General features: G+C 37.6%; 4 protein-coding genes across 9 annotated transcripts; 3 read left to right on the top strand and 1 right to left on the bottom strand.

The window, feature by feature from the left end:
* The first annotated feature begins 13196 nt into the window (after positions 1-13196).
* On the top strand, positions 13197-14777 carry LOC140861749 (uncharacterized). The gene has a single exon (XM_073264766.1). The coding sequence runs from the start codon at positions 13197-13199 to the stop codon at positions 14775-14777; it is 1581 nt and encodes a 526-aa protein (XP_073120867.1).
* Positions 14778-28761: 13984 nt separating this feature from the next.
* LOC140861747 (uncharacterized) lies at positions 28762-29373 on the top strand. The gene has a single exon (XM_073264763.1). It carries the CDS (start codon positions 28762-28764, stop codon positions 29371-29373), a length of 612 nt encoding a protein of 203 aa, XP_073120864.1.
* A 512-nt stretch (positions 29374-29885) lies between these two features.
* On the top strand, positions 29886-42330 carry LOC140862924 (alanine--tRNA ligase, chloroplastic/mitochondrial). 5 transcript variants are annotated; one of them, XM_073265949.1, is made up of 13 exons: positions 29886-30093; positions 30839-30949; positions 31044-31243; positions 31812-31990; positions 32351-32429; positions 32697-32831; positions 33042-33191; positions 33484-33594; positions 33693-34610; positions 34747-35019; positions 35155-35364; positions 35696-35853; positions 41503-42330. In XM_073265949.1, the coding sequence occupies exons 1-13, from the start codon at positions 30033-30035 to the stop codon at positions 41837-41839; spliced, it is 2922 nt and encodes a 973-aa protein (XP_073122050.1). In that variant the 5' UTR covers positions 29886-30032; the 3' UTR covers positions 41840-42330. The 5 variants fall into 5 exon arrangements, with proteins under 5 accessions (XP_073122050.1, XP_073122048.1, XP_073122049.1 ...); XM_073265947.1 differs by having other exon boundaries at positions 30824-30949; XM_073265948.1 differs by having other exon boundaries at positions 29887-30093; positions 31038-31243; positions 41503-42329.
* Positions 42331-61467: 19137 nt separating this feature from the next.
* On the bottom strand, positions 61468-63016 carry LOC140864043 (galactinol synthase 2-like). 2 transcript variants are annotated; one of them, XM_073267938.1, is made up of 3 exons: positions 62513-63016; positions 62087-62362; positions 61468-61990 (listed from the first exon to the last, which is right to left on the bottom strand). In XM_073267938.1, the coding sequence occupies exons 1-3, from the start codon at positions 62846-62848 to the stop codon at positions 61649-61651; spliced, it is 954 nt and encodes a 317-aa protein (XP_073124039.1). In that variant the 5' UTR covers positions 62849-63016; the 3' UTR covers positions 61468-61648. The 2 variants fall into 2 exon arrangements, with proteins under 2 accessions (XP_073124039.1, XP_073124038.1); XM_073267937.1 differs by having other exon boundaries at positions 62087-62407; positions 62513-63011.
* Positions 63017-72089: the final 9073 nt, after the last annotated feature.

The following is a 72089-nucleotide window of genomic DNA, read 5'->3' as shown; positions in this document are numbered from 1 at the left end:
TGTACAGCTTTCCGACGAACGGGCCCCCCCAATAATATGAGCCGAACCGTATCCGCGGGTAGCATCACATACATTGACCGTTGATGGAAGGTAGGAACATTTAAACAATATTTAAATTTCCTTTATTTATCTTGATATAAATTTTAAATCATATTTAAAATGAGGGATTTTATTTATAAAAATATTTGTCTCATCATTTTTAATTTATTGCATGCATTGCCGGATTCACGCAATTTATGTCTAAACATGCATACAATCATAATATCACATATTATATAGGATGATCGATTCCATTTCTAATTGACCCGTGGTTGCCAATCACGGGTCTTAGTCCAATCCTAGGTAATATGCAGTATGCAAATGCAATCCTATTACATATGCTTCCAATTTACATTTCTTCAGTCTTCATTGTCTGCTGGGCCCACCATCTTCAAATCTTGATCTCCCACTAAATCTAATGTATTTACAATTAAATAACAATGACAAGTAGGGGATACATTTTTAGGGGGTGGGAACGGGCTATAAACCAAGCCCACTTTTATTACATATGACATTCATATCGGGCCATAAACCAGGCCCATTAATAAAACCAACAACAATAAAGACAAAATGTAAATTCCTAACATACACCTACAAAATTGGTCATGGCAATCGATCATCCTTATCCAATAACATTTAATTCAAAATTAATTTATTGGATAACATGCTGTGGCAATTCAAATTTAAACAAGATAAAATCATATTTTATATATAAAATCACATTTCACATATAAAATCATATTTTATCTCCATATCAAATAAAATCATATTTTATCTATAAAATCCAATTTTACAAATAAAATCATATTTTATCTAATATATCATAAGATCATATCTTATCATCAATTGTACCAAAATAATTGATTTCAAAATTCAATTTACGGATAAAATATTAAAATTTTCCAAAAATTCAAATTTATCCAAAATCAATTTTAAAATTTACGGACTCGAACAATTCGATCCGAAATCTCGTGAACCAATCAAAAACAATTTTTGACCGGACCAAAAATAAAATTTTTAAATATTAAAATTAATAAAAAATTAAAAATTAATTTTTCCCGCGGGCCACCCGGGACACTCCCGGGTTGGCCCGCACCCGGGGCGCGGGCCGGGGGCAGCCCGGCTGCCCCCTTAGGGCAGCGCCTGGCGCCGCCCCTGGGCGGCGCCGTGCGCTGCCCTGGGCGGCGCCGTGCGCTGCCCTGGGCGGCGCCGAGCGCCGCCCTGCGCAGCGCCCAGCGCTGCGCTGGGCAGCGCCGAGCGCCGCCCCTGGGCAGCGCCGAGCGCTGCCCTGCGCAGCGCCCAGCGCTGCACTGGGCAGCGCACAGCGCTGCCCTGGGCGGCGCCGTGCGCCGCCCTGGGCGGCGACGGTCGCCGCCTTGGGCGGCGCCGTGCGCCGCCCTGGGCGGCGACGGTCGCCGCCTTGGGCGGCGCTGTGCGCCCCCTTTGGGCGGCGCCGTGCGCCGCCCGGGGCAGCAACAATTGCTGCCCCACCGGGCAGCGATCCAATCGCTGCCCGGGTTTTGCCCCGAAAAAAATTTTTTTATTAAAAATATTTATTTTGTTTCATAAACCGAGACTCAAAAAATTTTGTACAATTGATTATTCAATCGATTGATCTGAGCAACCTGGCTCTGATACCACTGTTGGAAAACTGGCGAGTTCCCAGACCAATTACGATTGATACCCGGTGCAGCGGAAGTTTAAAAATTTTTCATGGAACGTTTCCATGGTATGGGTATCAACCGTTCATCGATTGAATTACGTGTGTGTAAAATTTAAATAACAATTAAATAAATTTTACCTCAAATCTCGCAACGAGATTAATGGACACCAACAGAACAATTCTGCTCTTGTTGTCTTTCCCTGGAACCGATGAACGCCTTCAATCAGGTCCACGAACAGAGGTTTAATCCCTCTGATAGATTGCACTAGAAAATCTATCAGAAGTTTTCTGCGAAGAGAATACACGAATTTGATTCGTTATTCCTTACTGCGATTCAAAATCACAGACCGGAATTTTCTCTGACAGAGTAGGGAGGGGGCGGCCAAAAAAACGTTTTGAGAGGCTAGGGTTTTCGAAAAATTGCTCTCAAAATAATGACCTGTTGTGTGTAATTTCTGTACTGAAATAACTTATTTATAATGCAGGCCACTAACACCTTAGGGCCCATTAGTCATAAGCTGGGGCCCGACAAGCAAAGCCCGCTCGTTCAGAAATTAATATAAAATTCATCGTGACTCCGATTGATGAAACGATTTCACCAATGTGCACAGAAACCATTTCTGCACGTTTTAAAGTCAAAATAAATTTTCCTGAATCCGAATTCAGTGGTTTCCAAAAATGTCCATCCCCATGTCATTTTAGGAAATCCTACTCCCTTACTCTTATTTTAAGAAGTCCAACTCCTTAGTTCATTAAATTTAACTCTTTAAATTTAACTATCTCAACGGGGATTAAAACTCCATTACACTGTGTGACCCTCAATGGTTCAGGGATACAGCTAGCCGTGGGCTCACAACTCCTTGTGACTCGGAACAACACTTTCCGACTTGCCCAACGAATCATGGTAAAGCGCCTAGCAACATCGCCCCATGATTCCCTAGGTATCACTGATAGTGCCTACAAGAACCAGTAGATTTTGGTTAACGTACAGTACGGTCCCTTCATCCAAATATCCCGATCGAATCAACAACCATTGGTATATCGAGAGTCGCTCAAGATTCGATAACTATGCAATGCATCTTGAAGATCAAATTAGTGACATCGCATGTGCTACTAAGAAACCATTTCTTAAATCACATCAAGTACTCTGGCCAGAGATTTGTCACACTAATATCTCCTCAGATCGCATAGGATATCCACACTCGCAAGTATGTGGTGAATCCTTGACAACAATGCATTGACTCCTATATGTGTCGTAACTGTACCCAATCTCGACACCTGATGACCCCCTCAGAGTCGGTAAACGAGTCAAAGCACAGTACTAGCATATAGAGTCTCCATGATGTTTCAAGTCGTAAGGACTAATGGTGTACAACCAAAACCGCGGACTTTATCCACTCGATAAGTGATAACCACTTGGAAAGTCCGGATAGGGTAGTTCGACTATTCATCCTATGAATATCCATTTGCATGCTTCGAACATCTCCATGTTCCCTACCAATGAAACGTGGTACTCCGCATCGCAAATGCTAGTCTCAAACTCGAGCGATCCTTATCCTTATTATCGGACGGCTCAATCGACTAGGAACGGTTTTAGAATATACAGTGACTATAAGATGTATTTCATGATAGACATCTCCATGTTCTACCACATCTTACATACACTATAGTATATTCAAGGTCTTTATCAAAACAACAATAGTATATCATAATATAACAATATGAAGTAATATAAAGTCATTGCCATAAAAGTGTAAATAATATTAAACAAAAGATTGTTTATACAAAGAGTCAACAAAGCCCATAGCCACACAGTTGGCTCACTGGGCACCCACTCTTACAAACACTCACCGCAGGCCACTTCATTTTGAAGAAGGAGAGTACGTATTCTTGCGTGTATCACCTTTTCGAAAGGTGATGAGGTTTGGTCTCAAGGGTAAGTTGTCACCAAGATTTATTGGTCCTTTCGAGATTCTCGAGAAAGTTGGAGACGTGGCTTATCGTCTAGCCTTGCCACCGAATCTTTCGAAGATTCATGATGTGTTTCACGTGTCTTTGTTGAGACAGTACGTGACGGATCAGTCCCACATCTTGCGTCCGAATGAGGTGCAACTAGACCACGATTTGTCATATGTGGAGAAACCTCTCAGGATTCTCGACAGGAAGGACAAGGTACTTCGTAACAAGCGAATACCATTGGTTATGGTACAGTGGCAACGCAGAGGTACAGAGGAAGCTACTTGGGAGTTGGAGAGTCGGATGTTAGCCGAGCACCCCGAGTTGTTTTAAGATTTTGTACTCTGTTGTATCGAATGTATATTGTTCAGTTGTAATAAGAGCATTGATTTTTGCGTACTATGTTTTCCTTAAAATGTAATTTTGAGGACGAAATTTCTTAAGTGGGGGAGAATGTAGTGACCCGCAATTAATCAAGGTTTTTGCCTAAAATTATCCGAAGTGGATCGGAAGCTCCGAAGCACAGATCGGAAGCTCCGATCTGGATCGGACGTTCCGTTGGAGGATCGGACGTTCCGTTCTGGCTAGGGCTGGCGTCATCACCGACGTCAGCAAGATGATGTCACTACTTACTCACGTGAGGTGACATCGGACGTTCCGATGTCACGATCGGATGCTCCGTTCGCGATCGGATGTTTCGATGAGGGATCGGACGTTCCGATCGCCATCTATAAATAAGGGGTCCGAGCCCTCATTCTGTGCACCGATTTCCCCTCCTTTCCTCTGGTTTTCGAACCTTCTTACTTAGATCTACGGAGTTCTAGGCATCCTATTGGGAATCCGGAAGTTGCCTAGCGATCCCGGTGTCGTAGCGGAGGTGTGCCTAAGTTTTGAGGCGATTCTACACCAGCGGGCTGGCAACGGACGAAGGTATAATTTGGCTTTCTAAAAATATTTAGGAGTATAAAATAGCTTAGTTAAGGCTTTTAGAGCATTTATAGTGATGCATGGACTTTTGCATGTGTAGACGCAGTAGAGAAGACTGGTAGGCTTTGGACCTAGACGGGTGTGCTAGGAGTTGACCTGCAGTGTTAGAGGTACGTAAGTACTGACCGAGATAGCCGGAATGATATTTATACATATGTGTGTGATGCATGATGTATGTGCTGTATTGGCTATGTTTTATTGTTTTTAGCACATGCATATGTTTTTACGAAGACTGCATCGGGTATGATGTGAGTCATGACAGTTTCCATCAGTCGAGGCGATTCTTCCTGAGGATTCGTGTCTTGAGAATATACGAGTACCACGCGGAGTCGCTCTCTTTCCCGGTACTGTGTATTCCAGGCGCCATGAGTAAAGTGATTTAACCCTGATTTTTAAAGTCATGTGCATGCTTATATTTGTATTTATATCATTGCTTCCGTATTGAGCGTAATCGCTCACGCCTTTTATGTTTTGTGTTTTGGGACACCTTGTGGCGGGTCAGGTCTGAGGCTGGACGGTCCCGGTGGTTCCCAGCAGGGTTGAGGTTGCTACCGTGCAGAGGTAGTTTGTTAGGGATTCTGATACCCTAATTTCGATTTGGTTGTATAAAGAATTATACACTGTTTCTATCGTCGGTTGTATTCTGCCGATTGGATTTGTTGTACTTTGGAATTATCCGCTATTTAACGCTTTAATTATTGTTGCTTGCGCTAATCACTCTGATTAGGTAGTGGATCCGAGTAGGGTCGCTACAAACGGACTCGTTAGAAACCCTGGAAACAAGAATAAGGGGAAGTATGTGACCCTTCCCTAGTTCTTGGAACTGGCCAAGACAAAAGCAGTAACTAGAGTACTGATCTTTATTCAGGTGATTCTTCAGTGTCACATTATTCCCTACCTATTTAACTGAATTTCATCCAATAATATATACGTTCTTTTTTATCAGAATGCTACATATCTTGTTTAAAGAGTTTTTTTCATTTTTCATTTCTGGCCAATAATATGGTATATTGTATTTCTTGGTTGGTGTTGCGTTCGTTTAGGATTCATGATCTGCTTTGAACCTCAACATTTTAGATTCGTATGTAAATTTGGTATATCATCTATCCAGATTTTTCATTGGATCTATGGATAACTATGAGAGGATAATATGGTCTAGTTTGTTTACTTCATTAGCAGTGTGTATCCAAGATTGTTTAATTGTGTATCTATGTATGAAACAGAGATCACTTTTTCATTTGTGTTCTGATTTTTGTGCTTCTTTTAGTGATGATTCTTATTTGTTTAAGATTTTTAATGAAGGTATTCTATATGTTGTTCTCTGCTATCTTGCGCTGTGTACTTTGATCCAAATTTCTGGTTTATTTTTTTCTGATCAACTTGTGATTATTCAAATTGTTGTTGTTATTATTATTATTATTATTATTATTATTATTATTATTATTATTATTATTATTATTATTATTATTATTATTATTATTTTGTTTTGCATGTGGAATGTGAATTAATTAATTTGTAAGCAATAGATAAGGCTTCAAATACGCAAATTAGTATAAAAAATCTATGTACACCATGGCTTGTGCCAAAACTTAAAATTGTGTTGAATTTGTATTAGGTACTTTGATGATGCAGTGGATATTGGAAGAACTCGCGCATAAGCCAACTGAAATTTGACTAGAGAAAGAGCAAATACTTCAGTATTCTCTCAACAAAATAAAGTCTGTGGAGTGTGATCTAGAGAAAACAAAGAGGGTAATTAATCAATTAATTTCGCTTTATCACTTTTTCAAGAATTTAGGCGGCATGCATTCATTCTTTTATTTGTTTTAGGTTATAAATGCTACAGTGCTAAAGAAGGTCAAAATTGCCGAATCCCTGGAAAATATTTGTTATTTCAGATTTCATGTAAGCCATTTTATTGCCATTAAAGCTATCGTATTATATTTTAACTTTCCACCAATTTGTATGTACCAAGTATTTCAAGTGTATTCATTAGATTTATATATTTACCATTGCAACTAAGTTTTAGGGCTTTCATTTTGCAGCGAAGATGATTGTTTTGTTAAGCTTGTGGGTGGTTAAAATTCGAGCAAGTCTGCAAACCACCAGCCGGTTAGTTTATGGTTCAAAAAATTTAATTTGAATTTCTGAAAATCCATTAAATTAGAGTTAAGTTGATCATCACTTGTCCATTACTGAGGGATGATAGTGAAGTAGCAGGTGTCATGCATCTAGATAGTTATGAAAAAATGTAAATAAAGTGTTGCGAGAGCATAGTATGTGCGTGTAAATAGATATTGTTGTATGCATTGTTATACATATGCTTACTTGTTACTCCACTCCGATCCAAGTAGAAATTGAAGTTCAATGACAAATCATAGATAATGAATTATTATTGAACCAACTTTTGGTTCAAAATAAAATTGAGGTACATGCATTGTTATACATATATATATGTTTACTAGTCAGTACGCTTGTTGGCTTCCCTAAGAAAGCTCAGGTCAACTAGTAATTCGCTGCTAATTTATTGAATTAGAGATTTATGTGCTTTGAGTGCTGCTCTGTAGCTTCCTGTTTCCTTTTTCCATATCCACATGATCTGCGTTTTCCAAGTTATTCTTATGTAAAATTTGATAATTTTTTCAACAATATCAAAGAATCGAGGATTTGCTAAAAAAGATTGATAAATTTATTGATTAAGTTTTGATAAGTAATATAATGAATTTTATGCTAGTATGAGAATATTATAATTGTGTAACTACGTAGAATTTGATATTTGCTGGTTGAAAAAAGGTCTTTACATGATTGAATTAAACAAGTTCAAGAAAAGATTGAACAAAGTTGTTTGAGAAGATGAATGTTGGGTAGATCCATTCGAGCAACCATTAGAATATGTCCGAGTTATTAAATTAACTCTTTATACGTGTCCGAATACATATTCAAAATATTATTTCCTAATGTTGGAAATTTGTATATTAAATTTTATTTTTGAATTTTGTATTTTAAATTATTTATAATATTGAAAATTTTTATATTAAATTTAATTTTTTTTGTTTTTTATTTGAAAAAAGACAACATTTTTTATCAGTTGTGATAAGGGGTTTAAAACTGTTGTAGAAGGTTGTGTTGTTAAAAATCACGCTCAAAGACAACAGTTAAAAACTGTTGTCTTTTAGAGAAAAGACAACAGTTAAAAATTGTTGTCTTTGAGCGTGCTTTTTAACAACACAACCTTCTACAACAGTTTTAAACCCCTTACCACAACTGATAAAAAATGTTGTCTTTAGGAGTTTTTTTGTAGTGTTTTTTCCGACGTGGCGCTGATGTGACACCAATTAAGTGATGATGTGGAGCTGACGTGTACAGTGCCACATAAGCATTTTTTTAATAAAAATGGCTGAAATTGCCAAAAATCAGAACATGCATGACTAAAACTGAAATGTGAAAATATGGAGAACCAAAATCGCAAAGTAACAAACATAGATGACTAAATTTGCAATTTTCCCTTACATTAAATTAAGTAATAAAATTAAATAATTTTTAAATAAAATTTAATATTTAAAAATTAATTAAAGTGATTGTATAAATAAACTTAATTGAAAAATTAAGTTAATGCATTGATGTTTTAATTTAAATTTTCGGTAAATGGTGATAAAAGAGTACTTACTAAAAGTCATTTAAGGATATTTTAGTCATTTTTTTAGTTGGAAAGGGTGTGTATGCTACAGATCTAGCTAGAATCACAGAAGACTACTAGCTCAAAAAACTTTCGTATATGGGTTATCAGCAAACCCGAGATTTCACAAGGGTGATATATGTTATTTCCCCCAACAATATCTTATCACTTATCTATTATTATTTCATCAACTCAAATCTTTTAAATCGTACAGCAGCCCAAACGTCATGGTTCGATCGCTCTACCCAACAGATACAATTATTATACCCCAATAATCTTCCTCCCAGTAATTGCACTTCTTGCAATCAATGAGAATCGAACTCATGACCTTGGCTCTGATAGCAATTGTAGGACCGAGCGCTTGCCGCTTTACCAAAAGCTATAGCTGGTAGTAATTGTGCAACCCAAATATTTTAAACCGTACAACAGCTCAAACGACATGATTCGATCGCTCTATCCAACAGGGACATACACAAACCTAAAGCTATATGACAGATGGAGTGTGTATGTGTCAGTGTGTGTGTATAACCAAAAAGTTATTACATTATACTAATAAAAGAAGTTGTGTCCTAGAATATTGGATATGTTGAGCTTTGGGTGTAAAAAGAGTAGGCTTTAAAAAGAAAACTTTCATAAAAACTAAAAAAAAAATTGGGATGAGCTACAACCTATGATTACTGATATCCGGAAGAGGAAATCACCTCAGCTCATAGATGACCCTAAGGTAAAGATCAATCTTTAGCTAGCCAGAATCGTCCGGGGGGTCAGCTCGGGTCGGGAGTTTGGGAACTCGGGAGCTCGGACAAGCTCTCCCATTGTAATGTCCAGCTCAGCTCGGGAGCTCGGGAGCTCAGCCAAACTCCTCCACCATCACCTCCAGCTCGGCTCGGGAGCTCAGCCAAATTCCTTCACCATCCTCTCCAACTCTGGTTGGGAGCTCTGGAGTTCATCTCAGCCCCGATGTCAGTAGGGAGTTAGCTTAGTAGAGGGGTTGAATAACCTTGATGAGCTAGCTAAGATGTTAGGATCAGTGTTCAGGTGGAGTTCAGGGGTTCAGCAATAACTCACTCACCCCTTTTCCATATGACCTCAGGGAGAGCAGCAGTATAGCATCCTCATGATGACTGTTCAGCTCAGATTAAGTGTATTGTTATTTCCTTTGTCAGACAAGATTCGGGCGAAATCTCAGCCTAAATATTTGGGATTGTGATCCCGGGATTCGCGGATTCTTGATAAGGAAAGTAGGCCCTAAACCCAGAGCCCTCTCCTATAAATATCAGGTTCACTTTCATTATTTGGATCCTAATTTTTCACTCGTGTGCACAAACCACTCTCTATATTTTCGCTATCCTAGCATCTGACTTGAGCGTTGGAGGGGATATTCCGGAACACCTTCCGGCCCCCCTTAACACTCTTGTTAGTGGTTTCAGGTCAGCAACAGTTCATCTTTTATTTGGAGGAGCTTCTTCAGCTCATCCAAGGAGATCACTTTATTGAGGTATATCAATTGGCGCCGTCTGTGGGAAATTCAAGCTAAGACGTAGATATGGCAGGAAGAGGAAGAGGAAGGGGAAGAGGAAATGTGGCGGATATGACTGTAGATCAGCTCAGCCAGTTCATCACTCAAACGGTGCAAGCGGCCATGGGTCAAAATCCACCACCTCCTCCCGTAGGTCAGCCAAACCCAATGGATGCAGTGTGGGAAGAGATCAGGAGACTGGGTCGGCAAGTCGGAGGTCGGCCTGGGCCTATACAGAGGGAAAGTCCTTTTGCTCGGGCTATTCTAGATGAAGAACTCCAAGCAGCCTACTTTAGGGAAATATGACGGGAGCTCAGATCCAGAGGAACATTTGGGGAGATTTGAAAATGCAGCCTTGTTGCATAGATATTCAGATGCAATTAAATGTCGGGTCTTCCTCACTACTCTGGTAAGGTCAGCCCAGCAATGGTTTAACCTTTTACAGCCTGGTAGTATTCAGAGTTTCAATGACTTCAGCTCAGCTTTTCTACACCAATATGCGAGTAGTAAGAGATATTTGAAGACTTCTATCAGTTTGTTCAATATGATGCAATCTGAGGTGGAACCGTTGCGGGAGTATGTTCAGCGCTTCAATACAGCAGCTCTGGAAGTACCTGCTGCCACTGCTGACACCTTGGTCAACTCTTTCACTCAAGGGTTGAGAGGAGGAGAGTTTTTCAGATCCTTGGTCAAGAAGCCTCCTTTGACTTATGATGAGCTCCTTAGTCGAGCTGAGAAGTACGTGAATTTGGAGGATGCACAGAGGCAGAGGAGATAGGAAGGAACGTCTGGGAGTAAGCCCAGTGCCAAGGTGGGAGCAAAGGCAGAGGGGAAGACAGAAGGAGGAAGGAAGAGGGTTGCAGAAGAGATGAACAGGGTCAAAGGACCCTACCCCTATGTACCACTCTCGGTAAGCCTGGAGAAGGCAATGCAAGTATGTGAGGATAGGCGAGCACTTGTGAGGCCCCGTAATGCAGAGAAAGGCCCGCGATTACCGCCATCTGACAAGTTTTACGATTTTCATCAGGAGTATGGGCATATCACCAATGATTGTCAGAGGCTAGGTGAGGAGGTTCAAAGGATCATGTATGATGACCCTCGAATCAGAGCTGAGCTGACTCGAAGGGCAAATCCTCCTCGCCAAGGCCGAGCTCCCCAATGGAGGAATCAAAGGAATGAAGTTAGAGAGAATCAAGGTGATCGTCAAGGAAGAGCTCCTCAAAACGGTCAAGGAGATAGGGTGCAGCAAATTGCAAATCATCCCAATCGGGGTGTTATCCATATGATCTCAGGGGGTAGTATGGATGGAGATTCAGGAAGGGCTCGCAAAGCTCACGGGCATAGGTTGGAAAATTTTGAGGTAAATTCTCAGCTCAGCTGTCCCACTGATCCGAACATCAGTTTTGGAAGGGAAGATTTAAAGTATGTGGTGCTACCTCATAATGATCCCTTACTGGTCACCTTGACCATAGCCAATTATGACGTGGCTCGTATCTTTGTGGATACTGGGAGTTCAGTAAACATTATCTTTAAAGAAACTCTGGACCAAATGAAATTGGAAGGATTTGAGTTGGATCCAATCACCACAGAGTTGTATGGGTTCACGGGTCATGCTTTGCAACCGTTGGGACAGATAGTGCTCCCCTTGTCCCTTGGGAGTAGAGAGCAGAGAATAACCAAAATGGCTTGCTTTACAGTGGTGGATGCCCCATCTTCTTTCAATGGAATATTGGGACGCCCTGCCCTGAGTGATTTCCGAGCTGTGGCTTCCACCTACCACCAGAAATTGAAGTTCTCAAGTGGAAAAGAAGTGGGGGTTGTTAAGGGTGATCAAAAGGCAGCACGTTTGTGTTATGTGAATGAAGTGAAGGTTGATGCAAAGAGAAGTAGGAGGGAAGTAGGAATGGTTTTGATAGGCCGAGCACCAAGGGTGTTGGATCAAAAGGTATTTTTAATGTCTGAAGAAGATCATGAGAAAGTAGAGCTAAGTCCTGGAGCTCAGATGGTGAAGTTAGCCGCTGATCTCAGTTCTTCAATGAGGCAAATCTTGATTGATTGCATGAAGGAGAACAAAGATGTTTTTGCTTGGTCTGTTTTAGAGCTCACAGAGGTTAGTGCAGACGTTATGGTTCATCGGCTCAACATTTTCGCGGGAGCGAAGCAGGTAAAATAGAAAAAGAGATACTTTGGGTCTGAAAAGGATAAGGTTATTAAGAAAAAGGTGAATGAACTCCTTAAGGCAAGTCATAATAGGGAAGTCCAGTTCCCTACTTGATTGTCAAATGTGGTCCTTGTCCCTAAGAGTTCACGCAAATGGAGGATGTGTGTTGATTTTCGAGACTTAAATAAGGTATGCCCAAAAGATTGCTATCCACTCCCTCGAATTGATCAGTTGGTTGATTCTACGGCAGGTCATCAGTATTTGTGTTTCATGGATGCCTATCAAGGGTACCATCAGATTCCGTTGGCAGAGGAAGATCAGGATAAAGTAAGTTTCACTACCTCTCATGGAACTTTCTGTTACAGAGTGATGCCTTTCGGTTTGAAAAATGCAGGGGCTACTTATCAGAGGCTCATGGATAGGGTGTTTGCTTCCCAGATTGGCCGAAATGTGGAGGTTTATGTGGATGATATCCTTGTAAAATCCCAGGATGATTCAGGTTTGATGACCGACTTGAGGGAGACCTTTGCCATGCTCAGGTCCTACGGAATAAAGCTCAATCCTGAAAAATGTGTGTTTGGAGTAAGAGGAGGCAAGTTTTTGGGATACATGGTGACTGAGAGAGGGATTGAAGCTAACCCCGTGAAAGTGCAAGCTATCCGATCCATGTCTCATCCTCGAAATCTGCAGGAATTTCAGAGGTTGGCAGGAAGGATAGCAGCTCTATCTCGGTTCATATCCAGATCAGCTCATAGAAGTTTATCTTTCTTTAGGGTTCTTCGGAAAGCTAAGAAGTTTGAGTAGGATGCTGAATGTGGGAAGGCGTTCGAGGACTTAAAAAATTATTTAGCCGAACTTCTTGTATTCGCTAAGGCAGTTCCGGGTGAACCGTTATACATCTACCTCTCAGCTTTGGAGGGGGCGATCAGTTTAGTACTCATTAGGCAGGAGAGAGCGGCTCAACATCCTATCTACTTTTTCTCACATGCTCTCAAGGGTGCTGAGCTCCGGTATTCAGAGGTCGAGAAGTTGGCACATGCACTTGTTATGACGGCCCGGAAGCTCAGACCTTATTTTCTATCACATCCTATTGTAGTGTTAACCAATAGTCCCATGGGAAGGATATTAACTCACGCTGACATTTCGGGGCGATTGGTGAAGTGGACTACTGAACTCAGTGAGTATGATATTCAGTATGAACCAAGTGCAACGATTAAAGCTCAAGCATTGGCTGATTTTTTTAGCCGAAACAAAACATATGAAAGGGCAGGGCTTATGGAAAGTGTATGTTGATGGTTCTTCTAACAGCGAAGGATGTGGAGTGGGGGTGCTTCTGATATCCCCTCAGGGAGATGAGATCCGATTGGCAGTCAGGTTGGATTTTCGAGCTTCCAATGATGAGGCCGAATATGAGGTCGTGTTAATTGTCCTTCGGGCAGCTAAGCAAGTTGGGGCAGCCCGGATACATTCTGATTCGCAATTGGTAGCTCAGCAAGTGAATGGGTCTTACGAGGTGAAAAGTGAGAAGTTAAAAGAGTACATGAAGGCAATAGAGGAAGCTCGGGGCCTCTTTGATGAGGTAATGTTTGAGCAGATCCCTAGAGAGAGCAACGAAAAGGCGGATGTTCTGGCCAAGATGGCTAGCTCACTTCATAACTGGAAAAACAGAGAGGTAGTCGTACAAGTGGAATTAACACCTTCTACTGAGCTCATACCATTAGCTCCGAAAGAGAGTGACTGGAGAAAAGAGCTCTTGGAATACATGGAGAAGGTCGAGTTACCAAAGGATCCCAAGAAGGCATATCGATTGAAACAGAGGAGTCTCCGCTTTGTGATGGTGGAGGGAGTTCTTTATAAGAAATCATTTTCTGGACCTCTTCTCAAGTGTTTGGGTCCTAAGGAAGCTCATTATATCCTGAAGGAGATACACGAGGGGTGTTGTGGCAATCACTTGGGATCTTATTCTCTAGCCCGTAAGGTTCTTTTAGCAGGATATTTTTGGCCTACTATTTTGAAAGGTGCCATAGCTTTGGTGACTTCTTGTGACAGTTGTCAGCGACATAGCAGACTTCAGCATCGGCCAGCGGCGTTAATGAAAGGAATCGTGGCAGCGTATCCTTTCGATCAGTGGGGAATGGATATTGTGGGTCCTTTCCCTCTAGCCCCAACTCGGAAGAAATTCTTGTTGGTCGCTATAGATTACTTCTCTAAATGGGTGGAGGCGGAGGCCTTGGCCCGAATTACTGAAGGAGAAGTTCTGAAATTTCTGTGGAAGAATATTGTGTGTAGGTTTGGAGTACCGCGGAAGCTTATCTCCGATAATGGGAGACAGTTTCAGGGAGCCCGGGTGCAAGCTTGGTGCAAAGAGATGAAAATTCAACAACACTTCACATCTGTCCATTATCCTCAAAGCAATGGTCAGGTGGAGGTCACTAACATATCTTTGGTGCAAAGCTTGAAGACCCGATTAGGAAAAGCCCAAGGAAATTGGGTGGAGGAACTCCCTAGTGTGTTATGGTCATATCGTACCACACCCAGAATTGGGACAGGAGAGACTCCATTTAGTCTGGTTTATGGAAATGAAGCGATCTTGCCAGCAGAAATTGGAGAAGAGTCAGCTCGGATCATCTTCTATGATGAGAAGAATGGAGAAAAAAGAATGGAAGACTTAGACTTTATGGAGGAGAAAAGAGAAGCTGCTGCCATCAGAATGGAGGCATACAAGAATAGGGTAGCTCGATCCTATAATCTTCGGGTGCGTAGGAAGGGATCTTAGGTAGGAGATTTGGTACTCAGAAGAGTTCAAGATGCGGCTGTATGGAAGCTCGACCCTAAATGGAAAGGACCGTACAAGGTGGTGATGAGGCTTAGTTCAGATGCTTACTACTTAGAAGATTCAAAGGGAAGGATGTTGAAGAGACCATGGAGTGCTTATAATTTACGCAAATATTATTCTTAAATGTTGCAAGAACAATTTTTCTTTAAGTTGTAATTCATGCAAGCTACATTTTGTTTTTATCTATAAGCAGTTATTCTTTCAGAAATATTGATGTAAAAATTGCCTTAGTCACGCCTCTTAGGCCCCTGACTTTGGTTCAGCTCATTACCTTAGTCACGCCTCTTAGGCCCCTGACTTTGGTTCAGCTCATTACCTTAGTCATACCTCTTAGGCCCCTGACTTTGGTTCAGCTCATCACCTCAGTCACGCCTTTTAGGCCCCTGACTCTGGTTAAGCTCATTACCTCAGTAACGCATTTTAGGCCCCTGACTCTGGTTAAACTCATTCCCTTAGTCACGCCTCTTAGGCCCCTGACTTTGGTTCAGCTCATTACCTTAGTCACGCCTCTTAGGCCCTTGACTTTGGTTCAGCTCACTACCTCAGTCACGCCTTTTAGGCCCCTGACTCTGGTTAAGCTCATTACCTCAGTTACGCCTTCTAGGCCCCTGACTCTGGTTAAGCTCATCACCTCAGTCACGCCTTTTAGGCCCCTGACTCTGGTTAATCTCATTACCTCAGTCACGCCTTTTAGGCCCCTGACTCTGGTTAAGCTCATTCCCTTAGTCACGCCTCTTAGGCCCCTGACTTTGGTTCAGCTCATTACCTTAGTCACGACTCTTAGGCCCCTGACTTTGGTTCAGCTCACTACCTCAGTCATGCCTTTTAGGCCCTGGCTCTGGTTAAGCTCATTACCTCAGTCACGCCTTTTAGGCCCCTGACTCTGGTTAAGCTCATTCCCTTAGTCACGCCTCTTAAGCCCTTGACTTTGGTTCAGCTCATTACCTTAGTCACGCCTCTTAGACCCCTGACTTTGGTTCAGCTCATCACCTTAGTCACGTCTTTTAGGCCCCTGACTCTGGTTAAGCTCATTCCCTTAGTCACGTCTCTTAAGCCCCTGACTTTGGTTCAGCTCATTACCTTAGTCACGCCTCTTAGGCCCCTGACTTTGGTTCAGCTCATCACCTCAGTCATGCCTTTTAGGCCTCTGACTCTGTTTAAGCTCATTCCCTTAGTCACGCCTCTTAGGCCCCTGACTTTGGTTCAGCTCATTCCCTTAGTCACACCTCTTAGGCCCCTGACTTTGGTTTAGCTCATCACCTTAGTCACGCCTTTTAGGCCCCTGACTTTGGTTCAGCTCATCACCTTAGTCATGCCTCTTAGGCCCCTGACTTTGGTTCAGCTCTCTATCTTAGTCTAGTCACCTCGACCCTGATTTTTGGGCTCAGTTCAGTTACGGCACTTTGATTTCAGCTTAGCTCATTTTAGATACTCAAGTACAAATGTTGTTAGCAAGTTAATTAAACACGCGCTTGGTAATTATGAGGGGTCACTTCATAGTGCTCTCATGTAGATGAGCTGGCGGTTAAGGAAATTTGGCTGGGGAGCTCGGGAGCTCGGGAGCCCATTTAGGCGATCTGAGAACATATTTTAGGTCAGGTCGGAAGTTTGGTTCCGGAAGCTCAGCTCGGCTCTGGCAGCTCAGCTAGGTTCCTAAAGCTTCAGCTCAATACAACGCCTCCGGGTGTTAGTTTATTTTTAAACAAGTACTTTGCTCCCCTTAGGGAGCTCAGCTCTGTACAGCGCCTCTGGGTGTTAGTTATTTTTAAACAAGTACTTTGCTCCCCTTAGGGAGCTCAGCTCTGTACAACGCCTCCATGTGTTAGTTTATTTTTAAACAAGTACTTTGCTCCCCTTAGGGAGCTCAGCTCTGTTCAACGCCTCCGGGTGTTAGTTTATTTTTAAATAAGTACTTTGCTCCCCTTAGGGAGCTCAGCTCAATACAACGCCTCCGGGTGTTGGTTTATTTTTAAACAAGTACTTTGCTTCCCTTAGGGAGCTCAGATCAATACAACGCCTCCGGGTGTTAGTTTATTTGTAAACAAGTACTTTGCTCCCCTTAGGGAGCTCAGCTCTGTACAGCGCCTCCGAGTGTTAGTTTATTTTTAAACAAGTACTTTGCTCCCCTTAGGGAGCTCAGCTCTGTTCAACGCCTCCGGGTGTTAGTTTATTTTTAAACAAGTACTTTGTTCCCCTTAAGGAGCTCAGCCCAGTTCAACGCCTCCGGATGTTAGTTTATTTTTAAATCCGTAATTTGCTCTCCTTGGGGATCTCAGCTCAGTTCGATGCCTCCGGGTGTTAGTTTATTTTTAGGTGATAATCTCACCTCCCTTTAAGGAGCTCAGCTCAGCTCGACACTTTTGGGTGTTAGTTTATTTTTAAATGTTAATCTTATTTCCCTTCAGGGAGCTCAGCTCAGCTCACCTTCGGGTGAGCCTATTTTGAAGAGTTAATCTTACCTCCTCTTAGGGAGCTCAACTCAGTTCACCGTCGAGTGTTGGTTTTATTTTTAATGTTTATTACGCTTTCCTTAGGGAGCATAGCTCAGCTCATCGGGGAAGGTTAAGGAGGTCAGTTTGAATTATGAAGACTAAGGAAAATGTAAAGCAAATAAACTGGCGTAAGAAGGAAAAAAATTTAAATGTTTACATCCACAAAAACCCCAAACTAACTTTCATTCTCTCCCTTGCCCTCATCCTCACCCTGTTCATCTACGCCCCCATCCTCTTTTGCTGCCTCTGCTGAGGTAAGGGAGAGGGCAAACCCGTCTAGGTCCAGGAAGTCCACAGGGGTCCCTTCAGGAGGATAGCCTGCTGCCCTGAACTGCTGAGTGCAGCCGTCGAACCCTTTGGCCAGGTAACCATAGGCTTGGCAGCCACCTCATCCATATATTCATCGGACTTCAAGAATGCCTCCTTGAAGCCTTTAGCTCCCTTGGACAGCTCAGCTCGGGACTCTTCCAGTTCTTGAAGGGCCTGAGCAAGTTGATCATGAGACCCCTTGAGTTCGCTCCGAAGATTCTCCTTCTGCACCTCGGAGACCCGGAAGTCACTTTGATGCTTCAGCCATTCAGCTTGGAAGCCCATCCTCATTTCCTCTATCTGGGCTCGGAGATTGGCCACCTCCTTCTCATAACCAAGCTTCACGTCCTCCGCTAACTGGTTAAGCTCAGCAAAATGAGCTTCATAACCTCGGGCATCCTTAGAAAGTTGCTTTCGAGTCATGGAAGCTCGAAAGGACATCTCGGCGTTCAGGACAGCAGCCTAAGAAAGGAAAAGAACAATTAAAAGAGAATATAAAAGAGGAACATAAAGTAATGGATAATGGAAGGTTACCTCAGCTGAGGCAGTGTTAGAACGTTGCATCAGCTCAGCCCATCCAAGGCTTTTCACATAATCGATGTCAGCCTGGGAGATCATATCCCGGAGGACTGACCCAGCCATTGGAGTAGGCCCGACCCCCACAATACGCAGGGCATCGTGGTACATTTCGAAGAAATTGGTCCTGCACCGGACCACGGGAGTCTGAGGCTTTTACGCCCTGAACTGACGAAGGGGTGCCACCTCCGGAATAGAAGACTTCCCGGAGTCCAGCTCCACTACCTCAGGGTGAGGGCTTGACGGTGCCCGCCTTTTCGAGCCTTTGGACTGGGTGGCAGAAGGCTCAGGGTTGCTAGTGGCCCGTGGTGAAGGGGCTTTAGACTTGGCTGAGCTCCCTTCAGCCCGGCCCCCTGATGGGGCAGTTGTTTTCTTCTTCTCCAACATTCTATTCATGGCTGAATCCATAACCCTTTTTTCTGCACGAGACATAGGGAAGGTCAGGACAGGAAATGGGAGAGCGTAACATTAGTAAAGCGGAGCACGGGCGGGGGAAGGGCCGTACCTAAGTTTCCTCGAACAAAAACATCTGTCGAGCTGAGCCCATGGTGGCAGAGCAGGTCCTCTGCCAAAAGGGTAGAGACATCAAAGCACCTTCCCCCTATAGCCCTTTGGGCTCCAGTAAACAATTCCCCTTGACGGAAGCCCGGGGCAGGAACAGTGGGAGAACATCCCTCCAAGCTGAACATATGTCCCAATCGTCGGAGGGACATACAAAAAAGAAAGCATTTTTCCAATTTTTATTGGAGCTGGGAGAACCCTTAAAAAATTTGCAGTTGGGTCGGCAGGAAAAGTAAAAGGGGCCCTCCTCAGAACGTTTGGGCAGCAAGAAGTTACAGATAGTAAAACAGTTAACTTCGAAGCCCAGAGTCCTAAAAAGAACTACAAAACTACAGAGAGTTCGGAAGGAGTTGGGGGTGAGCTGTCCTAGGTGAAGCTCATAGTATCGGCTGAGCTGTTGGAAAAGTAAGGGGAGGGGAAATCTAAGACCTGCCTCCAGCTGATCTAAATAAAAAGTATAATACCCTGGAGGAGGGTGGTTAGCTCGATCTGTGGGGTCAGGAATGATGAACTCATAAGTTTTCGGGGCGTGGGATAGAGCTCTTATCTTTTCCTCATCCGAGGCATCTAGCTCGGAGGGATACTGCTCAAACCACGGCACCACAGAGGCTTCTGGGTCATTGCCCAGGTCATCATCCCGAGCTGAGGTCGAGGGGTGAGCAGGGTCCTGGCCTGTAGGCTCTCCTGCGGGGGTAAGTGCGAGGGAATCAAATCGATCCACCTCTCGGAATATTTCATCCGATCTTCCAAAGTTAGCTCGGGAGGAGGAGGCCATTACTTACAAGGATACTTAGGCGGGGAGCTCGGTAACAGAAGAATCAAGAAAACACAGGAGCTCGGAAAAGGGAATCTGAAAGAAAATTAAGAGAAGCAAAGTGAGGGAAAAAGTGAAAATGAATTTTCACAGTCAAGGCCTATTTATAGAAGGAGCAAATGAATCCAGGCCGTTGATTTTTTGGAAGATGGACGGCTCGGATTTTCTGAAATTTGAAAAGTTACCGTTACATGATGACACGTGTTATTAGAATTACAGTTGTCCTCACTCATGTACCTCAGCTCAGTACAGTCGAGGGTAACCTCACCCAGACACCTTAGCTCGGCATCCATTTAGGGTCATCTCAGCATAAAAACGAATTTCGAGTCTTTGACCTCAATTCGACTTTTATGGGAGGGACTTGTGATACCCGGAAGAGGAAATCACCTCAGCTCATAGATGACCCTAAGGTAAAGATCAATCCTTAGCTAGCCAGAATCGTCCGGGGGGTCAGCTCGGGTCGGGAGTTTGGGAACTCGGGAGCTCGGCCAAGCTCTCCCATTGTAATGTCCAGCTCAGCTCGGGAGCTCAGCCAAACTCCTCCACCATCACCTCCAGCTCGGCTCGGGAGCTCAGCCAAATTCCTTCACCATCCTCTCCAACTCGGGTTGGGAGCTCTGGAGTTCATCTCAGCCCCGATGTCAGTAGGGAGTTAGCTTAGTAGAGGGGTTGAATAACCTTGATGAGCTAGCTAAGATGTTAGGATCAGTGTTCAGGTGGAGTTCAGGGGTTCAGCAATAACTCACTCACCCCTTTTCCATATGACCTCAGGGAGAGCAGCAGTATAGCATCCTCATGATGACTGTTCAGCTCAGATTAAGTGTATTTTTATTTCCTTTGTCAGACAAGATTCGGGCGAGATCTCAGCCTAAATATTCGGGATTGTGATCCCGGGATTCGCGGATTTTTGATAAGGAAAGTAGGCGCTAAACCCGGAGCCCTCTCCTATAAATACCAGGTTCACTTTCATTATTTGGATCCTAATTTTTCACTCGTGTGCACACACCACTCTCTATATTTTCGCTATCCTAGCATCTGACTTGAGCGTCGGAGGGGATACGCCGGAACACCTTCCGGCCCCCCTTAACACTCTTGTTAGTGGTTTCAGGTCAGCAGCAGTTCATCTTTTATTTGGAGAAGCTTCTTCAGCTCATCCAAGGAGATCACTTTATTGAGGTATATCAATTACCTAAAATATATATATATATATATATATATATATGTGTGTGTGTGTGTGTACATATATGTATATGTCTATGTATATATATAATATGGAGGGTGGAATCCGATTCAGATTGAAGAAGTCGTCGAAATATTCTCTCGGCCACTGTACTCGGTCATGGAGCCGATGTTGATCAATGGATTCATTTGTTTGTCGCATCACAATTCTCTCGGCCCCTACATTATTATGTCCCTTTAGTTTTTCATTTTTTCTAATATGTCCCTCAAACATTTAAAGTTCTCTTTTATATCCCTCATTTTTTAGTTTGGTTCCTGAAAATATCACTGCCTTCAATTGTTTCGTGAATGTCAAACGGAATGTACACGTGAAGTGCACTTATGTCTGAAAATGCCCAAATTATAATCTCATTTTTGAGATAATACATTATTATATAATTATAGTTTCTCGTTTTTCTTATTTATGTCCTTCAAACAAGAGAACCCATCGAAGCTCGATTGTTAACTGTAAGTCAAATCTTTCTTAATTTCTATTGTATTTATTGTTCACGAAGTCACATCTCTTTCCATTTTTTTCGAACTTTGTATTTTAATTGATTATTTTTCACGAAAATTTCTTATCTTAATTTGATTAAACGATAAAAATCACTAATTTGATTTTTTTAAAAATTAAGAAGAATGTGGCTAAATTAATTTCCATCAGATTATGTTAATGATCTCTAATATCGAATAATTTATTTTTATTTCGATGGGGATGGGTTATTAATGTAGCCTGATTTTAGCGAAAAAATGGTGAGGAGTTTGATTTCATTTTAGTTTGCAGATCAAATTTTTCAAGCTATATTTTACAAATAGGATATATGTTTGAATGGTTTATTGTAATATAGCGAATGGATTAGCCCAAATGTAATTTTTTTTTGTTGTGATGTATTGAAGGGGCAAATGTTGGTATGTGTATTTTCTGGAACCAAACTAATTGATGAGGGATATAAATGAGAACAAAAACATTTGAGGAACATAACTATGGAAAAAAAAGAAATTATTGGGACATAATAATGAATTATCTCGAGAATCAGGATATGATCTGGGCATTCTTAGACTCACGTGCACAATACGTGTAAGTTCTCGTTTGACATTCACATAGCATTGACGGTAAGACATGTTCTAGAACTAAACTAACGAACGGGTGACATAAATGTGAAAGCAAATGTTTGAGGGACATAAATAAAAAAAAGGGTAATTGCATACACTACTCATGTTAAATATCGAGATTGCTAAAAACTCCCTATGAAAAAAGAATGATTTATTAACTCCCTGTGTTTTTTAATTTTGAGCATATTCCTCCTCGTGTTTTAAAATTTTGAGCATACAACCCCTAGTCCATACTTATTTGAGCTCAAAATTTCAAAGCACGAGGGGTTAAATAATAATAAAGAGTTTTCAGCAAACTCATGATTTTACAGGGGTAATATATACAATTATTCATCAGAAAAACTACATGGACATAATAATAAATATATATATATATATATATATATTATATATATATATATATATATATATATATATATATATATTTGGGCAAACATTTCAAAATATTTAATTTAATTAAAACTTTGGAAGACTCGTGTCTTTTGGCATGCAAATGTCCAGCAACCATCGCATGTGAGAATACGTGATCTTCAGGTGTCTAGACAATTTAATTGTTTGAAAAATAAATATTTATTAAACAAATCTATATCTGATCAGATTAAAAAAAAAATGTAAGTTTTGACTTTTGTGATAAAATATGGAGAAGATGTAAAAATTTGCACATATAATTTAATAAAAAATGATAAATGATTAAATTTGAAAAAGAAAATAGTGAGAAAAAGATATTGGAAGAAAATGAGGATAACTTAGTTATTTAAAATACAAGTTATAAAGAAGACGTGAATTAAATGTAGGGGTGAAATTAAAAGAAATTTTGGTGTGACGGGCACTTAACATTAGTTTAATGGATGCAATTATTATATAATATATTAGTGTATCTTTGTACGCAATGTGTGATTGTATAATTGGAATAACTATTTAAACATGATAATTTTTGTTATTTTTAAATTAATAAATTTTAATACTATTTTTGTTATTAGATCAATTTTAATTTTTAACAACAACCATCGCACGTGAAAACACGTGATTTTCACGTGCTTAGACAATTTACTTGTTTGAAAAATAAATATTTTTTTAAAAAATATTTAACTGAGATAAAAAAACATTTACATTTTGACTTTTGTGATAAATTAAAGTAGAGAGCCGTTGTAAAAATTTGTATGGATAATTTAAGAAGAAATTATAAATGACGAAATTTGAAGAAAAAAAAAAAGAAAGATCAAAAAGAGATAATAATGTTAGAGGGAAATAAGGATAATTTAGTTATTTGAATTATAAGTTAAAGGAGATGTGAGTTAAAAATTTTGGTATAAAATTGGAAAAAAATTTGGCGCGACCGACTCACCATAACTATTAGTCCAAGAGATGCAATTATTATATAATAGTAGTGTCTATATGCACACGTTGTGTGATTGTATAGTTGAAATAAGTGCAAATTGCTCAAAAATTTTCAATGCAAACATGTTTTGCTCTGCACTCCCTAGCCACTTTTTTGTACCATAATTTTTGTTAATTTGTACCACATCTTGTATGATTTTGTACCACATATTGTATTGTTTTGTACCATATTTTATGACTAGGGACCCCAAAGCAAAATATGTTTGCATTTGGGGATTTTTGAGCAAATTGCCCTTGAAATAACTATTTAGATATAATAATTTTCGTCTATCCTTATTTTGAACCACAAAAACAGACGGAGGTTTAAAAAAAATTCGTTTGAGTTGATAAAACGTTGAGATACCCAAAAAAAATGAAAAGAAAAATGGACCAAGTTTATAAAACAGAGCGCAACAAGTTTTCTCTTTCCTGTTTACACTTTGTGGAACAAGTTGAGAACTAGATATTTGATTTAGTAGTTTCAGTCTCCCAGAGCAAATAATTTCACCACACTTTTTTACTTTTAATTGTGAAATTGCAGATTAAGGAAGTGAATAATACAAACTTGTATTTTATTTTATGTCATCCGATGTTTGTTCAAGCATGCATCCAATCTAGATTATAGCATGCAACCTCACCTAACAAGAATTACAAATTTTGAAAATTATAAAAAAAATTTTTAAAAAAAATCACCTAATAAATCATAAATGGATTATCTGCACACGTGATAATCAAATTGATTTATAGAAAACTTAAATTTGTAGCATACACACTTTTTTCAGTTAAAAAATGACGAAAATACTCATACATAAAATAAATGATAAATTAAATAGTTCATAAAAGTTAAGGGCATTTTCGTCATTTTTTAGCCAGAAGGGGTGTGTATGCTACAAATCTAGAATCACAGGGGGTTATTAGCTTAAAAATTTTTCACAGAGGATTATTAGCTAACACGGAATTTCACAAAGATATATGCAATTTTCAAAAAAAAACAATTACGACGCAGCCGATCGAAGTATACATTTACTAATTTTTATCGGAAAAGGTGTATTCCATATTAGGAATGGGAATTTTCCGGAATAATTGATACCTATAATTTTTTACATAGAAAATCTTTAATTTGTTTTTTTAATCATTTGCTCGATCGGTGTACAGTGTACTATGATCTTATTTTAATATATATATATATATATTTTTGTGTCGATGAATTTACAAAATCAAAATATATCTAACTCTATATAAATTCATTGACACAAAATTTTTTGTAAGACGGTCTTACGGATAAATTTTGTAAGACAGATACAGATTTTTTTATTGATATAACTCATGGTATTGTATTATTTTTTATTCCAAAAATATAACTCTTTATTGAGTAAGACTCCTGTGAGACGGTCTCATCCGTGAGACGGATCAACCTACCCATATTTATAATAATAATTAATACTTTTGACATAAAATTTAATATTTTTTAATAGATAACCCATATAAGAGACTCGTCTAAAAAAAAGACTCTTGAGACCGTCTCATAAAAGTTTTTTTATCTTATTGTAAATATGGATATGTTTGACTCGTCTAATGTATATAAATTTGTGAGACCGTCTCATCAATCGACATACAAAGAAAAAGTTTGATTTAATTTTTTTCTTATTTTTTAAAAACTTATGTCATTAATTAAATTTAAAGCTAATAGCAGCATAATAAAAACATCTATAAATTAATAAATGTTAAGTCATGAAATTTTATTCATTAATTAAAGGGCTATTGATTAATTGATAAATTAATAATTTATTGTTTTATTTTTTATTAAGAAAATACAAAATTTAACTACATAAAAAATCATTATGTTTCATGATCAATACAGTTATGATATTTTTTGAATTAATATATATAAAAATAAGTAAGTGATTATTATTATTTAATAATTAATCAATGTCCATATATTATATTGTACTAAATAATATATCAAATAAAATTCACCGCATGAACAAAAAAAATAATAGAATTATTATTGTAAAAATCAACAATATAATCACATTTTATATATTATCTTGATTATTAATTCTTTTAGTTTTAGAGAATTTTTAGTTTATGAAATTAAAGAACCATAATTTTATACAAGGGTGTTTGAAAAAAAATAGTAATTTGTTAATCTATCAAAATTATAAATTTTTTAATTGGATAGTAATTTATAATTTATAAGTGTAATGGGATACTAATTAAGAAGGTTTCCTCCTAGAATAATTCAAATAACCAACTCCTCTATATATATGTATCAAATATTCAAACTAAACTCAAACGAACGAGAGAGTATACAGAGATCGATCAATGGCATTGAATATTGCTTCTTGGCCGGCGGAGGAAGAGAATGAACTTTTTTGGGGGAAGGAGATGTAGAGAATCACCGAGAACTCGTCATCGCCGTTAGTCGTCGTCTCAGAGGGTGAAGAACAAAATCAAGAATCCATTGCGGAGGAGGAAATCCAGGATATGCAATCTCATCAAGATCCGTGTAGAGTAGTCCCTTTTCCACTTTGTGAAAGTAACAAGCTGGGAGCTGGACGACATGTGGCCACGCATGCAGCAGCGGCGGAGCATGCGTATCTCTTCTTCCCCTGAAAAGTACTACTGGTGGAGGATGCATGGATGGAGCTTTTCCTCAAAGAGAAATCTACTGCGGCGGCAGTACCCTCTTTTCGCAGTATCAAGAGGACCAAACCATCGCCACATCTTCTTATTCCCTTGCATTCTACCAAACTAAAGTCACTTCCACTTCCACTTCCGGCTGATAGCATTGCTTCGCCGCTGTGCGAGTCACCAGCCCCACTTCCACTTCCGAAAATCAACAGGAAGATGAAGACGACACAAGCGGCCAATATTCAAATAACTTTTCAAAATCCATTTGCCTTGTTGGCTAGCTGATCATATGGAGATAGAGAAGCAGGAGACAGAGATGGAGGCTAGGGTGAATCTCCGTCTATGATCTGTAGTTTGAAGCCCAAAAACAACAGACGTAAGTCTAAAAAAGGCGGCCGATTGGATAAAACCCTGATATCAAAACAAACTACTTTGAACCGAAGAAGCACGAGTTTTATGCTGCAGCTTGTTTCAATTTTATTATGTATTGTTTCGTTTTTATTACTTCTTGTACAAATCTCAGATTATTAGTTTCAATTTCCCTTTTGTTACTTTTAAGTCTTGACAAATAGCTTGTCAAATTTCTGCACCATTTTTAGGGCCATCATAAGTTTGATTTTAGATTCCAATCAAATATGTTGAATGATACAATTTTTTTTTCCTCTAATTTTCTTCTCAATTCAAATGTATTTTCTTCTTTTTCCCCCAAAAAAAAAAAATTGTATTTCCTTCTTCAAACAACGCAAAAATTATTTACAATTTTGAATTTTTTTTTGAAGAATAATTTAATTTTTATTTTTTTTAATTTGGTTGGCATTATAAGTTTGTTTTTCAATATATATATTAAAATAAGATCATAGTACACTGTACACCGATCGAGCAAATGATTAAAAAAACAATATTAAAGATTTTCTATGTAAAAAATTCTAGGTATCAATTATTCCGGAAAATTCCCATTCCTAATATGGAAAATACGATCACTTCACAAACACATCAAAGAACATATATCACGAAGATGAGCAGAAATATGAATTGCAAAAGAATTTACGTGGTTTGGTTTTTCAACCTACATCCATGGCAACCAAAGCTTTCTTATTTCGCTTTTGGATAAAAAAACAAGTTATTGTACGTAATACACAGAAGAGTTTTATATACATGAGCTAGTTGGTTTAACTCCTTTTAACCCATTTAAAACCAACTCCTAACTACTTCTTGATTTCTCCTTTGATGCCAACTGCAACTCCGGTTGCATTGATGTGTATTATAGAGTGTATAAATTAATCCCAAAGTTAAGAGAAATAGTTAACAAAAGATATATGAAATAAAACATAGAGAAATACTTAAAACGTGAACGATTCAGGTAAACAAAATAAGAAACCGAAAAAGAACATGTTCAAGTAACAAAGAGAATAATCAACATCAAAACCGATGATAACAAAGAAAATTTAGAAATCAGAGTCGGTGAAAACATTACTAAATTTGATAAACAAGCTAGGAAGTAGGAAAAAAAGATGGAAAGAAACCGAGCGAGGTGAAAATCAAACGTGAAAATGATGAAACAAATTATATATCGTTGTTTGTAATGATAGATGAAATACAAAATAACATTTGCAATTAAGGAGGATGAATGCAAAATGATGAAGGAAATTTTGATTACTTATGAGCATGCATCTGGGCAGGCGGTGAATTTCAGTAATTCGATCGGGGATATTCTTTAGCAAGAATGTGTCAGATGGAGACAGAAACACAATAGAAAAATTCTTGGTGTACACCAGGCCCTCAACACAGGGTTATATCCATCATTGGTTGGGAGAAAAAAGAAAGCTATATTCTAGTACCTAAAGGATCGAATGTGGAGGAGAATATCTCAAGCGGGACGAGAGGTTCTTATTAAGGCAGCACCCGAGGCGATACCATCATAATGCATGAGCACTTTCTTGCTTCCAGTTTCCCTTGCAGATGAATTACAACGGATGTTAAACTCTTTCTGGTTGGAGTGGAAAAAATTGTGTTGATAAGGAGATGGGTGGGCTGGGGTTCCGAGAATTCTCGAATTTCAACCTAACAATGCTTGGGAAACAGGGCTAGAAATTTATGTCTGATCTCGATGCTCTTGTTTGTAAAATCTTCAAAGCTAAATATTATCCGAATGAGGATTTCTTAAATGCCAAGCTGGGGCACAATCCAAGCTATGTTTGGAGGAGCATTTGGAGTTCACAAGTGTTGCTAGCGAAAGGAGTTTGTTGGAGGATTGGAGATGATCGAAACATTAAGGTATGGAAAGACCCTTGGCTGCGTGATTCTATTAACATGAAAATTAATGAAACCCTCCCTACTCGAGATTTACAAGGGATGCGAGTTCATGACCTTATGATCCCTTAACATAAAGAATGGGATATCGAGTTAATACATGAAATTTTCAATGATCGGGATATCTCTCGGATTAATTACAAGTATACATTTGGGTTTGTCCAATAGTGAAGATCTCCTTATCTGGCACTTCACAGATAATGGATGCTACACAGTAAAGTTTGGTTATCACCTAGCCTGTAACGTGGGATTGAATCAGGAGGCACAATTCAAGGAAACTGGAAAGTGTTATGGGCTCTTAAGCTGCCGCCTAAGGTAAAAATTTTCCTTTGGAAATTAGGGAGAAATTGCTTACCATTGAAAACAAATTTTCAAAGAAGGGGAGTGTATGTACCAGTGGTGTGTGAATTATGCAACGCGGGTTTGGAAAATAGCTGGCACCTATTTGTGGATTGATTTTTTGCGAGAGAATGTTGGCGCCATACAAGACTACAAAATTTCATGGTACACTACCTTCAAAATGCAGAATCGTTCTCTAGAGTTGTTTTTCCATTTGCTGGCCAATATGGATGAGTATATGAGAGGGGATTATTGTATAATCTTGTGGGGTATTTGGAGGCAAAGAAACGATAAAGTGTGGAATGGTACGAGCAAAGATGTGCCCACAACGATCAGATTTGCAAGAGAATACTTATATGATTGGTTGGGAGCAAAGAAATTTAATCGCACAATGCTGGAGCATCACACGAGGGATAAGCCTTGTCAAATATGGCATAAGCCTGCAAGGTCTTTTGCCAAATGTAATGTGTATGCAGCTTTCATCCCCGAGGAGCAAAAGATTGGCTTAGGATGTGTGGTTAGGAACGATGATGACAGTTTCTTCAGAGCTCGAACTTGTGCTATTAATGGTGTTGCTGGTGTAAAAGAAGGCAAAGCTATAGGGATTCTTGAAGCTTTGTTATGGGTGCAAAGCTTGGGCTTGAAAAAGGTATGCTTTGAACTTGATGCAAAAGTAGTGATGGAGGCGATCAATGGGTCAAACATAGGTGTCTTTGAGTTTAGCTTCATCGTGCGTAAATGCAAAGATCTCATAAGAAGCGAGCAAGATTTCTCAATTAATTTTGTTCGGTGACAAGCAAACGAATTGCTCATACTCTAGCAAAAACCTCACGTTCTTATGCTAGTCCAATGATTTGAAGCGAGACTCCAAATAGTATTTCTTATCTTTCAAATCATGTGTGTAATGAATTTACTCATTATTAATAAATTCTCGTTTTTTGAGTTTAAAAAAAAAAAACAAGTGACAAATTACTTTAGTATATTCATTTGAAAAATTTATGAACGTTCATAGTGCACCAAAATTTAAAAAAAAAAAAAAATCTTTCTCTAATATATATAGTAAATTCTTTTTTTTTTAGAATACAAATATAATATTTTATTAATTTACAATTACACGATACAACAATATAATGAAACCGCCCGCACAATCAACGGAACTTGAGCATGGACTCGAGACTTACTTATCTCAAACAATAAAACTACTTAAATCTACCTAAATAAATTAGAAAACCTACTGACTATCATCTTAAATCGAACCTGATAACAATTGATCTCAGACCTCACCCTTAACCATTGGCCAGGGCTCATTCGCATATATAGTAAAATATGATTGCCCATTCTTGAGAGACCCTCAAATCTTGTGATAAAGTAATTGTTAATTCGTAAGTTTCGATTCTGTGCCATCAAAGGCTTATCCTCTCCCACTCTCCTTTCCAACTTCCACAACGGTCGATGGGAAGCTTGACGCTGCCCTTCTCTCTGCAAACCAGATATGGCGGCCCGTTACACTCTGGTAACCTCGTCATCTTTCACTAAAAACTCTCTTACCAGTGTTCGCATCATTCTATGTTACTGTTTTAGCTTTAGCTAGGATGGATTTTAAGTTTATTAGGAGGTCAAGATTCTGAGTCACGGCCAAAGATTCAGTTTTGCTCCATTTGTAGCTTCAACTGATATTTGTATTGAAACCAAATGCTTTGGTACTGATTCCATCAGTTTATCACATTTCTTGTGTTATTATTCATTACTATAGTTGATTTGGACTAAAAGGTCTAGCTTTCATCTGTGATTGAATTTTTTTTTATTAACCGGGGGTACCGTTGGTCATTCATGACCCAGTGAGAGATTGGACGGGATACATATATGAACTTGTCACCAAAAATGAAAACCAAGTGATAGTCCATTATGAACTTGTTACCAAATCATTAAGCATCACTTAAGCCACCTGGGATTAATCTGCTTTCATTGAGACAAATCACATTGGAGCGTGTCACTGACCTTAAGTCCCAAAGGATTGGATTGCTTCCTTTTCAATTTTCACAGTCCACTAATGTTTTTTTGAAATTGAAAGAAAGATAGTAAGTAAAGTAATGGACTGACTTAGGCTGAAAAATAGCTTGTACACAAATCGAGTTCCGGCAAACAGACTTAGTGATTGTGGAAACAAGTTAAAGATGGTGACAAGACTTAATATCTATTTTCCAATTTTTTTCTATCTTCTTTCCTAGCGACGTGATATGCAGATAATCCAAATGCAGGTTACAGGAACTATAGAGGCTTTATTATACCAACTCCAGCTTCAATTGTTCCCTATAATTTGAGCTATTGGAATTCTCATGTGAAAGGATCTCAACTATTAACTGCAAGAGGTAAAGTTCTGTTTAAAGTTATTGACTTAGACTAATTCTTTTTCGTTGTTTTTGGAAAGTAAGAACGTAAATAACATTTTCATTTCAGCTGCAGCACAATCCTTGACTGAGGTTGAGGAAGATAAACACACGAATCTTTTGCCAAGTGGTGACTCTATACGTAGAAGATTTCTTGAATTTTATGCTGCGAGAGGTCATAAAGTTCTTCCAAGTGCTTCTCTTGTCCCAGAAGATCCCACAGTTCTGCTAACAATTGCTGGAATGCTTCAGTTCAAGCCTATTTTCCTCGGGAAGGTGCAGTATGTGTCACATGAGTTCTTACTTGTAGGTCCAGGAGTGCTACTTGAGTGAAGGGAAAACTCTTTAGTAGCATATCAAAAAAGAATTGAATTGATGAACTTAGTAAATGCAGACCTTATTTCGGTGTAGTGTAGTTGATATTTGGAATTCCTCTTCTCAAAGGAACAAATAATGATGAGAAATTTGTTTAGATGATTGATGTCATTGATGAAGCTATTCAGAATTTTTTTCTGGCTTTTATGTCTTTACAGCATGATAAAGGGTAGAGAATGTTGCATTTGATTAATCACCTGGCATTGGTGCCACTGTTAGGTCTACTGTCTCATGATCATTTGCTGTTATCTGGCTATAAATTACTTGCATAGTGTAGTCCTCTCTTCAGTTCGTATCCATTCACGACAAGAAATTTGGTCTATATATGATTTCCCTTTATTTTGTCTTTAAGCTGAATATGGTTTTAATACACAATCTTTACGGGTTATGCTTGCTATGGCAGCAAATCCTGATAATTTATGCATATGCTACTTCACATTTAGAATTGATTTTGTCTATTTTTTGTTAGGTGCCAAGAGAAGTGCCTCGCGCTGCGACATCGCAAAGATGTATACGTACGAATGATATTGAGAATGTAGGTCGAACATCTCGACATCAAACATTCTTTGAGATGCTTGGAAATTTTAGTTTTGGGGATTACTTTAAACAAGATGCCATAAAATGGGCATGGGAGCTTTCCACATTAGAGTATGTATCAACCTGATCAAAGTATCTTAAATTCTTTGAAATCCCTAGTTTATTGAGGAATGAGTTATACGATGAAGTTTCTATAAGCACTGCTTGAAGCCAAAAGAGCAGTGTAAATGCTTGTCAACAAAATCCTGTTTGACTCTACTTAATGTCAGATAAAATCAAGAATTTGTTGCTCTCTTGAATCTTTTATTTTTAACTATTATTATGTTGAGTCAGCACTGGTCCACACTTCTCTTTTATTGACTGCGAACATTATGTATATTTCCCTCCAATCAATTGTCTTGATGTAACTGTCTATCAATAAACCTCCTCTTAGCCTTACTAACATTCTCATTTTAATTGTGTTTTTTGTAGGTTTGGATTACCTGCTGACAGATTATGGATTAGTGTATATGAAAAAGATGATGAAACATCTGCTATATGGCAGAATGAGGTAAAGAAGTCAGATTCACATTATTTTCCTTTCCTAATATTCATATCTTGTTTTATGTTTTATGTCCAACCATATATTAATTGACAATTTTTTTTAAAAATCATTAATATCAATGAGGACTTCCACTTACTGCAATCTAGCAATATGAATATGACTGTCTTATCTCGTCATGCTAGAAATTGTGGCTCTTACTTTCCAGATAGACTGAAGTTTTGGTTACAGGGATATATTTATAGCTGATTACTTCGCTGATGTTATCACTCTCAGATTGGTGTCCCTGCAAACCGCATAAAAAGACTTGGTGAAGATGACAACTTCTGGACCAGTGGAGTTACTGGGCCCTGTGGCCCTTGCTCTGAAATTTATTATGATTTTCATCCCGAGAGAGGACATTCAGATGTTGTAAGTATTTGATTTACGTCAGGGTAATGATTCATTTTCTGTGTCGTTTGATTATGATTTCTTGTTTATTCCATGGAAAAGTTTGTGGTCATTTTACTTGGTCTTGAATCTTGATACTTCATGCTTTTGTTCAAAACTTAATTTTGTCCTACCTCTAATGCGTATGACTTCTAATTCATTACTGTATATTTCATGTTGGTTGAATACCAGGATCTTGGAGATGATTCTAGGTTTATAGAGTTCTACAACCTTGTTTTCATGCAATACAACAAAAAGGATGACGGCTCACTTGAGCCCTTGAAACAGAAGAATATAGATACTGGTCTAGGGTTAGAGCGTATGGCTCGCATTCTTCAACAGGTTGGTGCTACTTTTTGCAAAGCGAGTTCTGGATAATATTGAGTGCATTAGGACTTAGCCACTTAGGAGATACGTCGGTAGGACCTAATGTTGTTATTAAGTCATTAAAATAAAATTGATATGATATGGCTCCTTTGCTCATGCTTACTTCGATCAAAAATAAATTTAATTAGGCTCCCCGAAAAAACAGTATCCTGGGTTAAAAGTTATTTTTCTTATGTAGATTGTTTGCTGATATGGCATCTTATTCACTGGTGAACTTGCTAAACTCCACTTCTTTTCTCTTCCGCAGGTCCCCAACAATTATGAAACCGACTTAATTTTTCCCATAATAGAGAAGGCGTCAAAATTAGCAAATGTTTCATATACACTTGCAGATGAGACTTCAAAGACAAACCTTAAAGTAAGTCAATGGAATTTTATGCCAATACTTCTCAATCAGCTGAACTGGCAATTTCCTAATTTTGGAATTATTTTCCCAAAATAATTTATCTTATTCAGATAATAGGAGATCACATGCGTGCTGTAGTTTATTTGATATCAGATGGAGTTTTCCCATCCAATGTTGGCAGAGGCTATGTGGTTCGACGCCTTATCAGGAGGGCTGTTAGAACTGGCAGGCTACTTGGTATAAAAGGTGATGGCATGGGAAATCTTGAAGGAGCTTTTCTGCCTATATTGGCAAACGAGGTTATAAAATTAAGCTCCACCATAGATCCAGAGTTAAAGACAAGAGCTTCCCGCATTCTCGAGGAATTGAAAAGGGAGGAACTTCGCTTTGTGTTAACACTCGAGAGAGGAGAAAGACTTCTGGGACAAATGTTGGCAGATGCATTGTCCTTTTCTCAGATAAATGGAACTGTTCCTTGTTTATCTGGTAAGGATGCATTTCTTCTATATGATACATATGGATTTCCAGTGGAAATAACGAAGGAAGTCGCTGGTGAGCATGGTGTTGGCATAGATATGGACAGCTTTGATACAGAAATGGAGAACCAAAGACGACAATCTCAGGCTGCACATAATACAGTCAAACTTTCAGTCGAGGATGGAGCTGAGCTAACAGAAAACATTTCAGACACTGAATTTCTTGGTTACAGCACTTTGTTAGCTAATGCGGTGGTTGAGGGTCTGTTAGTTGATGGAAAGCCTGTGGGACAAGTTTCTAAAGGAAGTGAAGTTGAAGTGATACTTGACAAAACCCCATTTTATGCCGAATCAGGGGGTCAAATTGGGGACAATGGATTTCTGTATGTTACTGAGCCTGGAAATTTGGGAGAAGCTGTTGTAGAGATAAAAGATGTCCAAAAATCCCTTGGAAACATATTTGTTCACAAAGGAACTGTCACTGAGGGTGCTATTTGTGTTGGCATTGAAGTAGAAGCTGCAGTGGATGCAAACCATAGGCAACGTGCAAAGGTGGGAGCCTTTACCCTCATCTATTATTTGCTCATTTATTTTTTGTTAAATACCTCATTTTTGCTGCTTATGACATTTTTTTTACGCACATTGTCCATCTGGTGATAAATGCAACTTAATTTTGTTATATTTCCAGGTCCATCATACAGCTACACATTTACTTCAAGCAGCACTAAAGAAAGTAATTGGTCAGGAAACAGCTCAAGCGGGTTCATTGGTGGCTCTTGACCGCCTCCGGTTTGACTTCAGTTTCAATCGACCTCTTCGTGAACACGAGCTCATGGAGATAGAACATCTGATCAACCAGTGGATTGGAGATGCGACAATTCTTGAAACAAAAGTGATGCCATTGACTGAAGCGAAGAGGGCTGGAGCAATAGCTATGTTTGGTGAAAAATATGGAGAACAGGTATATTCTTGTTCATCTTTTCCTATATGTGCTAACTTTAAAATGTCAATTATGGTTATATTTTTTCGGTAATGGAACTATGTGCATAGTTATATAGGAGAATAAGAGTAAATAAGTTGTCATTTTTGCCCATAGGTACGTGTTGTTGAGGTTCCTGGTGTATCCATGGAACTATGTGGTGGCACTCATGTCAGCAACACTTGTGAGATTCGTGGATTCAAGATAATATCTGAACAAGGAATTGCTTCTGGGATCAGACGCATTGAAGCTGTTGCTGGTGAAGCCTTTATCGAGTACGTCAGCACCAGAGATAACTACATGAAACAGCTGTGCTCCACTCTCAAGGTATGCCATACATGGACTTAAAATCAACAGTTGGTCTACTTTTTAATCAAGTTTCATAACATCTTTTACTTCTTTAATGATGTCACATTTATTTGTTTTATGTTTTTTTTTTGCATTATAGAATTGTTCCATATAATTTTTCTTTATCTATGTTCTGAAAAATGTCCTCCCTCTCAAAAACTAGAGAATTGAGGTTTTGGCGATACATGGGTTCTACATCAGATAGTTTTGTATGATTGAATTTGACACCATCTCATTGCGCTGTAACTGTAATCATCTCATTATCCTTGCATTTTGAAGTATCGTCATTAAAAAGTTGCTCTGCGTGAAGGTGAATGCGGAAGATGTCACAGGTAGGGTGAACAATCTTTTGAAAGATCTGCGAGAGGCGAGGAATGAAGTCTCAGCTGCGCGTGCAAAAGCAGCAATGTACAAAGCATCGAGTCTTGTTAACAAGGCGTCCACTGTAGGATCATCGTTAAATATAAGGTAAATGTGCTGTTCCATGGTAATGTTACTAATCTTTATGTGTACAACCATATCCTAATTACAAATATCAATTACTGTCTCCTCCAAGGGTAAACCTGCCTCACCTATTTGTTCAAAGCAGGGGCGGAACCTGAATTACCAGTCTAAAGGACTAAACTTTATGTGAAAAAAATTTATTGATTAAAGGTCAATGGCACAAGAAGATCATATACGTTGAAAGAAAGAATTTTCAGGGAATTATTATTCTCTATTATTGATCATCCTTTTATAAGATTTACAATCTAAAGAGCATATGTAATGCTACAAATCAGGGATGTCAATCACTGATTTTAGGTAAAGAATATTTCCTAATTAGTTACTTTCCTATAATACAAAGATCTTAGCTAATTTACAGATTTACAATAATTATTCCTAAATTAATTTCAGTCTTCCAACATTCCCCCTCAAGCTGGTTTGAAGATATCTTCCATAGCCAGCTTGCTTACAAAGATATCAAACTGTTTTTTGTGTAGTCCTTTGGTGAACACATCAGCCACTTGTTCCGTTGTGGGGATATATGTCATGCACACCTCTCCATTGTCTATTTTCTCCTTGATAAAATGCTTGTCCACTTCCACATGTTTTGTACGATCGTGGAGAACTGGATTGTGAGAAATAGAAATCGCAGCCTTATTATCACAATATAACTTCATAGGAGATGATCCCGACACCTTTAACTCCTTCAAAAACCTTTTAATCCACATAATTTCACAAATGCCATGAGCTACTGCTCTAAATTCTGCCTCAGCACTGCTTCTAGCAACTACATTTTGCTTTTTACTTCGCCAAGTAACCAAGTTGCCCCCTACAAATGAGCAGTACCCCGAAGTAGACCTTCGATCCACCATACTTCCAGCCCAATCCGCATCCGCATACTTTCGCTGGTTTACAAAAATACCTTCTTTGGATCTAGCAAACTCCATTCCAAGAAAGTATTTTAATGCTCCCAAGTCCTTGATCTCGAATTCCTTGGCGAGTTCTCCTTTCAGCTTCTCTAATTCATAGCAGTGATTACCTGTTATCACAATATCATCCACATAAACAATCAGGACAGCCACCTTTCCTCCTTTTGAATGTTTGTAAAACATAGTATGATCTGCTTGACTTTGAGTATATCCATAACCCTTTATCACCTTCCCAAAGCGTTCAAACCAGGCTCGAGGGGATTGCTTGAGTCCGTACAAGGACTTTTTTTATTTTGCACACTTTCCCAACTCCAATGCTTTCTTCGAAACCTGTGGAGAGCTCATAAATACTTCCTCCTCTAAATCTCCATTAAGGAAGGCATTTTTTACATCCAATTGGTGTAAAGGCCAATTGAAATTTACTGCAAGACACAACAAAATTCTGATGGAGTTTATTTTAGCTACCGGAGCAAATGTCTCTTGGTAGTCTATCCCATAGGTTTGAGTGAAAGCTTTTGCTACAAGTCTGGTTTTGTATCTCTCAACGCTTCCATCAGCTTTGCTCTTTATTGTGAACACCCATTTTCAGCCTACAACCTTTTTTCCTTTTGGTAATTCAACAACCTTCCAGGTGTCATTTTTTTTCAGCGCATTCATTTCCTCAAACACTGCCAATTTCCAATTCGGCTCATCTAGTGCTTCCTGAATGTTTCTGGGTATCGCAAGTTCTGAAATTTTTGTTGTGAATGCTCTATAATTGCTGGACAGATTGTTGTATGAGATGTATTTAGCAATAGGATATCTAGTGCATGTTCGGACCCCCTTTCTAAGTGCAATAGGAAGGTCATGGGCTGGTTCAAAGACAGGTTCTGATGCAGATTTTTTTCGTTCATTATGAGGGGCTGTTGATGAATTTGGGCTGATAACAATGGGGGGAAGAGACTGTATAGATGCAGAAGAATCACCTGAAACATTTTGGAGAAGACCGTCGGTCAGGGATTCTATTTGGCCATGCGTTGGAGTGATCAAATGGTCTTTACTTTGTCCAGGAAGTTTCCTCCGTGAATAAACCAGTGGCTCAAGATTTTCTCGATTTTTTATCAATCGTAGTATTTCTTTCTCTGACAGATCAAATGCTGATCCGGATTCAGCAGATTGGAGTTCCTGATTCTCCTTTTCTATATCTAAAATCACAGCAGGTAAAGGTTCAACGATTTCCCAAAAATTTTGTTCCACTAATTTCTCCCCCTGAATTAATTTTTTAGGGAAATATGGAGTATTTTCCAAAAAAGAAACATCCATACTTGTGTGAACCCTTTTTGTAAGAGGATTAAAACATTTGTAACCTTTTTGGTTAGGAGTATATCCTGTGAAAATGCATTTTTCTGCCCTAGGATCCAACTTTGACCGTGATCCCTTGTGAATATGCACATAGGCAGTGCATCCAAATATTCGCAAAGGTAATTCTGAATTAATTCGAGTATCAGGAAAAATCTTTTTTAAACATTCCAATGGGGTGCTGTACTGCAGCACTTTTGTAGGCATTCTATTGATTAGGTAAGATGCAGTAAGTATGGCATCCCCCCAAAAATATTTTGGAACATTCATGTGAAACATCATAGCCCTTGCTACTTCTAGCAAGTGCTTATTTTTACGTTCAGCTGTTCCATTTTGTTCAGGAGTACGAGGACACGAGGATTGATGTAGAATGCCTTTTTCTTTCAAAAATGTTGCTAAGATTGTATTAAAATATTCTGTCCCATTATCAGATCGTAAAATGCTAATTTTTGCATGAAATTGATTTTCAATCATTTGATAAAATTCTTTAAAATTTTTTCCAACTTCAGATTTTTCCCTCACTAAATATACCCAACAAAGACGAATATGATCATCTATAAATGTTACAAACCATTTTTTTCCCGAAACAGTGGTAACTTTTGAGGGTCCCCAAACGTCACTGTGAAAGAGGTAAAAAGGCCTTGATGCACGATAAGGTTTTGAAATGTAAGACGTGCGTTGGCTTTTTGCCAAAAAACAACTTTCACATTGGAATGATAAAATGTCTGCTTTTTGAAATAAAGATGGGAACAAATATTTTAGATAAGAAAAACTAGGATGCCCTAATCTATAATGCCAAATCATTATTTGATCACGAACAGATAGAGAACTAATACTACTAAGTCCTTGAGCCATTTTATTACTTTGTAAATCACCCTCGAAGTAGTAGAGACCATTGATCAACCTAGCATTGCCAATCGTCTTCCCCGAGCTCCGGTCCTGAATAACACAATGAGATTCATAAAAGATAACACAACAATTAGAATCTTTAGATAGTTTGCTGACGAACAAGAGATTACAAGCTAGCCTAGGAACATGGAGAACAGATTTAAGATCTATTCTTTTAGAAATTTTACTAGGCCCTTTCCTGCAATCGAAGAGAAATTGCCATCAGCTGTTCTAACCTTTTTATTTCCAGGACACGGTGAATAGGATTCGAATATATTTGAGGAATTGGTCATATGGTCAAATGCTCCAGAATCAATGATCCATGGAGTAGAAGATTTGAGATGGCAAGATAGAGCATTTAATTCATTACCTGTGTGTACCACAGAAGCACTAGGAATACCGGATGGTGAATTGGTCTTTAGCAATGCAAAAAGATGTTCCATCTGCTCCTTAGTGAAGGGGCTGGTCTCGACTTCATTAGCAGTAGAGAATAATCGCCCTTGTTTGTCAACTGCTTTTCCTTTCCAATTTGCAGGTTTTCCATGAATCTTCCAACAGTTGTCACGTGTATGGCGAGGTTTATTGCAGAAATCACACCAAACACGTGGCTTTTCATCATATTTTCGCTGATTTATGGTGGTTTTATTGATGCCTCCACCCATGGTTATCAGCGCTGAACTTTCAGCGGCAGTTTCTTGCGCTTTTTTTCCCAACATCACATTCCTACAACTTTCTTCCCTTCTAACTTCTGAGAACACTTCCCCGATTGGAGGCAGGGGCTGTCTTCCAATGATTCTGCCTCTGACCTCATCAAATTCGACGTTGAGGCCGGCCAAAAACTTGAAGATGCGATTATCTTCCACAGTTTTCTTATGATGGCGTCCATCCTCAGCAGATTTCCACTCGTAGGTATTGAAGAGATCTAAATCTTGCCATATACGCTTCAAGGAGTTGAAGTATTTTGTAACATTATCCTCCCCCTGTCGCATCTCTCCGAGTTTAAGATTTAACTCGAAGATCTGAGATTGATTCCCCAAATCAGAATACATTTGATTTACATTCTCCCAAAGCTCTTGTGCCGTTGGATAGCACATATAATTAGAGCTAATGTCTTCTTCCATAGAGTTCACAAGCCATGTCATCACCATGGAATTCTCAGCATCCCATGTAGCATAACTCGTATCACCTACTGCTGGTGCCTTCTTTTCCCCAGTTAGGTAACCCATTTTTCCTCGCCCTCTGATGTACAACCGAACGGATTGAGACCATCTCAGAAAATTGTCACCATTCAAACGAATTGTAGTGATTTGAACAGAGTGAGATTCTGAAGTAGGTGCGTTAGTTTTTGAGAGATCTGAGGTGATGGGATTTTTGACAGGGACTGAAGGTTCCTTGGTAGATTCATCATAAACATCCGACATGGTGTTAGGAGGAAGGAGACGTGATTTTTTTGTTTGCTTGCTCTGATACCACGTTGAAAGAAAGAATTTTCAGGGAATTATTATTCTCTATTATTGATCATCCTTTTATAAGATTTACAATCTAAAGAGCATATGTAATGCTACAAATCAGGGATGTCAATCACTGATTTTAGGTAAAGAATATTTCCTAATTAGTTACTTTCCTATAATACAAAGATCTTAGCTAATTTACAGATTTACAATAATTATTCCTAAATTAATTTCAGTCTTCCAACAATATATTATGTTAGCCTGTTAAAATCTTAATATTTGTGTTTTCCTTTTTTTAGCAAAAAAAAAAAAAAGAATGCAACACTCACTAATAATGATAAAAAAATAAAAATAAAAACTACATTTCATTATATTAATAAACAAAATTTTATATATTAATGTTTTTTAAATCTAATTAAGAATATTAAATTGTAGTTTAATGGTAAATTTTGGTTTTAAAAGAATTGCATATATATATATATAGAAGTTTTCAGCTGCCCAAGAAATTCCTTCCCCACTTCATCCCCGACCACTAAAACCCGATGGTGGGTTTTGGTGGTGAAAAAAATAACCAAACCCACCACCGGGTTTTAGTGGTCGAGCATGAAGTGGGGAGGAATTGTTGGGCAGCTGAAAACTTCTATATATATATATATATATATTTTATAGAACTTGAAAAGTTAACTTATTTATCATGTTTTTTGCAGTATATAGGGGTAAATTCTGTGTGTAAAAATTAAGGGGGGCAAAAAACCCCTTATGTAAATCAATAACATTTAAAACCCTTAAAGACACGGGTTAAATGTTCGTGAATTTGAAACATAGGGGTTAAAAGTCTATTCCTTTTATAGAGCATTTTGTGAACTTTTTGCATATTTGCAAGGTGTGAAATGCTTTTTGAACTTGTAATATATGATATGGTCTGTTTAAAATTTATTTTATTTTTAATATAACTCTATAGTATCAAAAACAAAAAAAATGATCCATTGTAATTCCAATACCCAACAAATGAGTACTTTTTCTTGCAGGGTGCTAGTTGAGAGCTTGGATGATACTGATGGAGATGCATTGAAGAGTGCTGCTGAGCATTTAGCAGATGCTCTACAAGATCCTGCAGCTGTTGTTTTGGGTTCCTGTCCGGATGAAAACCGAGTGAGTTTAGTTGCTGCTTTTACTCCGGGGGTAGTTAGTCTTGGGGTTCAAGCAGGGAAGTTTATAGGGCCTATTGCCAAGCTGTGTGGTGGAAGAGGGGGCGGCCGGCCTAATTTTGCCCAGGCTGGTGGAAGTGAGCCTCAGAACTTGCTGGTCGCCCTCGAAAAAGCTCGGGAAGAGCTGGTTTCACTTCTTGCTGACAAGACAACCTGAAAATATCATAATCAATGGGAAGAAATTGAAGTTTGAGCTGACTCTTGCTCTCAAAGTTGCTGTATATCATACATCTTGTACTTAGATTCTCCATTCAAGCCTTCTGTCGCGTCGCACATGTTCAATCCATGCTGCTGAAGCAAATGTTGAAGGCACTATCCTTGTACAAACTAATTCGCACTATCATTCAATGGACATTTACCACATTATCAGAGGTTAGGACATGTGAATATATAGAAAAATTTACATGGTATTGATTTTTATACAGGTATATTTATTCAAAGGAGCCTTGGATCATGATTTTATTGGTACTCGTCCTCGTATCATTTGAGTGAGACAAATCAAAAGTGGTTCGTTACATGGTATGCTGGGATAATGCAATGGATTGATTTGCTTTGTTGTAATTTACTTGTAAATGAAAATTAAAAATATTTCTGTTTTAACCCAAAAACTAGAATTCTAAGAACATCAGTACATCACCCTATTCTAGTTGTAAATTGAATACTCCTATGTAAGGATTTGGTTTTACGACTTTTCATAATATGTTTGCTCGATATTTGACTTTAGTGTACAATTTGATATACTTGTTAATTTGGGTTCGATCCGTCATACTAAACTAAATTACTGCTAAAAAAATGGTTTGGATTATGACTCGTTTGAAAATGAGTCAAAAAGTACGGGTTAATATGTGGATTGGATTGGTTGGGGTGGATTGACTTACTTTTTATTTTTCAAAAAACTAAATTTTATTATTATTTTTATTACTTACAATTACGAGATATCTGTACTATATTTGTTATAGATAGTTTTTTTTCCTTTTTTTTTTCTACTGAATATTTCAAATTTGGATTTGGTCTAGTACTTTAAAACTTTTTTTTTTAGTCTTATTTCACTAAACCGTTGATGTGTCACCAAGAAATGTTGATATGGTGCTCGAAAATGCTAACGTGATACCAAAAATTATTTATTTGCCAACACTATATTAGCAACTAGATCAAAACATCCGAAAATTAAAAATTAGTTAATACAAAATTTTGTGAAGTTAATGAAAAAACCCAATAGTTTTTTTTTAGTAGGACTCAGTGGACCAATTTTTTTCCCCTATTACTATGTTATTGAATTTGAGATTTTTATATTAAAAAACTTTAATTTGATATTATAGTCCCTATTTTTAGTCAACATCAAATTTATCTTTATTATATTTAACGTAAGGGGAAAAAGTACCGTAAGCAAATTCGAACTAGGAAAAGCTAAAATCATTTAAAAACAATACATATAATTTTTTGTCTTATTTAATTTTTAAACTTTTCATAAAACTGTACGAGTTAATGAAGTTATATCACTATTGGAACTTTGAAAAACTTCTCATTGATTTACAAATCTATTATCTATTTTTCTATCTAACAGTGAATAAAAAAATTAAAATTTTATAATTGTGAAATTTTATTATTTTTTTATTCTACATTTTATGTAAGATCATATAAAAATATATAAAATATAAAAGTAAAAGTCAAACTTTAATTAGGGCATAAAAGTAAATATATATTTTTATTATATATATAATTTTTAAACTTTTCACACTGTAAAATTGTACGAGTTAATGAAGTTATATCACTATTGGAACTTTGAAAAACTTCTCATTGATTTACAAATCTATTATCTATTTTTCTATATAACAGTGAATAAAAAAATTAAAATTTTATAATTGTGAAATTTTATTACTTTTTTATTCTACATTTTATGTAAGATCATATAAAAATATATAGGATATAAAAGTAAAAGTCAAACTTTAGTTAGGGCATAAAAGTAAATATATATTTTTATTATATATATATATATATATATATATTATCTTTATCCGTGAGACGGGTCAACCCTACTTTATCATAAAAAGTAGCGTAGATCTCTTGTAAGACGGTTTCGTTTGAACACTTAACACTTCAAAGACATTCAAATGTCCTCCAACTTTATCTCCATGCATCGCAAACCCTTCATGACTCAGTGTCACCCTTGAAAACATCCCATGGAGCACCTCCTAAACTTCTTGTCTCGAACTCTTGTTATTGGCGCTTGTGGTAGCTCCAACGGATCTCACGCCTTCTTAGCAACTTCATCTACTTGTGAATGCATGGTCGCATCATCCTCCCCTTCTTTAAAAAGATTTGTCCTCAAATCTAGTCCATCACCTACATCAAACAACGATAGATAAAAAACATTAAAACTTGAACTTACGTTATACTCAGTTGGCAGATCCAGCTTATAGGCATTGTCATTGATCCTCTCAAGAACTTGGAACGGTCCATCTCCTTTAGGTAATATCTTCGACCGTCCCTTTTCAGGAATTCCTTCCTCAAGTGCAACCAAACCCAATCACCAGGTTCAAATAAATCTTTTTCTTTTTCTTATTTGCTTGCTCAGTATATTGCAAATTCTTCTTCTCAATGTTCGCTCGCATCTTTTCATGAAAACTTCTAACAAACTCCGTCTTTTTTCTTACCATCATTATTTATCCTTTCACTCATAGGCAAAGATAATAAATCCAAAATGGTTAATGGATTAAAACCATACACAATTTCAAAAACAAAAATTTATAGTAGAATGCACACTACTATTATAAGCAAATTCAATAAAAGGCAAACATTCCTCCAAATTCTTCAAATTTTTCTTAAGTATAGTACGCAACAAAGTTATAATCTGGACGGATAATTATCGCACGTGATACTGGGGGAGAACCAAGAGGTTTGACCAGTATTATCTGATTCTATCAGAGATACAGTTAGTAATCAGGATCTTGATTACTTGAGGAATGAAAATTATAAGAAATGGATTTACTCAGGACACCGAGATGACTTATACTGAGAGACGTGAACTGTGATCAGGACTAGACATGTAGAGTATATTAACAATGTTACTCTGGAAGTCTTTTGTACTTCAGAGGGTTATGAAAAATTTACTCAATCTAAAGACCATTTCTACAGTTACGTTAAAGTATCATCTAATGTCAGAATGATTAAACTTATTATTGGGATAAGTGATTCCTGACTAGGAATATTTTTTTTCCTCAGAAGAATTTGGGATCTATCAGATGATTGATCTAGTTAGTGTTTGACGGATGTCATGAACCTGCTATGTTACAACATGGATCCGGCAGTATGAGAATTCACTTGGATAGTGAAAGTTGAGCACTTTGCTTTGAAATAGTTAGTTAGACTGGTACAAGATTAGTGCCCAGTGACAATTTCTGACTATCATCTAAGGCAGTCAGAGATGACATAGATATTTTCAAGAAGAGAACCTGAAGGGTTCAGAAAATCAGAAATTATGGACAATGAGATTGTCGCATGTATTATGACAAGTGTTAGTCATTAGTATGAGAATCTTTTTGATGTACAAGGACTTGTGTGCTCAGTTCTGATGAAAAGATATGAAGAGCTTTGTGTAATCAAGACTTCACTTTTGACAATAATAATAGATTATACATTCAGAAAATTGCGAGTTTCCATGACATACCAGTAGGCATTGTCAGAGAATGGGACTCCAGATGTATTTTCAGATTCTGGGGGAGTTTGTAACGTGATGAGTGTACTATTTATGGCTCGAGTGCTGCTTATCATCCGAAGACTGATGATTAGTCGGAATGCACGATTCATACTCTTGGAAAATATGTTACGAATATGAACTTTGGTCTAGCTTGACAAGATCAGTTGTCACTGATTGATTTTGCGTAAAACAATAGTTATAATAACAATAATGGTGTGACACAATTTGAAGCATTGTACGAACGATAATGTCATACTCCACTGTTCTGGGAATAAGTGGGTGAAACGACAGATTGAAGAACCAGAATTAATTCAACCGAGAGTTGATATAGTTTAATTACCAGAAAGAGATCTCTAGAGTTTATTAGTCCAATTGGAATGTTGAAAAATAAATGGGATATAGTGCAGATTAACATTGCCGCTATATAGGTCTAGTATCCACAATGTGTTCCATGTGTCACTGTGATGATGATTTTTGGTAGATGAGTCTTACATCTTGCAATCATCTAAGGTACATTGGATACAGATTTTATTACTGGCAATTATTTGGAATAAGATGTTCCTTTTGTGGTCCAGTTTTAGTATTGAGGCTCTACTGATGAATCTTTTGATTTTAGTAGAATCTTGTAAAATGATATGAGAGAATAAAGAACTTGTTGTTCTTATTCAAATCCATATCGGTACTTACGATTTATTTCGAGGACGAAATTATCTTAAGTGGGGGATAATATAGTAGTCTGGTCCCATTTTACAAGATTAAGTTGATAATATTGTTTAGAATCAATAAAACATGATTAAAGGATATTATTATGATCTAACGGACCAAGGATTTGGGTCCAGAATGCCCGAAAAATGGTTAATGGGCTTATAGGGCTCGGGCAGTTCGGAGGCACGATTGGAGTTCGGAAGAAGGTGAAATCGGACGATCCGATCATGGGATTGGACGGTCCGAACTCTCCCAGGACAGATGTAAAAAATAATTCTATAGGTGTACCGGACGTAAGAGATCGGACGATCCGAATAGGGATCAGACCGTCCGAACCCGCATGCATGCGACGTGGAAACCATGCAAAGATCGGACCGTCCAAACTTGGGATCGGACTATCCGATCGAGGTCTATAAATAGGGGTTCGAGGCCTCATTTTCAATTGCTAATTCCTCACCTCTCCTTGGCCCATGTATCTCAATTCTAAGAGCTTTTGGGTACTCTTTCTTTAAGATTTGGAGTAGGTAGTAGTTTTTAAATTACGGACAGTGTCCGTAGTAGCGGCCAAGCGGTGGAGCTCTAATAGAAGAGGTGTCCAGGGGTCGTAGCAAGGCTGTGTTCAGGCTCTGGGGCATGCGACATCAGTGGACTGACGACGGACGAAGGTATGGCTTTGGTTCCCTATAGTAAGTAGGGATTAGACTATAGTTTAATTAAGGCTTTTAGACCATGATAAGTGATGTTTGGCATGTTAGATAATACATGGTATTTATGTATTGTAGTGCTGCATGGTAGGCCTGAACCTAGAGGGAGCTTCTAGGATCTGTCTTAGTAAGGTACGCAAGTATTATTCGAGATATCCAGATTGAGTATGCATGTATTATGTATTTGCATGTATTATGTGATTGCATGATTTATATGATACAACATGTTATGACTGTATTTTGCATACATTAGCATATTAATCCATTATCCTTGAGATATTGTAGTAGAGCGCTCACCCTACGAGTTTGTGGATGGTTGGATACGTAAGTCTTGTGTCAAGTCACCTATATGGTTGGACGCTTGTACTAGTATCAAGTCACCATTATCCACTGGGTATAAGCGTCACCTCCTGAGGCGACGACGCGGAGTGTTATATACCCTGGGTCCGCTCTATGAGCTAGTTTTCTTGACCTGGGTATCTTGGTACCCAGTTCATTTGCATACATGCATGTATAACACCGTATAATTATAATCTCGTACTGAGCATGTTAGGCTCACTTTCGGTTATTTTTCTGTTTTTTGGATACCCCATTCAATGCGGCAGATGCAGGTTGTTCTTCAGAGGTCTGGGAAGTTAGGTGGTGATCAAGGCTGGATGACAGGATTGACCACTAGGCTTTACTTTTCGGTATTTTAGTTTATTTGATTTTTGCATTTACTCTAATTAAGATTATTGATTAATTTCATGCTTAATCTTCTGATTAGTAGGTGATCATGGTGCGAGTCACTACAGAAACAACCAATCTTTTGTTTCCGTAGAATTTAATACAAGTAGTTATCAACGTGAATAGAGAAAGTTTCACAATCAAGCCTAATTCCCTCGATCTATTCTTTCTCTATTTCCCCTTGTATCTTCTAAGCCTTTTTCTGGTTTTTTTGTCATGAGGTCTCTGCTTTTCTGAAATCCTCCACCTATTTATATTTATCACAGGTGCTTCTTGTTAAGACTTCTATCCCTTCTAGACATCATCGAGTATCAACATTGACTTTGTATTCCACAAGTATACTGACTCGTGTTTGCCAATTCCTTGGAGAAGAGAACTGTGGGGACCTCGGGTGCTAATCTAATCTTACAGGACAATTAATAACTCAAAATATTCAATCTGAATATTAGTCTGCTTAATAATCAAATAAATAATACAGGACATTTGGCGACGCAAAAATACGTCGCGAAAAGAATAATTTTTTTTTTCCAGGCAGACCACACACGAACCTTGGTCCGGACCCTGCACGGACTAAGGCACGGGGTCCGTGCCTCTTCTGGGCCTGGGTCCGTGCCCAAGTCTGAATTCGACAACAAAGGGATTTCAAGACAGAGTACACCCGGACCCATGCACGGACCTTGGCACGGGGTCCGTGCCCTTTACTGAAAATTCAGAATTAAACATTGCAAAGCTGTAAACATGAAATATACAATTCTTAATCAATCTCAAACCTCATTTACATGCATTCTTATGCAAATACACAATCATAAACATGTAAACTACATTAATTCATTAATCTAGGATACACAACATCAAATATAAACGAGTACTCGCAAACATATATACAAAGGTTCTTGTTTGTGTTCTAACATGTTAACAACTCAGAATACATGTTCTTTTGCATAAAACCCGAGTCCTCACATGCTAAAACTCTATCTCGAGCTATCCACGTCGAGTCTGACCAGCTCCTGCCCCACCTATTGCCATGCACACATACAAAACACAGCAATAGCCAGATAACTCTGGTGAGAATAAAATCCCAGTATAAACAACAAAACATGCAATATAATAAACATGAATGCAATGCATGTTTCAAATGAAGGCTATCAAGTCTGATATCAATCGAATATTGGTTCTTGGGATCCCGGAGAATAAAATTCTCAAACGAATCACCAACTTACCCAATCGAGGTGACGTTAAGTATTTTATATCCCCTGACTTTGGTGCAACTATAGTGATTCATCTAGCTCTGGAAGTAAATCTACATTCCGTGCCACTCAACTACAGTCCTCCAAATGTCATCTGCACTCTAGGCCTTTCAGTCCTCTGTGCTTTTCAGGCTAGAGTTCAAGATGAATGCTACATAATCTGTATGCATAAAAGACTATAAAACATCTTGAACATCTATGCAAATAAGCAAGCCAAGCAAGAAAATCATCTAATCACATAAGGCACATAATCAAACAAGTATGTGATTAACAAGGGAATACTCGAAAATCATAACTATTTCGAGTATTCTATCTCATCTGGATTAGCTGTCATTTATACCTTTCAATGTCGACTCTGAAAGTACTTCAAATCTAAAAATACAATCAACAACAACATATATAAAAATCTGCTCAGCTTCTCAACTCAATCTCAATTGCAAATGCTAGCAAACCTTGCTTCAATTCTTCTCGGTTCGAATCGACGATCTCGAGTTCGGAAAACTTCAATATCAATCTGAAATGAAGTGTTTGGGACTCAGCACATCAACTTCTAAATCAATACACTATCTCAATCAACAAGTGTAAATAGGTACAAATTCTGAAACCAGCGGCGTAACGGCTAAAAACCGGCGATCCAAACAATATCCAAATCAATCAAACAATCAATTCCCAACATAATCTCTAACATATCAGCTCAATAACATAAAAATCAGTAGCATTCAGACATGGTAGTGTTCGAATTTTGCTTTCCAAATTCATATAAAATCCGAACGACAGTTTTTTTCCGAACCGTCTGCGAATACGTAATCAGTACAGCTCATATATGCATATATCTTAAAATCATAAAATTTCATCTTTAATATAAAAATAAAATCTGAGAAAAGTGAATGAAAATTGTACCAAAACATAGCTCTCGGAGCGGTGATCGCAGATATATATTTATCTCGAATTTTTGATGGCCGGATCACAAGATATCGAAGCTTTTACGGAGCAAAAATGGCGTGGGGTTTGTTCAGCCGTTCTTCTCCTTTCCTACTGCCTATTCACGTTGGAATCAGATATATTAAAGGTAAGTTTAGATATATATTAGCCAAATTGCAGTTTAGTCCCTGAACTTTTGGCTATTTGTAATTCAATCCCCGGAAAAGCGATTTAATTCAATTTCAACCCTTATTCATTTAAGAATATTAGAATTTAATTCTAAACTCTAAATATTTCCAAATTAAATATTTTTGGATTAAAATTAAATAATCTTGGGCCTTACATTTCTCCCCCTCTAAGGAATGAGTTCGTCCTCGAAATCATAAGCAAGTTATATATGCAATCTATATACACATAAGATAATAAAATAACAGAAAACAGAATAAGAACTCACATCAATGAAACAACTCTGGAAATCTTTGTCTCATAAATGACTCAGTCTCCCAAGTCGCTTCTTCTGTGCCATGTCGACTCCACTGAACTTTGACTAGCTGAATCGTCTTGTTTCTGAGCTGTTTATCTTTGCGATCAAGAATCGGAATAGGATGCTCAAAATAACTGAGAGTCTCGTCAAGTTCAGCTTAATCAGGCTGAAGAATATGTGAAGGATCAGGCTGATACTTTCGTAGCATTGAGACGTGAAATACATCATGAATACCAGACAAAGATGAAGGTAGAGCTAGTCGATAAGCAAGATCGCCTATCTTCTCGATAATCTCATATGGACCGATAAAACGCGGAGATAACTTTCCTCTCTTGTCAAATCTGACTGTACCTCTAAATGGAGAAATCTTCAAGAAAACTCTGTCTCCCTGATCAAAATATAGTGGTCGTCATCTGATATTCGCATACTTTGCTTGTCTGTCATGAGATGTTTTCATTCTTTTCTGTATAAGCTTCACTTTTTCAGTCATTTCTCGGATCATATCCGGCCCAACATCTGGTACGTCTGAGATATCATCCCAATATAATGGTGATCTACATTTTTTTTCCGTACAGTGATTCGAATGGAGTCATCTCAATGCCAGTCTGATAGCTGTTATTATAAGAAAATTCTGCAAGTGGTAATGAATCTTGCCAACTAGTACCAAAGTCTAGTATTACAACTCTCAACATATCCTCAAGTGTCTGTATAGTCCGCTCTGACTGTCCGTCTGTTTGAGGATGATAAGGTGTACTCAGATGCAATTGAGTACCAAGAGCTTGTTGCAAGCTATGCCAAAAGTGTGATGTAAATCTAGGGTCTCGATCTGAAATGATAGATTTAGTCACACCATGTAATCTTACCACTTCTCTGACGTAGATCTCTGTCATCTGATCATGTCTGTACGTCATCTTGTATGGAATGAAACATGCTGATTTTGTCAAACGATCAATAATCACCCAAATGGCATCACACCCTCTGGATGAACGTGGTAGCTGTGTGAAAAAATCCATGGAGATGTTATCTCATTTCCATTCTGGAACTGATAAACTCTGTAAGAAACCACCTGGCTTCTTTCATTCAGCTTTCACCTATTGGCAATTTAAACATCTGGATACAAATTCAGTCACATCTGACTTCATCTGTTTCCACCAATACTGCATCTTCAGATCATTATACATTTTTCTGCCACCAGGATGAATACTGAATCGACTGCTGTGAGCTTCTTTCAATATCTGCTGTTTCAAGTCTGAATAATCTGGAACAACCAATCTGTTATTCACATATAACACATCATCAGCACTGACCTGATATTCGGATTGATGTCCAGATCTGACCATAGCAATCGATTTCTGAATATTCGGATTTACTTTCTGTGCTTCTTTGATCCTCATCAAAAGTTTTGGCTCAGCTTTAATAGCACAAACTCTGATAGGCTGCATATCTGTTTCAAATACTAATCCAGAAATACAACAATCTTCTACCATTTGAGATACATCTATCGTAGATAAGGATAATGAACATACCTTTTTACTTAAGGCATCTGCAGCTGCATTAGATTTCTTTGGATAGTATTTAATCTCACAATCAAAATCTTTCAATAAATCTAGCCATCGACACTGTCTCATATTCAATTCTGACTGCGAAAACAGATATTTTAAGCTTTTATGATCAGAAAAGATTTTAAACTTCTCACCATAAAGATAATTTTGCCATATCTTCAATGCAAAGATGATAGCGGCAAGCTCCAAATCATGGATAGGATATCGAGTCTCGTGTGGCTTTAACTATCTCGAAACATAAGCGATAACATGACCTCGTTGCATAAGCACACAACCCAAACCCTTGTGAGAAGCATCACAATATACAACAAAATCACCCGTACCTGATGGAATCGTCAAGACAGGTGCACTTGTAAGCCTCTTCTTCAACTCCAAGAAACTAGTTTCACAAGCTTCAGTCCAGACATACGGCTTATTTTTCTAAGTCAATTGCGTAATAGGCTTGGAAATGCTAGATGATAAGTTCAATTTATGCACTTAATTTATATATGATTTGGCTTGACTTTTGTGATGTATCGAGTGGATATTATGTGTATTAGTTGTTGTTTTTGTGAGTTGCAAGGATTGACGCAAAAGTAGCAAGAAGAAGCGGAAGGATGCATTATAGAGTATCAACTTCAGAAAATTACTGGACATTATTGAGGCATCAAAATCCAATATCCAGCATCCAGAATAAATTTTAGGATGTTTTGAAGCTACTGTCAAAATTTCAGCTCAATCCGACGGTTAGATTGTGAGATATGATTTTTTGAAAATTGTCGCGCGATGCAAATTTTCTAACCCGAGAGGCATGCGCGGGCGTGCCTCATTCACGCGCGGGCGCGCGTCAGGGCAAATTTGAGCATCCGGGAGACAGAGAGGCATGCGTGGGCGCCCATCTCTTCAGGCGCGGGTGCGCCATCGCAAAAGTCAGTTTTTTGGGTTTTTCGGGAAGGAAACCTTTGGACTTTCTTGGGCTTTTATTTATTGGATTTGAAACACATATAAAAGGGATTCTTTTGCACACAATTGAAGGAGAAGCCGCCGCATAGAGAGAAACACATCAAGGATCGATCGAGAGAAGATTTTGGAGACTTTGGAAGAGAAAATTCTGCACAATTTGGAAGAACATCAAACAACAAAGACGAAGATAGATCATCCGGACACGGAAGATCGAATATTTGGATTTGTTTTCTTTCTCTTGAATTTATATTATTGATTTGATGTCTAGTTTCATGAATATGAATTGGTTTCAACTATTTTTTTTATGAACTAAACTTTTTAAGTCTAGAGGTTGACGTAGCTTGGTCAAGACATGTTTATGAATTATTGATTTTAATAAATTGAGTTCTTCTAAACTAATTGTGATTCTAGTTTTGATAGTCTTTTCAATTTACTGGCCATAAATTGATTTGTCATATTTATTTAGAATCCGGCACTCGGGAGAGGGGATTTCGAATAGGATCAATAGAATTCACACTATTAATTGTTTACATGACTCGGGAGAGCTTATAACTTTAATAGAGCCTAGAAAGAACATTGTTTTACACATATCATTACAAGTAGATTTTTAATAGGGATATTGGAATCGATATGTGATTGATACATTCTATTTGATACTCGGGAGAGGAAAATAGTATAATTTATGTGTTCTTGGTTATTAATTGAAATGAACTCATGAAAATAGATTAATTAGGAATGAATGTTGTCGAGACCAGGTGAAATCAAAACCTCTAGACTATTTCTCTCTGATTGATAATCTCTTAAGGATTGTGTGTGTGCGCGTTTTACAAACTTTACTATTTATTTAATTGTTCAGCAAATATCCAAAGATTGATTTTCTAGATAAAATTAAGACTATTTTAATTACAAGTATTGAATATTTTCAAATTACTCCTTGTGGGATCGACACTCACTCTTTCACTATATTAAAACTTGACACTCGTACGCTTGCGAGTAATTTTCACAACACTAGAAAAATATCTGATAAATCTGCAATAATATCCTGCTAAGCCCATAAAACTCCGTATTTCTGGCACTGATGTTGGTCTAGGCCAATTCAGTACAGCCTCTACCTTGCTTGGATCCACTGAAATGCCATCACCTGAAATGATATGCCCAAGAAACACAACTTTCTGCAACCAAAATTCACATTTCGATAACTTGGCATATAGTTTCTCAGTTCTCAAAGTCTGTAATACGATTCTGAGATGTTCAGCATGATCATGCACATTCTTGGAATATATCAAGATATCATCAATAAAAATAATGACAAAGTCATCCAAGTATTTCTGAAATACTCTATTCATCAATCTCATAAAGACTGCAGAAGCGTTGGTTAAACCAAAAGGCATGACAATAAATTCATAATATTCATACCTTGTTCTGAAAGCAGTTTTAGGGATATCTTCATCTCGTACTCTCAGCTGATGATATTCGGATCGCAAATCGATCTTAGAATAGATAGTTGAACCCTGTAGCTGATCAAACAAATCATCTATTCTAGGCAGTGGATATTTATTCTTTATTGTTACCTTGTTCAGTTGACGATAATCTATACATAATCGTATAGACCCATCTTTCTTTCGTACAAAAAGTACCGGAGCGCCCCAAGGTGAAACGCTCGGCCTAATGTACCCTTTGGCCAGCAAATCTTCTAACTGATCCTTCAACTCCTTCAATTCAATAGGTGTCATTCTGTAAGGAGCTTTGGATATTGGTTGCATGCCTGACATTAACTCAATGCTGAAATCTATTTTCCGAACTAGAGGTAAACCAGGAATTTCATCAGGAAATACATCAGCAAATTCATGCACCACTGGAATATCGTCACTGTTGGACTGGATTTCAATACATCGACTGCATAAATAAAAAATCCTTCTGCACCTCTCTGCAGTAAACGGGTCATAGATAACACAGATATCAAAGGGATCTTGGCTCGAGAACCCTTACCATAGAATTTCCATTCAGCTACCATGTCTGGTCTAAATCTGACCATTTTCTGAAAACAATCTACAGTTGCCCTGTACTTGATTAACATGTCTATACCAACAATACAATCGAAATCTGATAATCCAAGTACTATACAATCCAAATCAATCACATTCTCGTCATATTGTAAAGTACAATTTCGAATTATTCTAACAGATACAATACATTCACCCAAAGGTGAAGAAATAGAAACAACAGTAGGCAATGACTCAGACGATAAAGAATGCATCATAACAAATTTTTCAGATATGAATGTATGTGATGCACCTGTATCTATCAAAACGTAAGCAGGATAACCAAAGATAAAGCAGTTACCTGCTATAACATCGTCAGGTGCTGCCTGAGCCTGCTCCTCAGTCAATGCAAATACCTGTGCCTGTTGCCTAGGAGGTTGAGTCACAGTCTGGCTTCCTCCTGATCGGGTTTGTTGTTGAGGCTGAAATGAGTGCACTGATTGTCTTTCGGTCTGAGGTATTGGTCGAGAAGAACTTGCACCAGATGTACGTTCTGTTGTTCTTTGAGGATTCACCTTGGCATAATGACCTGGTTGGCGACAGATATTACAATTCCATGACACACCTCTGCACTGATCAGTATCATGTTGTCCGTCACACTTGCCACAATAAACCCCTGAATCACTAGATCTTTGCCCTATACCAAACGACCTCTGTCCACTCGAACTGGAGGAACTACTGCTAGCCTTTTTAAATTGCTTCCCTTTAGGCCTAAATCTAGAATCCTTTTTGCCACTACTTCCTCCCTCAAATCTAGGAGATGGTTGCTGAAACTGTGGTGAATTCTGGGGTAACACTGATGCTGATACAGGTTGTGGATATGGCTGTGGAATGAATGGTGTTCCTCTTTGTCGCAATAAACTTGCTTCTGATCCTTTAGCTTTATTCAGTGCTTCAGCAAAATTATTGGGTCGTCCACTATTCACAAGGGTAAACACATCTGGATTGAGACCATTAATAAACTGGTCTACCATAGCTTCATCAGTCACTGCTATATGTGGGGCAAACTTCAAAAGACTTGAAATTTTGGCCACATTTTCTTCAATATTCAAGTTGCCTTGCCTCAGATTGGCAAATTCAGCACCCTTATCTTTTTTGTAAGAGACTGGAAAGAAACGTTGATAGAACTCAGTTTTAAAGACAGTCCAGGTGATAGTCGTACCTCGATGTTCCAAATCTCTTTTTGTAGTAATCCACCAACTCTTGGCAACTTCATGAAGTTGATGTATTACAAGTCTGATACGACAATCATCGGAATAATCAAGCGACTCAAACAACTGTTCAATATCTTCTAACCAATTCTCACAGTCAAATGAATTTTCTGTTCCTTTCAATTTTGGCAGTTTGAACGACTGAAATCGTTTCAGTAGTGTTTCCATTGGCGTAGCAGTAGCATCTATAGAATCAGCAGATGTACTACCCTGTGCATTTTGAGGCTCAGCAACTGGCGGTGGTACTGGTGCTGGTTCGGCCTGAGGAACAGCCAATGTCTGTCTAGTGACCGATGCTTTACGGGGAGGCATATCTGAATGTCAAACAGATTAGTGCATAAACAATATCATATTCAGCAATTTATTCCATCCTTCTCTGATAAGCATTCTCATGAGTTCTCATGAGAATTCAGATTCTGACTGAGGAAAATCTGGAATACAATTGCATATATCTAGCATGCAGTAGCAATGAAAGCACATAATCATGCAATCACATAAGTCTTGCAATATAAAGCATGCTCGCATATACTGCACATAATCAGATACCACATGTAATCTCATGCAATATAAAGCAATCATGTAGACTCAATCTACCTCGCTCATTAACTTCTATCCTACACCAGAAACTTATGCTCTGATACCACCTGTTGTGGGGACCTCAAGTGCTTATCTAATCTTACAGGGCAATTAATAACTCGAAATATTCAATCTGAATATTAGTCTGCCTAATAATCAAATAAATAATACAGGACATTTGGCGACGCGAAAACACGTCGCGAAAAGAATAAATTTTTTTTTCCGGGCAGACCACACACGGACCTTGGTCGGGACCCTGCACGGACCAAGGCACGGGGTCCGTGCCTCTTATGGACCTGGGTCCGTGCCCAAGTCTAAATTCGACAACAAAGGGATTTCAAGGCAGAGTACACCCGGACCCCTGCACGGACCTTGGCACGGGGTCCGTGCCCTGTACTAAAAATTCAGAATTAAACATTGCAAAGCTGTAAACATGAAATATACAACTCTTAATCAATCTCAAACCTCATTTACATGCATTCTTATGAAACTACACAATCATAAACATGTAAACTACATTAATCCCTTCATCTAGGATACACAACATCAAATATAAACGAGTACTCGCAAACATATATACAAAAGTTCTTGTTTGTGTTTTAACATGTTTAACAACTCAAAAGACATGTTCTTTTGCTTAAAATCCGAGTCCTCACATGCTAAAACTCTATCTCGATATATCCACGTCGAGTCTGACCAGCTCCTGCCCCACCTATTGTCATGCACACATACAAAATACAGCAATAGCTGGATAACTCTGGTGAGAATAAAATCTCAGTATAAACAACAAAACATGCAATATAATAAACATGAATGCAATGCATGTTTCAAATGAAGGCTATCAAGTTTGATATCAATCGAATATTGGTTCTTGGGATCCCGGGGAATAAAATTCTCAAACGAATCACCAACTCACCCAATCGAGGTGACGTCAAGTATTTTATATCCCTTGACTTTGGTACAATTATAGTGAGTCATCTAGCTCTGGACGTAAATCTACATTCAGTGTCACTCAACTACAGTTCTCCAAACGTCATCTGCACTCTAGGCCTTTCAGCCCTTTGTGCTTTTCAGGCTATAGTTCAAGATGAATGCAACATAATCTGTATGCATAAAAGACTGTAAAAAATCTTGAACATCTACGCAAATAAGCAAGCCAAGCAAGAAAATCATCTAATCACATAAGGCACATAATCAAACAAGTATGTGATTAACAAGGGAATACTCGAAAATCATAACTATTTCGAGTATTCTATCTCATCTGGATTAGCTGTCATTTATATCTTTCAATGTCGAGTTTGAATGTATTTCAAATCTAAAAATACAATCAACAACAACATATATATAAATCTGCTCAGCTTTTTAACTCAATCTCAATTGCAAATGCTAGCAAACCTTGCTTCAATTCTTCTCGGTTCGAATCGACGATCTCGAGTTCGGAAAACTTCAATATCAATCTGAAATGAAGTGTTTGGGACTTAGCACTAATACACTATCTCAATCAACAATTGTAAATAGGTACAAATTTTGAAACCGGCGGCGTAACGGCTAAAAACCGGTGATCCAAATAATATCCAAATCAATCCAACAATCAATTTCCAACATAATCTCTAACATAACAGCTCAATAACATAAAAATCAGTAGCATTCAGACATGGTAGTGTTCGAATTTTTCTTTCCAAATTCATATAAAATCCGAACGACAGTCTTTTTCCGAACCGTCTGCGAATACGTAATTGGTACAGCTCATATATGCATATATCTTAAAATCATAAAATTCCATCTTCAACATAAAAATAAAATCTGAGAAAAGTGAATGAAACTTGTACCAAAATGTAGCTCTCGGAGCGGTAATCGGAGATATATATTTATCTCGAATTTCTGACGGCTGGATAACAAGATATCGAAGCTTTTACGGAGCAAAAATGGCGTAGGGTTTGTTCAGCCGTTCTTCTCCTTTCCTACTGCCTATTCACGTTGAAATCAGATATATTAAAGGTAATTTTAGATATATATTAGCCAAATTGCAGTTTAGTCCCTGAATTTTTGGCTATTTGCAATTCAGTTCCCGGAAAAGCGATTTAATTCAATTTCAATCCTTATTCATTTAAGAATATTAGAATTTAATTATAAACTCTAAATATTTTCAAATTAAATATTTTCGAATTAAAATTAAATAATCTCGGGTCTTACAAGAACTCTTCCATTTTCTTATCCTATAGAAGTCCCAAGCTTTCGAGACACTTTCTTCAACACAAGTGCTGGTGGATCGAGAGGTCAGGTCGCAACGAGAACATCGCATTCTGAAGGAGGGGTGATTGCGATACTCCAATCCCACATATGAAAAATGAAAGATTTCAAATGAGTTTATAATAGGCTACAATGGACATCTATAGCAACTTGGGTTAATCATTTTCTTAACGCGAGGACGAATACGAAGTATTTATTATACGGGTCTATTGTGCAGTCGCGCAGACACAGACCTAGGTTCTAGGCGTGATAATGAGTAATCCAACTCATCATGAAGTCAGGGGCGGCCCTAAGATAGGGCAGCCGGGGCGACCGCCCAGGGCCCAACTAAGATGGGCCCCCGATTATTTTTAAAAATTAATTAGTATTTAAATTAATATCCAAATAAATTTATTTAATAAATAGTGTTATAACAAAATATAGAAATCGTGAATATGTTTTTATGACAAAAATATTGCTCCAAATGAGTTAAATGGTTCACTAACTCTGTTCAACTTCTATCTCCTTTCCTCGTGCGGCCTTCCAACCAATTTAATACATGCATGGAAATTTTTCGCAGACCTCCGTTGCATCATAGGTAGACATACCGTCAAGTTTTTCTTACTTATTATTCAATCAATTAAACTTTGTTGATTACTCAGATTGTAGGTTATGAAAATTGAGTAATTTTAAAAAGGTAGAATTTTTTTCATTTTTTTTCATTTACTAATGGATTGTTGCATCATTATTTTATTAATTTATATTACATTAATTTATTATCTCTCTTCTATATATATGTGTATTTTTTGTTCTTATTTGACTTCATTATTTAGTATTATTTTATATTTTTATGAATTTAGTTAAATAGTTCCATTCTTGCACAAATATTCATCATAAAATATCAAAAAATAACGACTTTGTTTTAAAAATGCAATAAGTGTAATTTTAAATAATATTGGTTGTTGAATATTTTATTTTGGATAACTATGGGTAAATGAATGTTATTTAATTAATATTATATGTATATATATATTATTAATAAAATGGAATCATATTTTTAACTTTGCCCGGGCCACATTTTTCTTAGGACTGCCCCTGCACGAAGTTATATCACTATTGGAACTATGAAAAACTTCTGCTTAATTTACAAATGATTCTAAAATATTTGTTGGAATGAGATGGTTGAGATTTTTTTATATCATATGATTAGTCACGAGAATTTTCTAGTGATAATTTTTAAGATATACTGATTTTTAATGTATTTTTGGGAAACTGAGACACACAAGATAAAATTTCTTTCGTTTTGTGTGTTGATGTACTGTCAAATAAATACCTCTCCGCCTCTCCGTTATGGACAACAATAATTCGTCATTAAAGAATGAAGCCCCATTTGCTGTTTGTGATAAGAAAAGATAAGGGAAGGGCATGGAGATTCTATGCTATAAAGAAATATTCCCGATATGTTTGCAAGAGATTATTAGCCGATCATTTTATTTTAAACAAAACAAAAAAAAAATAGATATTGATGGATAGTACATTTTTTTATGATTTGAAAATTCGCAATCGCTATTTTTCGGTGTGCACTGGATAAACCCCGGACAAACGCAATAGCCTGCAAAATACGTTACTCAGGTAAACCACACAAGACAAACTTTGTGTGATAGACTAATCCAAAAAAGTTGGATATTCACATCTAGTTTCAAAGACCAATTTTTTTTTGAATTTTTGAATTTTTTTAATTGTTTCAAATATTGGTAATTTATTTATTTCTAAATTCTAAATTCGGGTATTTGCACACATAGGAAAGCAATTCAAAACCGAATATTGGATAATTTTGAAACATAGCAGTTGGCTGATGCATTCTGGTTATGAAATAAAATATATACAACGTTTAGGCCATATGATTTCACAAACGGCTAGCCCAAAACGGTCATTTAAATATATAGGTCTGGTCTTGTTTTCAATTGAATAAAAGAGACTCTTGACTTTTTAATTCAGTCAAAGGGCCTCATCACATCCACCCTCCCTCTCTCTCCTCTCCAAGATTCGAACTCTGCTCTCATCTCTCCTCCTGGATTTTGACCACTAAGCCACCAATATTTTTAATAATAATACTAAACAATAAAATATATATACAATGATTTGGGGCCCGGGCCCCAACTTGGTCGACCCAAGCTTGGGTCCACCCAGGCTTGGTCGACCCAAGCGGTCGACCAAGCAAGAAGCATGGTCGACCCAACCATGCTTCTGGTTGGGTCGACCATGCTGGGTCGACCTGCTGCTGGTTGGGTCGACCCAGCATGATCGACCAGCAGCAGGCCGCCTGCTGGGTCTCAAAAAAAATAAATAAGAAAAAGGAAAAAAATAAAGAGGAAAGAAGAATGGAAAAAGCAGGAGAGAGAAAATAATATATTTTTATTCAAAGTCTATCTATTGAATTAAAAACAAAACCAGGTCCATATCCCATTTTTTCCAAAAATATTAATATCAGGACTAGTAATAATTAAATAAATTATCGTCAAACTTATATTTGTACATTTTAGAGTATAATTCAAAAGTTTTCAAGCTATTCTATAGTAACTTAACTAAACCAAACTAAAATTCTAATCATATTTTCAATAGCCCGAACTTGAAACTAGTATAAATCTCGATTTGAAGCCTCCAACGAAAACCAAGAAACTAAATAAATCATTAAATTAAAAAAAAATTGCAGTAATTGCTTAACCAAAGACAACGAGGTGTACATACAAAAAAGAAAATATGTTTAATATATATTCTTTAAACATTTTACAAAAGCCTAGACATATCATCTAATCATATCTGGACCTGTTCGTATATAAAATTACACATTTCAAAGAAAAATAAAAATTCTCGTATAACATTATAATTAGAATCATGAAGACAATTAAAGCTGAGCCGATCAAGCTGTTGGAGGGGTGGCGATGAAATGAACTCCGCCGGCCTCCGTCAGCACCGCCGCCAGTTGGGTTTCTGCCGCCGCCGCGGAGTCGAAATTGTAATCCAGTGTTTCGTCTTCGTAAACGTCTTTCCATTTCCTGACAAGCATTTTGATGTCTTCTCTCTGCATGTTATCTTCTTCGCCTGTGTACCTCCATGGCTTGGACCCCGCGGCACAGTAGTGGACCACCTTCACCTCCTCCAGATTCACGTTTTCCGGGTGGCGCCATAGCATCGCCAGCACCAAGTTGTACACGTTGGGAATGGGCCGGTAAATGTCCTTGAAGAACATGTTCAAGAAATCCTATATAACAACAAAAAAGGAGAACAGAGAACTTCACTTAGATTATAGGAATTAGAAAATGAACAGAGAAATCATATAGAAAAGATTGTTTATAACCTGTTCGGCAAATGGCGTAGGAGGTGTGATCTTGAGTACATGTAAGAGATCGTGATAAGTTGGGAGACTGGGCTGGTACACAAACATGCCGGCGTTGAAGTAGAGAGGGGGCTTGGGGCCCAACTGTTTAGGCCACGGGACATTGTCGGGACACTGCTGGCAGTAACCAATCTTGTATTGTGCGGTGTGACTCCATGTTTTCTCGCAGAAACAGTCCATTACTGCGTAAAAGTACCCATCCTCCATGTCGAACAAGTGGTCTATGTTATCAAAAACCTGGATATCACCATCCAGGTATATCATCTTGCTGTACTCCACAAACTGTAATAATTTTTTAAAAATCTCTGTTTATATATTCCATGAGAAAATTGAGATCCAATTGTAAAGAACGTACACAAATGGGTTTTCGATTTATATTTTATATACCTCCCAAATCCGGAGCTTGGAGTAGTTGATCACGTAATAAGCCATAGCGAACTGGGTCTGGTTCTGCGGCGGGTAAACGGGTTCGATCTCCCTGACTATGCACCCTTGCTCCACCAGAATACGGCGGTGCTCGGCCGGGACATCAGGCAGAACCGCCACCACGAGAGGGTAAGCAGAACCCACCTTCCTCAACCCCTTGGCAAGCCCGACGACACCTTTCACATAGTCACCGTCGCCAGCCAAGAATGTGACGTAAGCCCGGCTCATCATGCTGCCGGCTTTCGACAGGCCGGAGGAGGCCTGTCTCACGGCGGCGTTAGCAATCTCCGGAGCCATAATGATCGAATTCCGGTAAATGTTTCTTGGAATTACAAGATCGAGAAGGAAAATTTAGCTGTTTAGAGCGTATCTTGCTGTGTTCTGGTTCTGGGAAGCAGGGATCGGGCCCTGTATATATAGACAAAAGAAAAGCTGGCGAGCAAAACGACGTCGTTGGAGTGATTTTGAGCCTTAGTACGACGTTGTTAAAAGTCTTGGTGCTCCTTACATGGGGAAAGGGAAATGAATGTATCTGTAAGTGAATCTGGGACATACACGTGGGCAATAAAAGATCTGAAGGTCACATGAAGGCGCGGGGAGTGTGGGGGAGATTTGGGCGGTGGAGAGATAACGATGGTATTCTTTTAATTAAATTATTATTATAATATTTAATACTAAATCAAAAATTTGAGTATACTAGAAGATGTCGCAGTTATTCAACACTTGTCAAATTTTTAGATTAATATGAATTTTAAATTACATAATTGTCTTCTTTAAGTAATTGAGTCAGTGGTCAGTTTGGTCGACACATTTAAGTTGAGCAAAAATATTTTGTATATTTTATGTGCACCAATCAAGGAAATTATATTATATGAAAATAAAAAAATTATTTTTAAGAACTAGCTATGGAGAAATTCATAATATTTTAATTTTAACTAAGAAATGCCTCGTTTCCAATTTATGTAAAGACGATGAGGCGGTTCATGAATGATGCTTCAATTGATCTCATGGTTAGTTCAGGGGGAAATTTGTGATAAATCCCCAACGACAAGAACATATACTTTGTCAGTCTTTGTTTCAAAAAATATTGGTTTTCAATCCCTGACAAAAGCTTGTTTTTTGTTTCAACTTCTTGTTTTGATCAATTTACCAAAATGTCCCTATATATTGTTTGCGAAAAAAAAGAACAGAATACTCCTGAGAAATCGTTACTTTTCATCGGTCCTTTTTCTTGATTCTCCTCTGCCGAACCTTTCTGTCTCAATCTTAAACATTTAATTCATCAACAAAAATGTCGCAGATCTGTGTTTACTCGGGCAATATTGAAGATTTGCACTGACGTGGGTTGAAGAAAATTGCCCATCTTTGTGCTCAAACTTAAATTTTCATAGATTTACAGGTTAGATTTTAGATTTGAAATCTTTTAAATTTCGAGCGAATAAATTATTGTCACATCTTGATGTATGTCTTATAAATTTAAAATGTTGAATTTATGAAATTGTTAGAGATTTTTATGCTTATAGAGGTGGTGTTGAATTTTTGTACATTGCGTTAGTTTTACATATTAGCTTCCAATATCAATTTTTATGTCTGTTGCAGGGAATTCAGTTCATTTGATGAGCATTTGTGATAGATTAGCTGATATTTCGTATTGTTCTCGATTATAATGTTTTAATTCTTAATTTGGGGGTTTGTGATTGAAATTATTAGAATTAAAATCTAGTATTCTTAATTTGTTATTTTGTACTGTTTGTGTGTAATATATTATGAAAGAATGTATTATGCTTCGATTTACTGTATTGAAGAGTATTCCCCTTTTGTAGTTTGAGAATGAAATCTGGAAGTGGTCCTTGAAATATTTCGTTTTTAGGTTGCTGTAAATTAAAGAAGCAGTTTTTTGTCATCTCAATTTTCAGTGGTTGTAGCTTGACGGATGTTTTTGCGAGTCTGAGCAAAAAATTTGCAGAAATATCTCCGGAATCCATTTCTTCAATTCGTAGCTCCATTGCATAAGATGCTTGTGTCTTTGAATGATGATGATGATGCCTTAATATGATTCATCTTCATATGTATGTAAAGCTTACGCCGATTGAATTGAGAGCAGAGAAAAGAAATGAACACTTCAACAACTTGAATGATGGGAGGTAAAATACATTTACTTATTATTAGACGTATTTTCATTCTACTATTTTGATATATTTAGTAACATGTTTAATAAAAAGAATTAAAGGTAAAATATTGTAAATTGTTTTGTATAAATTAGCAATTAGCTGTTTGAAACCAAGATTACTTTTTAAAAATTTAAAATTTGTTTTTGTGGTTATTGTTCTTTTTTATCTTATTAATTGTATATTAAACTTGTAAGGGTTGATGAGAAAGACATGCAGTCGAAGAGTGATAACGAGGTTGAACAGGTTCCTTGCTCCAATACTATAGATGCATGGATTAATTGCATTCGTGGTGTAGGAAAAACATTCAAGGGTGCTGGTGAATTTAGGAAATGTTTGAAAAACTTTTCTGTTGCTGCAAGACGTTCATTTGTGTATGTAAAAAATAACAAAGAGAAGGTTATTGTGATTTGCAGTGAAAGGAGCTGTGATAGGAGAATTTATGCTTCGAAACATAAAAGAGACAATATTTTTTCCATCAAAAAATGTAAACTGCAACATAGTTGTGGTGGGAAAAATCTACGTAGCAGAAAGCTTCCTAGAGCCGATGCCTATTGGATAGCGAATGTTGTGAAAGAAAAAATTGAGAGGAGATCCCTCTTATCGTCCGTGTACAATGCAAATAGACTTACAAAGAGATTTTGGGGTAGAGTTAGAATATAGCAAAGTGTGGAAGGGTAAGGAGTTGGCGATGCATGATACTCATGACACAGATGAAGGATTTTATGATAGATTAAGATGGTACTGTGATGCTGTTAAAAAGACTAATCCTGGTAGTGTTGTAGAGTGTGAGATTGAACTTTTGCCTAAAAAATTTAGACGGTTGTTCATTTGTTTTCATGCATGTGTCGTTGGTTTTGTTAGTGGTTGTAGGTCATTGATATTTTTGGATGGTACTCATATAAAGAATAAGTATAAAGGATGTATCTTAGTTTTTGTGTCGAAATATACGAACGATGATCCTTTCACAATTGCTTATGTCATAGTAGTTGCGGAGAATGATGCGAATTGGGATTGATTTTGTTATCATTTGAGTGGTGTGCTCTTTTACTATCAATGCATTCCATTCGACGAGTTCGCATTTTTCTCGGACAGGCATCTCAGTATCATTATGGCAGTGAATCAAGTATTTGTTGGGAGTCGCCATCCATGCTTATTGTTTGAGACATTTAGTGGATAATTTCGTGAAGCATGTAAATTCAAAATTACGTATCAATTTTACTTTAGTTTTTTCATATTATCTGATCATTTTAAGCTCAATCTAAATTGTTATTAATCTTTTTAGGTATTGAGAATTTATCTCAGACATAACAAAAAGCATTGGTCTTCGGTATTCAAGAAAGCTGCGTATGCTCAGTCTTTTCAAGAGTACGAACAACATATAAACAATATATTTGAGTCAATGCCACTTTCTAAAGGGTTTATTAAATTCTGATCCACATATTTTGGCCAATGCATTGTTTGTTGGTAATAGATGGGGTGTTATAAATAACAATATAGTTGAGTGTTGGAATAGTTGGGTTATGCTAGCTCATCATCTGCCTATTGTTGCTATGGTTGATCACATACACGTGCAGATAATGAGAATTATGCACCAATGACGTGAATCAACTTTACTCATGACCAAAGAATTAAGTCCAAGAAAAAAAATTTTTGTTGCAAGTGTATATATCGAATCTCGAACATTAAGAGTTCAGCATTCATGTGATTGGAACTTTGAGGTTGTTGATGGTAAAAAGTCATTGGCCGTAGATTTAGTGGATATGACCTGTTCATGTAGAGTTTAGCAGAGCAATAAGCTTCCGTGCAAGCACAAAGGACATATTAATTTTATCCAAACCTTTGACATCAGTGAGTCATGTGTTGCTGAATCCGATATAATCCAAGCTCTTTCTGTGCGTAGTCAGCCCGGTCGACGAAGGACGAAGATAATACCATCGCAAGTTAATACACGTGTCTAAACATGTGGTTGTAGTCATGCAAGATGACACAACAGACGCAGTTGCAAGGAACCTATAGAGTAGCTGTAATTATTTTCAAAAATGGTGTTTCAATTATTTGTTATTAGCAAAACTTTTTAACAAAACTTATTCAGAAATTAATATTAATTGTTCTACAAATATGCAAGAGAAAGAGATTACTGGTAGGGGGTTCGTGCATTAAATTTCCCTAGAAAAGGCATACAGGTTCGAGTGATAGCATTGCTGGATTGCGCTTGGTTTGAGGCTTCTGTGGAACCATCTGCTGTGACATTTTAACTTGAGTTGTGGTCATAGTGTAGTCAAGTGTATTGTGTTGTCTTAGGTTCTTCTGAAACCAACTATTTTTGTGGTAAACAATCATGCTACATATTGGACAAATATGTAATGTTTGAATTTGAGAAATGATCTTTGCAATTAATGTTTCAGTGAAAGTTGTCATCCCAGTTAACTAATCAAATAAGTCGTTGCTTTAAATTTTCAAATGGCAGGGGCTAACTGATATATATTTTGTACAACTTGTATTTAATATGGAATAAAGCTGTATAAATTTGGAACTTATTGTATGATTATTACAATAAACAGAGCTACAAGTAATATTATCACAAGAACAAAACATGTGCAACCAAAACAACAACATATTTCTATTATATGGTCGGGCATTGGTGCACTAGTAAACTGGTTGTGTAGCGCATCAGAGGACGAATGCTCATTACGCTTGTAATTCAACTGTTCCGTTAAATCATGGATGGAGGAGGATGCAGATTGTTGAGGCATTGAGTACACACAGCTCTCTTTACCTTGCTTACTTGTGTTTGGTTTCAACTTCGAAGATTTCTGAAGAGATTCATCATGATAATCATCGTACCAGAAAAATCGATTTTGATGTTGCAGTTCACAAGGACAGATGTAATACAACTCTCCTGGGCTGGTCGAACATGGTCCGACTATTCGTAATATCATTTCTCCGAAATCACATAGACATTGTGGTGCAATCTTCATTTCCATTGTGCTCGATCTTGAAAACTAAAATTTTATTTTCAAAGGCAAAATCCTAACCAAACTGGAACCAAGAAGCGAATGGATGAGATGAAGTTTACCGACAGAGCTTAATAATGAGGGGTAGGTGGTAGTCAAAGTCTTTGATTGGTCAATGTCTACTAAGAGAGAGTGATCATCATGACTCACAATGTTTGTCCTACAATCGAAACAAATTGTTCTTGATTGAATAAAATTTATCACATCTCTGCGTACTAGTTGTGCTCAATCTTGCAGTCACATGTTTTGAAATATTAGTAGAATTAGAGTAAATGATAGTCCTCAAATTATTGTAGTAGATGAGAAAAATCATATAAACAACTTACGAGTTTGAAATTTGGAAAATATACCCCTATTTTATATATTGGGTGACAATGGACACAAATAGTGCTCTCATTGGGTCATGATCAATGTCTTCTTCCTACACCTTAGACAAAATGGGGCACAAGACATTACAAGACAAACATTTGGGTGATGGTTCTACCAATATCTAGGGATTGAAAACTCCTCTCCAATTGTGTCATGTAGCATATTATAGAATCTTGGTGCATGTTAACAAGGACATGCCTTCTTGTGTCGCAAATCAAAAATATTATTCTGCATAATGCTGAGATTGTTCCTAATACATGATATTTTGATCCAAAGCCACTTCCACTAAAAAAGTATGATCCTCATTGCCCACAATGTTTGTCCTACAATCGTAACAATTTGTTCTCTATTGAATAAAATTTATATCATCCCTGCGTACTAGTTGTGCTCGATCTCTCAGTCACATGTTCTGAAATATGAGTGAAATTAGAGTAAATGTGTAGCGCCCCACTGTATCAAGACAGGTCTTTTCAGCGTGCTTATGTCCTCACTCACACGCACCCTGGAAAACTTTCCAGGGGGTCACCCATCCTATAATTGTCCCAAGTCAAGCACGCTTAACTTTGGAGTTCTTATGTGATGAGCTTCCGAAAAGAAGATGCACCTTCTTGATATGAGTTGTACATATCAAATCTTTTGTACCTCTCATTTCGGTGTGGGATCGGTTCATTCATGTCACCCGTCGCCCATTCTTTGGTGGGGTTTCCATCTTTCAGGTATTAACCACCCATATTGCGCACCATATACCGCCCTAGGACTTTTTTTTTTTTTGGCTTTGGGTGTCACATGCCCACCAGCTTCCGCTTGGTTCGTCCCCGAACCACACCGTACTGGGAGAGGCCAGACTTTGATACCATTTGTAGCACCCCACTGTATCAAGACGGGTTTTTTCAGCGTGTATGTCCTCACTCACACGCACCCTGAAAAACTTCCCAAGGGGTCACCCATCCTATAATTGCCCCAAGTCAAGCATGCTTAACTTTGGAGTTCTTATGTGATGAGGTTCTGAAAAAAAGATTCACCTTCTTGATATGAGTTGTACATATCAAATCTTTTGTACCTCTCATTCCGGTGTGGGATCGGTTCATTCATGTCACCCATCGCCCATTCTTTGGTGGGGTTTCCATCTTTCAGGTATTAACCACCCATATTGCGGACCATGTACCGCTCTAGGACTTTTTTTTTTTGGCTTCGGGTGTCACAAAATGATAATCCTCAAATTGTTTTAGTAGATGAGAAAAAATCATATTAAACAACTTACAAGTTTGGAATTTGGAAAATATACCCCTATTATATACATTGGGTGACAATGGACATCCACAAATGGTGATCTCATTGGGTCAAGATCAATGTCTTCCTCTTATAGCTTAGACAAAGTGGGGCACAAGACATTACAAGACAAACACTTGGGTGATGGTTCTAAAAATCTCGAGGGATTGAAAACTCCTATCCACTTGTTTCATGCAGCGTATTATATAATCTTGGTGCATGTTAACAAGGACATGCCTTCTTGTGCCGCAAATTAAAAATATTATTCTGCATAATGCTGAGATTGTTCCTAATACATGAAATTTTGATCTAAAGCCACTTTCACTAGGAGAGTGTGATCCTCATGGCCCACAATGTTTGTCCTACAATCGGAAAAATTTGTTCTCTATTGAATAAAATTTATCTCATCTCTGCGTACTAGTTGTGCTCGATCTCGCAGTCACATGTTCTGAAATATGAGTGGAATTAGAGTAAATGATAGTCCTCAAATTGTTGTAGGAGATGAGAAAAAATATACCTCTATTGTATTCTATCACTGTGTACGTCTTACAAATTTAGTTCAAGTACATAAATCGCACAAAACAAGAGGTTATTCTAATGATTAAAGAGATCATTCTTAATCTGCGATAATTTCTTTCTAAATTGAATTGTACAAAATATAAGGCTACTCGAATTTGTTTCATCCCAAATGGAGTTTTACAAAATAATATAAACAAACTTACGTACTATTGTATTTTCATCAATCACAAAAGCTTACAAAGACATCTAATCAAAATTGTTTTTGAGCAATCCCCTTTCATGAGATAAAATATTTGCAGCAGTCGAGCACGGTATGTGTCCATCTTCACTGTATTCTGATATTCCTACATCTCAGCCGAGTCATGGGCTAGACACTCTACCCACATGCATGCAAAAACACCACAATCAAGTGATTCACCTTGATTACGTGTACGTTCTCTCAACACAGTAGTTTCGTGCATGACGAAATTTGAACGATGACAAACCCAACCAATCAAAAAGCGTGTCTTCATAGAAAAACATTATTAAAAGAATCATTCAGAAAAATGACATAACATGATATAACAAAGGCTCACCAAAGTTCTACATGCCCCTAAGCTGAAAAAATCAGGAAGTGAATTTCACATTTTGAATATCTTTTATTTTGTGTGAAATACTAGCAGAAACCAATGCACTCTACTAATAATTGGGAAAATGAGATATTTGCATCTCTTAACCAAATCTCCGTTAATTTTCTGCAAACAAAACATAGAGGCAGCAGAGAGTCCTTTAAAGAAGGAGTCGTAGTCATTGTTCTGGACCTTCATTTTTTTCCCGACTCTTTTGATGAGATGAAAGACTTCTCTCTACGTTAAAAAAAAAACAAATAACATGAAAAAAACAAAAACTAACTCAAATGTATACTAAATCACTGATCACGATTTTACATTTCTACTAACCTGCACCAAAGTGTACACACAAAATATTTCATTTTCATTATCCATATTGTATTTTTTTATCATGCGCATTTGAACATTGATAATTTCATGGCTAACAAGCTTACCAAACAATAAACCACAGAACACGAACCCTGACAAATGGACAATTTCATCTTTCAAACCTCGAAACTACAAAAATAGATGAATTCTATTGTATAAAAAATGATCCTAAAAAAGTGATAAGAAAATAGAGCGAGCTTTCAGTGAGAAATTCCTACGCTATGTCATCCCTCGAAAGATAATCCATCAACAACTTTTTCTCTTCGGCAGTGGCTTCTTCATGTCCACAAAAATCTGTTCTACCTTGATATTGACTAGTCCACTCCTTACTCAAATCATTATTTAGTTCAAGCTTCTCAACATCAATTATTTTCCTCCCTACGTCAGAATACACAAACATGGTAAACATCAGTAATACGAAGTAAAATATAGGACTTCAAAATCAAATAACCAAGGTTAAAGTTGGTTCCGATCAAAGTCAAACATTTTGTCTGCCCTTCCTCTTTGGTGTGGTACTGGGTGTGACGACGATAGAAGATTGGAAATTAGTGCTTTTCGTAACCTTCTTAGAATTATCATCACTCTCGTCCACCGCACCACTTTTTTCAGAAGTATAGTCATCAGTATCTCTTTCCAACACAATGGTTAATGCAGTCGTTGAAATATCAACCTCAGAAACATTATTTTCCTTAACCACTTTCGTTACAGTATTATCCAACAATTGATCAATCTCATTCAGATCCTCAGTACAAGAATTCTGTCCATTGGCTTCGGTACTTTTCATTCCCATGTGACCACTTTCTGCATTTTACCCCCTTGGGCTCAACACCAACACCTTTCTCATCTCCCAAGTCAAAAACACCTATACATTTTTTAATCTCAAACTCGGCACCAGCCACACCCTTTCCTTTATCCAATCTGTCACCACATGCATCTTCACCCTTCTTCAATTCACTAATATCTGAAATATTGGTTTTATCCAATTCCTGAACATCCACACCTTCTGCATTCAAATTATCAGATAAACAAACACTTTCACTCATAACAATTTGGTCACCATCTGTATTTTTTCCTTCAACGAGTAATCAACACAATTTTTGATAGACACATCAACAAAATCAAATAAATTACCACCTAGGTCATGTCTTGTAAGGCCCGAAAATATTAAGTTCTTAATGATGGGATTTAAGAGTTAATTCCGAATAAGAGTGAAAAGATG

Source organism: Henckelia pumila, chromosome 4 (assembly GCF_033568475.1).
Source record: "Henckelia pumila isolate YLH828 chromosome 4, ASM3356847v2, whole genome shotgun sequence".
NCBI lineage: Eukaryota > Viridiplantae > Streptophyta > Magnoliopsida > Lamiales > Gesneriaceae > Henckelia > Henckelia pumila.
The sequence above is the reverse complement of the archived record's forward strand: the minus strand, read 5'-3'. Positions and strand labels throughout refer to the sequence as shown.

Coding starts and splice junctions, on each gene's coding strand:
- LOC140864043 (XM_073267937.1), bottom strand. CDS start 62,848: ATGGCTCCGGAGATTGCTAACGCCGCCGTGAGACAGGCCTCCTCCGGC. Junction 62,408..62,512: donor CCAAGCTCCGGATTTGGGAG/GTATATAAAATA, acceptor AAATTATTACAG/TTTGTGGAGTACAGCAAGAT. Junction 61,991..62,086: donor CTACGCCATTTGCCGAACAG/GTTATAAACAAT, acceptor GTTGTTATATAG/GATTTCTTGAACATGTTCTT.
- LOC140861749 (XM_073264766.1), top strand. CDS start 13,197: ATGAACCAAGTGCAACGATTAAAGCTCAAGCATTGGCTGATTTTTTTA.
- LOC140862924 (XM_073265946.1), top strand. CDS start 30,033: ATGGGAAGCTTGACGCTGCCCTTCTCTCTGCAAACCAGATATGGCGGC. Junction 33,595..33,692: donor CTTCAAAGACAAACCTTAAA/GTAAGTCAATGG, acceptor TATCTTATTCAG/ATAATAGGAGATCACATGCG. Junction 35,365..35,695: donor AGCTGTGCTCCACTCTCAAG/GTATGCCATACA, acceptor CTCTGCGTGAAG/GTGAATGCGGAAGATGTCAC.
- LOC140861747 (XM_073264763.1), top strand. CDS start 28,762: ATGCAGAATCGTTCTCTAGAGTTGTTTTTCCATTTGCTGGCCAATATG.